This window comes from Diaphorina citri, unplaced genomic scaffold (genome assembly GCF_000475195.1).
Source record: "Diaphorina citri unplaced genomic scaffold, Diaci psyllid genome assembly version 1.1 scaffold1786, whole genome shotgun sequence".
NCBI classification, from domain to species: domain Eukaryota; kingdom Metazoa; phylum Arthropoda; class Insecta; order Hemiptera; family Psyllidae; genus Diaphorina; species Diaphorina citri.
Genome location: NW_007379212.1, coordinates 1 through 62,597, shown reverse-complemented (window position 1 = coordinate 62,597; position 62,597 = coordinate 1). Strand labels below are relative to the sequence as shown.

Below are 62,597 nucleotides of genomic sequence, written 5' to 3'. Positions count from 1 at the left end.
CAGAGTTCGATTTTGGCCAAAAATACCGGCGGCCTAGTACTACCTTTTGAATTTTCTTGACTTGTTGCAACCTTGTTTTCAATATTTCTGTAAATACAGGAAAGATTCTGTCCTAACTTATAGATGTTCAGAAACAAATTGTGCCTACAACCCATTTGCAATGGTGTCTGTCTGTTGTTGGTGTGCACTCTTCATTTCACAAACCGCGTCAGCAATAAATTATCGCAATCAGAAGAGACATCCAAGGCCTTTACAACTGTGAATAGTGTGATTGGTTCCTTCGTGTCTCTACAAAATACTGATGACTTTTTCACCTTTCCTCATTATATTCGTTCTCAGAACGGATCATGAGTTCCTAGATCCAGTCAGAATCTTGTCTGTCAGACTTTAACATTGATAGAAACATTCCAGAAAAAATACCTAGCTACAATGAGGCAAAAACGACTTGTTCCTCGGTAATAGTTCCTAGCTGTAAGCTGTTTTTCCTATATGAAACCCTCACACTGCTGTAAATAATAGACATTGTATTACATACCAAGAATGCATATGAACATAATATATTACATACATTTGTACTAATAATAATAATTATGTAAACACGGCAAACAGGGTATGAGTATTTGAATAACCGGCTTAATAGTAAATTAGCAGTTATACCTTCCTAGAATAAGGAAAGTAAAAAAAAAGTAATGACTGTTTATGGTTGCAAATTCTGTATCATTTCCATTGCCTTGTAGAAGACCCACCTTTCGTCTCATAGAAAATGTTTGGCTTGTTGAACTACTAAAAATTAAAGTTGACATTGCATGTCATTAGGTACCTACCACTTACATACGAGTAGAACCAGGGCCGTATTGGGGGGGGGGGGGGGAAAAGAAAACGCCAGACACACCGCCAACGCCCCCCAAGTGACGAAACTTTTCTCTCCCAAGTATTTGCTCGGATCAGCTCAATCACAATACCCTGTCCACTGTTCATCTACAATAATCTACATATTTTAATACCTATATACGTGTGTATAGCTGTATAGGCATCTAAATCACCATTCCGATTAAAGCACTAAAACCACAGGCACACACTGATCTGCTCAAGAGTAGTGGTGTGGTATACAACTCTCCAGGAAGCTGAAGAAAACACAGCTTTCTCTTTCCTTCTCTTAAAGGTGTGTCCACACATAGTCGACGGCCGTCGATCGATTAAATTGTGGACACAGCTTAAAATCAGGACCGTATTAAGGAGGGGGCGCTGACCCTCTCCTTGAGCTCAATTTTTCTCCTGTACCGTAGACCAGGCTGCGAACATTGGGAGCATCACACAAAAAGCTCACCGAGAACCTATAGGTGTGCCAAGCTTTAAGAATCCACGAAGGGGTTTAAACCCCAATTCTTCCAACACTGGTGAGGCAGGTATCATGCCTTTCTCACGGACAAGGAAAGTAAGTTTTCCCTTTCGAAAATCTCACCACACGCCACTGATCCGAGAGAACCTACGTCTGAGCAACTCTGCTGGTTCGGATCTGAAACTTGTTTCCTCGTATTCAATACACAACAATAGGGAAGTTTTCGCTTTGCCTCGGGCAGTATTTGACTTTTAGCGAAGATTCTAATAGCGTCCGCGTTCTCGGTATAAATCTTCGTGGAGGATGATAGATGACGTATGTTTATGTAGAAGTTATAGTGTGTGTGTTTATGTAGAAGAAGTTATATTATGTATAGTGTGTTTGTTTATGTATAAGAAGTTATGTATAAGAAATCAAGAGTTTTGTTCTCGTACTTATGTTACAGGCATTTGATTTTTCAGGCATATTTGACTTTAGGCCTAGACATTGTCGACTACTATTAGTATATCTGAATTTTGTATGTGGCGCGTGAAGTACCTGCCAATGTAGCATGTGCCCCGCATACACATGGAAGTTGGAAATCCCTGTCCTGTAGGAAGGAAAGTAATGTAATCGGCTGACGTTTTTATTTCCTGATGGATTCCTGGCAATGCAAGAAAAGGTAGTCGGTCCAAGAATCCCACTCATCCCAACTTATTTCCTTCCTAAAAAAATAAAAAAAATAAAAAAAAATAAAAAAAAAAAACACACTCTTATCTAATCTTAGTACGAGTATTTAGGTACCTGGTACTATCTATTTTCTGAGGAAGTACTCAAATTGCCTATAAGTATACATAGTTTACAGTGCCTATTCATATTCTTATCTCACGAATTCGGCCCCTAATATAGGTACCTGTAACCTACACCTGATCCATCTGACGCCTATACTAAAGTGTGACTAAGCACCTATTCTCTCAGATAAGGAAGGTATTTTTAGACGGAAACAATCGAGAATTTAGCTCGCGAACTGGGAAAAAGGAATTCAGAACTGTAAAATTTTCAAGTGTAGCTCTACAGAACGATAATAGTTCTAATTGGCGTGGAAAATTCGTTTTTCCGCATATTTTGTAGGTGCGTTATCAGTACTAGGTTGACAAGCACGTGTACCTTACACCTTTAAATAATTTGCCATGAAAAAGTCTGTACACGGAAGAAAAAAATTAGAAGTTTAGACCCTGCCTTTTAAGCGTTCTCGGTCGTGGGTTTGATTCTCTCCTGTGGGTTTGATTCTCTATCTATCCTAATCAAATAAGGTTCGTTCTCGGAACGGCTGGCTTTCCCTGTCCTGTCTCCGATTTCTGGACGATAAGACCTCCGTTATTACGGTTGCCTCTATCAAAACCTCTTAATTGTTTCTAGTATTCACCTACCCATTTATTAGTCATACAAATACCTACGTATTTACTTACTTATACACCTCTTTTCATATAGGAACAAAGAAAGTACTAGCAATGTTCGATTAAACAGAGCATTAGTTAGGTATACTACCTACCTGTAATATGATGAAATTGAAGAAAAAAACGGAATATCCAACACAGCAAGTTCAAAGTTCCTAGAACAGTATATGGAAAGTAAGGGGGGGGGAGAAAGTGGAAGTTTTTTTTTTTTTTTTTTTTTTTTTTTTTTTTTTTTTTTTTTTCATGATAACATCGGGCGAATTTTTTTCCCCTGATTACACAAAGTCTGAACCCTTGCTTTCTACTTATGTATATTTACCGTGGCTTTTTCCTACTTTATTTATTTTACTTCCGTAACTATTTTCGTTAACCCATTGGTGCTCCGTGGATTTATTTCCCTGCGTTCTTTCCCAAACCAATCGAAAGGGCAAGAGCGTATTTTCACCGTGCATTTAAAGGGCATTAATTAAATTAACTAAATTGCATGGGTGATAATCTAATATGTAATAGAAATAATGTCTACCTAGGTACATGTCCAATTCATTTATTAAGAAATAGGTATTAGATTTCCATTTCGTGTACATTAAGGTGTGTCCACACATAGTCGACCAGTCGTCGATCGATGTCAACTGAACCGTCCACACTGCCTCGATAACATAGATTCATCTCGTCGATCGACGGCCGTACGGTGGACTATGTTTGGACACACCTTTAAGAAAGAAAAAAAAATGTACTAAGAAAGATAAAGGCACCCTGATCCCGAACGGGTTAAAAAATAAAAAAGAACAAAGTGCACACGTAATGGGTTTTTTCTTTTTTTTTTTTTGTGAATTTTTAATTTTTCTAAAATAAAAAGAAAGTAATTTAATTTTTGATTAAAACACATGAAAAGCTTATCAGCACTTGGGGAGTTTGAAAATTTCGTTCCGTGATTATCATAAGGCTTGACCTTTACAACAAAGGAGTACCTGGCTAGGTTATGATCAGGACTAGGTGGAATGATGTTTTGCATTGAAAATATTGCAAATTGCAAAATAAAATTGTGATATATGCAATTAGAATAGAATAGAATAGAATATACTCACCTACCCTGTTTATACTGCCAGAATGAGACTGAAAAGTCCCTTTACTCCCGCAGTCTAAACAAGGTCTTATGTATTAGGTACAATTAGGTAGGTAAAATTCAGATATAATACCTACCTATTAAAGATAGAGAGTTATTTTTGTCAAGACAATTAGATTCAGGAAGGTGTTAATTTGTGAGCTTTTGATACCGGATTTCAGTGATAGATGATCTTTATCCAAATCAGAAAGATGTCAGATCTGTCCTAGAAATCTATAGGTACATATTACTTTAGGTACCTTGATTTCCTACCTTTAGGTACCTTGATTTCCTACACTCAAACACTTTATAAGGTAAATAGGAATAGGTAATTGGAATTCGGATACCTTTCTCTTTCGAAAGGGAATTTGTACCTACAGATTTATATAGTGTGATCCTATCATTCAAAGGTTCAAGGATTCAAGGAAGAGTATACATAGGTTCTTTCTTATGATTATATGAATGGAAAAACTGGTTCTCATGTTATGTCATAATAACATCAATACCTGGAATAGGAATATCTATGTGATATAATACCCAATATGTTATGAAATGAAATATCCATTTTTTCCTTCTTTTTTTGCAATTCAATTGACCAATTCACAGACGTAGGTACCTACCCACAAATTTTCAATTGTTGATGGTGCCTTTATGTATAGGCTGGATTTTTTTCTTTTTTTTGTGATCTTTGTAACATTTCCAAATAGGTTGCATCTCAGTTTCCTCTTATTTCTTATCAGGTACCTGTCTATTATATTGAATGTTGTAAAAATCGCTTTAAGTGATTCCAAGAAATCGGAATAATAAAAACACTCTCGTCTTTGGGAAATTTGTCAAGTGGAAATTAAAAAGGATACAGGATTCAGGACATTCTGCATTCAGAGAACACATTCAATGAAAGAATGAAACCCATTCTGATCAAGTCATTTGAGTTCCATTTTGACAATAATTGCCAAATCAATTTTTCGGTGGGGAAAATACCCTTGATTTTTTTTTTTTCTTTTAATGCTGCTGTCCTCATATTATGGGCGCCCTTATGGATGGATTATACATAAGGGGAGTAGGTAGTTCATTCCAGTCCACATTCCAGTCTGTTTAGTAAGCCAGAAGTTCCAGAATCAATTGGATTTGTAGCTTACGAAAGTACATTTTACTTCAGCCCTTGGATCTTGGACTATTGGATTAAGATTACAAATTCAGATGGCTTAATTCTACCGGATTATTCTCGCCAAAGTCCCTGGGCGTTAATGGTCAAAGGAAGTCGTAACCTGACTCCCCAATAGGCACAAGTCATATAATATCACCTTAACAAACACTCTGAACCATTCAGAATAGCCTATTATTTATTGGACCGAATGATATTACCGATATTAATCGACTGATAATATCTACCTATGTACTATCAAATCGACAATACCACCATTAGCTTCTGGATCGACTGGTCAAATTACCGGATGCAATAAAAGTTATACAATTACCCTACGGTCGTGCTGCGGGTGATTAGGCTGATAATTAACCGGTGAAAACCGAGCGAGGGGAAATGGAAACGAAACACTCTGAACCATTCAGAATAGCCTATTATTTATTGGACCGAATGATATTACCGATATTAATCGACTGATAATATCTACCTATGTGGACTATCAAATCGACAATACCACCATTAGCTCCTGGATCGACTGGTCAAATTACCGGATGCAATAAAAGTTATACAATTAGCCTACGGTCGTGCTGCGGGTGATTAGGCTGATAATTAACCGGTGAAAACCGAGCGAGGGGAAATGGAAACCCCAAGAAAAAATAGGAGGCTGGAGGCTATTCATTAGAGAATTTGGAATTTAGGTTGTAGGTTAAGTTTGGTCTTTAGCTTTTTGTTGAAGAAACAGAAAAAAAAAAACTGCTGAAATTTATACTCTAGTAGGGTAGTAGTTCTTTCTAGTAGGTATTGAAAATTAAAAGAAAGAAAGAAAGAAAGAAAGAAAGAAGAATTTTTTGTCAACAAACGTTTGGTTGAGATGGTTGCTGCCCTTGGCGGTATTTTGACCGCTTTTGGACAGATTTCGACCGTTTTTTGGCGGTTTTCAGCTAAAGCGATATAACGGTTAGAGATATTGTAAAAGAACACTCAAATAAGCATCATTCAATAGGATAAGGAAAGTCGTGTGATGTTCACACCAGAGACACAGTGTGTATCAAGAGTATAGCCAAAAAGTAGCCATTCAGATTTAAGATTGATCGATACAAAGATGATCTTCTATTTTTGTTATTTTTTTTTTTGATGGGTCGACTAGAGAGACCTAGGCACGAAAGACTTTTTTTCGGCTTCTTCTTAGCCATAGTAAGTGTCTTTTTTCAAAGATCTAAGCTAGGTAATTAACCTATTCTCATACATATGCAGTTTCAATGTCTTTGGAAGAGATACCCAATAGATACTCGTAATTGTCTATTTGATAGATCTTGTCTACTTGTTCTATTTAAGCTAGCTTAAAAGGGTTAGCTGGTTGTTGAGTGGTAAGTGACCTAGCCTGAGGGTTTACTGGTTTGGCTAACACGCGAAGTTCATTCATTCTTCATTGAGACTGGTTACACCATAGTCCTTATCAGTCCTGTTATCGATCTCAATCCTTATCAATGACTGCCTTAGGAGGTGATTTAAATGACTCTCATTTTTTTCATGATTCACACCAGATTTTTTTGCTGGGTTGACAAGAGAGACCTAGGCACGAAAGACCTTTTTTCGGCTTCTTCTTAGCCATAGTAAGTGTCTTTTTTTAAAGATCTAAGCTAGGTAATTAACCTATTCTCATACATATGCAGTTTCAATGTCTTTGGAAGAGATACCCAATAGATACTCGTACTTGTCTATTTGATAGATCTTGTCTACTTGTTCTATTTAAGCTAGCTTAAAAGGTTAAGCTGGTTGTTGAGTGGTAAGTGACCTAGCCTGAGGGTTTACTGGTTTGGCTAACACGCGAAGTTCATTCATTCTTCATTGAGACTGGTTACACCATAGTCCTTATCAGTCCTGTTATCGATCTCAATCCTTATCAATGACTGCCTTAGGAGGTGATTTAAATGACTCTCATTTTTTTCATGACAAAGTAATTAATAAGTTTAGTCATTTCTTCTAGTCGCTAGGTATCATTTTTGTCACAGCATTTCTTGGTTATCTGCCATAGTATGCTTTGTTCTTTCTTCTTCTTAATAGTATTTTAACATGTTGTCTTGATCCACATTTACACCCTTGTTCTTTTCCCTAGCATCTCCCTATGCCGACCTATGGTCTGTGCGATAGTATGGATCGTGTTATTGTATGGTCTGTACCTACGTATCTTCGGGTGTCCAACTTTTCAGTCCAGGGACTCCAGGGTACTGCCCTGCTCTGATATGCCTATTATGAATTACACATAGCACACTCGATTATTTTGTATATTCATGTTATATTCATGTATGTATTTTATGTAGTTATTCATGTATTTTATATGCTTATTAATGTATTTTGTATACTTATTCATGTATTTTATCCATGTTGAATAGTTTGTTCACAGTCCAGGGACTCCAGGGTACTGCCCTGCTCTGATATGCCTATTATGAATTACACATAGCACACTCGATTATTTTGTATATTCATGTATGTATTTTATGTAGTTATTCATGTATTTTATATGCTTATTAATGCATTTTGTATACTTATTCATGTAGTTTATCCATGTTGAATAGTTTGTTCATGTTTTTCATGTACTTACACGGCTGAGATTTCCTGTTTGCTTGGAAATAACAAATTTTGTATGTATGCGCTTACCTATTTGCCTCACCTAGTAAAGATTCAGTAGTGTACACATCTTGGAATGTATCAAGTTCCTGTGTACCTACAGGGTGACGCGAGAGTTCCTGTGCACGAATACAGGGTTGGTCAATAGTTGAGTGACACTGGTGTTGTGGTCCAGGACGTAAAGCATTTATGGTCGATGAAGAATTAGGAGGGGAGAGATGGGTAAAGGGAGGAGGCGATAAATAGGAGGGTGTGATAAAAATGACAAAACCGACTGGAGGCTATTCATTAGAGAATTTGGAATTTAGGTTGTAGGTTAAGTTTGGTCTTTAGCTTTTTGTTGAAGAAACAGAAAAAAAAAACTGCTGAAATTTATACTCTAGTAGGGTAGTAGTTCTTTCTAGTAGGTATTGAAAGAAAGAAGAATTTTTTGTCAATTTGTGACATTTTCTGACGACAGGTCAGTTTTCTGGTTTCCTCTTTCTGCAGCACGACCCATCCTGATACCACTCTGCCTTATCACTCAAGCCACCTTAGGTTGTTATCACTCCTGATAACATTGATAACACTAATGACCGCAGACCAACCGTCTATCCCGAGTTTCGATTTTGGGGACCGAAAATTCATGAGGGAACCCCATTCATACCTAATCAATTAATCAGTAATCAGATTGAGATAAGAATTTTAGAGGGTTTAACGTCACTGCTAAGGTCTTTACTGTCTTTGATGATAAGTCTTGGGGGGACGTGACACATTTCGTGGCAGGGGATTTACATCAATGAATCTTATTTACATCAATGATTCTTTACATCAATGATCCTTCATTGACGGATTTAACAGATGAAAAGAATAATGGGGTCCTTTGCCCGTCATTAAAACGCGTAATGAAACGTGCAGAGGACCCTAATTATTAAAATATTAACCACATGAGAGACAATTAATAACAAGATAAGAGACAGTAAGGGTTAATTAGCCCTTGTCTTGATGAAGGCCTGTTTTTGGATGCCCTCATAATTGAATGGATATAGTGTAGAATGGAAAGACAGAAATAGCAAAACAAAGGAGTGAGACCTGAGTTTTTTAGTGGATGTGCTTAGTGCATTAAATAAGATAGAATTACCTACTGATCGTTTTTCTTCTTTTACTTTTTAAGGAAAAGAGGCATAAATATCTAAGAAAAGTTAAGAAATCACCACTGTTTAAATTAGAATTACCTTGTTAAATTGTTTGTAAATCGGAGATTTCAAGTTTAATACTTGAAATTTTGTTAAAAATGGAGTGGCATTGTGATTGTTGTGATCATAGGATTCAATAAGAAATTAGGAAGTTCCAGGTACTTTACGATAAAATAGATCGCGTGCTATGGGGGAAGCAAATAGTTTACATTACATGAATGAACTAATTATCCACAGTAATTGTCATGATTATACATATACCAGAATACTAAACTATTACTATTGTTCTTATTACCTGAACTATTTATCTAGGCACTGTCAGTAGTAAATACTGTCAGTAAATAACCCAGCTTGCATTTCCAGCCATAAACTATTGGCGTAATGGGACTAGTATTTACTTTCCAACAGTAGGATTAACAAACACTCAAGAGATTTTAGACTGTAGACCCGACTGTTCTACTGTCGATGTCAGCCACTCATCCTCAGACCGATAAAATCCGCCCCGGGTGGGAATCGAACCCGCGGCCTAGCGCTTACAAGGCAGACGCACTACCAACTAAGCTAACTAGGCTGGCCCGAACTTCTCTAGTTCTTTCTAGAACAGAAAGCAAATGAAGGGTTAAGGAAGATCGGTGTAAAGTAGCAGCTGAGGTAATTTTAGATTTTTGGCAAATTGCGAACCATCAATCATCGGCTTGTTTTAATGTTGCACTGCAGGCAATAACGATCCGGTACATTATGAGATCAGGGCCGGATTTGATACATTATGAGATCAGGGCCGGATTTGGTACATTATGAGATCAGGGCCGGATTTGTTACTAATGGTAAAGACATATACCTCCCTTACCCGTACTCTTTTAGAGCTCTGATTTTATTTGATGGCGGCAAAAAATGGATAGCTCAAACGATGGTAAAACTTACGTTTCAAACGGGGTTCAAACCAGCGTGCTTTCACTTACAAAGCGCTCCAGCTACCGCGACAGTCCAGGGACTCCAGGGTACTGCCCTGCTCTGATATGCCTATTATGAATTACACATGGCACACTCGATTATTTTGTATATTCATGTAATGTATTTTATGTAGTTATTCATGTATTTTATATGCTTATTAATGTATTTTGAATACTTATGTATTTTATCCATGTTGAATAGTTTGTTCATGTTTTTCATGTACTTACACGGCTGAGATTTCCTGTTTGCTTGGAAATAACAAATTTTGTATGTACCTATGCGCTTACCTATTTGCCTCACCTAGTAAAGATTCAGTAGTGTACCTACACATCTTGGAATGTATCAAGTTCCTGTGTACCTACAGGGTGACGCGAGAGTTCCTGTGCACGAATACAGGGTTGGTCAATAGTTGATGAGTGACACTGGTGTTGTGGTCCAGGACGTAAAGCATTTATGGTCGATGAAGAATGAATATTTTCCCAATTGCAATTGCTCCATTAGTATACCAACATTACCTACTACTTATCTACCTAGGAAGGTATACCTACTAGGAAAATAGGTAAATCGAGAAGTTTTCCGGTTTCAAAATGAAAATGATTTCCCTATTCACATGTTTAGATTGTTCTAGCCTATGGGATGTTGTGGAATAACTAATGACTAGCTGTCAGCAAAATGGTAGGTAGGAACTACCTAATCTACCTACAGACCTATAAAATTTATAGGTACACTCGAACCTGACTAAGTGGGAATCCAAGGGACCGACAATTTTTTCCTACTTATCCGGGTTTCCCAGTTAAAAAGTGTCCCACTTAGAGAGGTTGCTATTTTACTATATTCCCACTAAATGTGAACACTGGTTTGGAGGAAGAGGAATATGCTATGCTTTCCTACTAATTCCCACTTAAAGAGATCCGCAGAAGGCTCCGGATCTAGGAAAATGGCAACCTTTCCCACTTACAGAGGCTCCGGACCGAGTATCTAGAAAAAGTCATTCCCACTTATAGAGGCTCGATTTTCCCAGTGAAAGAGTTTTTTTTTAGTAAAAAATGAAGGGGCCACGATTTTTTTTCCAGTTATCCAGGTTTCCCACTTAAACAGGTTCGACTGTATGCGGTAGGTAGGTATTTACATACCTACTGTTTTTAAATAGCTGATTGGGAGAAGACATGTTTAAATATAAATATACCTACTACCTAACTTTATAGGTATAGCTGATACCTACATCTTAATCTGAATTTACTTACATACCTGACTATAAAATTTGTACCTATTAGGTACCTACCTATAACTCGTTTAAAGTAGCTAAGTGGAAGTAGACAAAATAGGAATACCTACCTATCTACCTACATATTATGCGTTGTATTATTTTACGGTCTATATGTACCTACAAGTAGGAAATTTTTGGGCCCTTTTTTTTTTTTTTTTTTTTTTTTTTCCCTCTTCTAGATGTTTGATGTAACTGTGAGGTCTTATTGTTCGGAAAACGAAGAGAGAAGGAGGAAAGGATATTGGAAAGTCAGCCTTTCCGAAAACGGTAGATACCTACCTACCTTAGGTATGTGTTAATGTGTTTAGGATAAAAACCGCCCCAGGCGAGAGTTTGTTAAACCTCTAAGAGTGCTCAGAGACCATCCCGGAACAGTCTCCAAGCATTCTCCGCGGTTAACAAATACTCCAGAGATTTCAGACTGTAGACCCGACTGTTCTACTGTCGATGTCAGCCACTTATGCTCAGACTGTCTGACAGACCCAGGTCTGAACATCTGAGCGTGATTGGCCGGCATAGTAAAATTATATAATGCAATATATTTATAGGTATCCCTACTTACTTACCTATAGTAAGTTGTACACTGTAGATTGACACTGAGATGTGAATGACTTACATTGATAATGACAGTACATACTATGTAACTACCTACGTAGGTACGATATAGCTACCTATCTAGGTACGATATAGGTACCTACATATTAGTATAGGGCGTGATTGGCCGGCATAGTAAAATTATATAATGCAATATATTTATAGGTATCCCTACTTACTTACCTATAGTAAGTTGTACACTGTACATTGACACCGAGATGTGAATGACTTACATTGATAATGACAGTACATACTATGTAACTACCTACGTAGGTACGATATAGGTTCCTACATATTAGTATAGGTATAGTTGGGTACTAATGTAATCTATAGTTCTTTACAGTCATGTCCACAAGACACAGTGTGTATCAAGAGTATAGCCAAAAAGTAGCCATTCAGATTTAAGATTGATCGATACAAAGATGATCTTCTATTTTTGTTATTTTTTTTTTTGATGGGTCGACTAGAGAGACCTAGGCACGAAAGACTTTTTTTCGGCTTCTTCTTAGCCATAGTAAGTGTCTTTTTTCCTGACGCCTATACTAAAGTGTGACTAAGCACCTATTCTCTCAGATAAGGAAGGTATTTTTAGACGGAAACAATCGAGAATTTAGCTCGCGAACTGGGAAAAAGGAATTCAGAACTGTAAAATTTTCAAGTGTAGCTCTACAGAACGATAATAGTTCTAATTGGCGTGGAAAATTCGTTTTTCCGCATATTTTGTAGGTGCGTTATCAGTACTAGGTTGACAAGCACGTGTACCTTACACCTTTAAATAATTTGCCATGAAAAAGTCTGTACACGGAAGAAAAAAATTAGAAGTTTAGACCCTGCCTTTTAAGCGTTCTCGGTCGTGGGTTTGATTCTCTCCTGTGGGTTTGATTCTCTATCTATCCTAATCAAATAAGGTTCGTTCTCGGAACGGCTGGCTTTCCCTGTCCTGTCTCCGATTTCTGGACGATAAGACCTCCGTTATTACGGTTGCCTCTATCAAAACCTCTTAATTGTTTCTAGTATTCACCTACCCATTTATTAGTCATACAAATACCTACGTATTTACTTACTTATACACCTCTTTTCATATAGGAACAAAGAAAGTACTAGCAATGTTCGATTAAACAGAGCATTAGTTAGGTATACTACCTACCTGTAATATGATGAAATTGAAGAAAAAAACGGAATATCCAACACAGCAAGTTCAAAGTTCCATTTCTTCAACTAAATATCATTTTATGTCAAAAAAGTATAGTTGATACTCAAAATTTAACTTCCTACTTCCTACCGGAAACCAAATCAGGAAACTAAATTCGTCCTATCTGCGTTCTTCTCACAAAACTAGCTCGCGATTTTGTATTCTATCTGTGCTCTACTCATAACTAACTCATCCTTCTGTTTCTCTCCACAGGCCAAGTCTGAAACGATCAAGGCAAAAGATTGTCATTGAACAAACCAAGGGGGAGCTAGGAAGCGCGTCTGTCTTGTCTTGTAAGCGCCAGGTCGCGGGTTCGATTCCCGCCCGTGCCGGATTTTATCCTAAACAAATAAAATTCGTTCTCGGAACGGCTGGCTTTCTCCTATCCTGTCCTCCTTCGCTTTCAAGGCGATAAGACCTTGGCAGTTACAATTCCCTCTACCAAGCCTCAAACAAGCTGGGCCCGGCTTTTCTGGACAAAATTTGCACCACCACTTTCGTGTTTCTGGTAAAAAGACCTTTAATTTGATATATGTATAGGTCGACTAGGTTTGGATAAGTCCTTCTATGGGGACATTCACACAGACTGACAGACAGACACCAAAGCGAATACAATAGCACTATTATAGGTACCTACCTTTTTTTTATGACTATCGTAATAATAAAGGAAGAACGGGCTAAAAAGGCATTATTTATAAAAGCTCTGAATCCACTCTGTCCCAAATATTTTGCACATGAATATAGGTAGATAAATTATTTACGTATTAGATTCCCGTTTCTTTATAATTTATCGGCACCGGCTTACTGTCATTTGCTTCGGATGTCATGGCTAATTATGCCAAGATGAAAAATATTGACGGGCCAATTAACACAGCCGTGGCCAACGCCTCCAGCACCAACGGGAACGGCCTCTCCACGCCCGTTGACCGAATACCGTTCTTCTCCTCGGATCTCATTTGGCGCTATCCCCCGTTCAACTTCCCGCTGTCCGGCGGGTCCACCAATCACAGTAGCTCCTCGGGGCCCATGAGCGAACTGAGGGCGCATCTACCCGGCAATATAGGTGAGTATTAGAGGAGATTTTTTTTTTAAAGATGAGTGTTCCACCGCCAATCACAGTAGCTCCTCGGGGCCCATGAGCGAACTGAGGGCGCATCTACCCGGCAATATAGGTGAGTATTAGAGGAGATTTTTTTTTTTTAAAGATGAGTGTTCCACCGCCTTTATTTCGAAGCAATGGAACAACTGCTACAATGGAACAACTGCTACATTAGACGCTTGTGGCCTGTGTCGTAGCATGCCCATCCCGTAGTATGCCTCTCATCAGATCGGCAAGAAGAAGACAAATACTTCCCATTTAAGGTGCTGGGTCAACACGAGAACACCAGAAAGTAACCCGTTGAAATATTTGCAATCGAAAAACGAGTACAAATTTTTGACGATGGTGGGATTCGAACCCGGGACCTTCTGCATGGCAAGCAAGCGCGTTACCAGCGCGTCATTTTCTTCTCGGTTTTTCCTAACCTTGATTTTTCTCCTCGATTTCAGCGAGTGATCCTCGGATATGGAATAGAGAGGATGTGATCTCATTTCTGCGGTGGTGTGAGTCAGAGTTCGATCTGCCCAACTTCGACATGGAGCTGTTTCAAATGAACGGTAAGTGTCATTTCGTGGTCTAGCTGCTATCTGTTCTAGAACCCCTGTTCTATGTACTACCCTATGTAAATATTTCCCTGTTATTTAAAAATAAAACATTTGAAAGGGGCACATGATGGTGTGAGTCAGAGTTCGATCTGCCCAACTTCGACATGGAGCTGTTTCAAATGAACGGTAAGTGGCATTTCGTGGTCTAGCTGCTATATCTGTTCTAGAACCCCTGTTCTATGTACAACCCTATGTAAATATTTCCCTGTTATTTAAAAATAAAACATTTGAAAGGGGCATATTTGAAAGGGGAATATAAAAAGAAAGTTCCTCCAAGAACAATTTGTTTTTAAAATTTCTTCAACTAAATACCACTACCCTCACAAGGAGGCAGGTTAACAGCCTCTGTGGAAGTTAAATCTGCAGACTGTAGGTAGGTAGCACTCGAAAATATTTTTTCTTCTGATGACGATCATGATGATGATTATGATTTTTATGATAATCGTGATTATGATGATAATGATCATGTGAATGATTCTCAAACTCTCAGTCAAATCATTTTATTAATTTATGTAAATGAATCCAGGTCTAATTTTCAAAGATCACCAAAATCTTTATTTGGCTCTCCTGAAAAATAGAGATTTTGCACTTACGATAGTTCGTATTGACAGCGACGATGTGAATGATTCTCAAACTCTCAGTCAAATCATTTTATTAATTTATGTAAATGATTCCAGGTCCTCATTAAAATATCAATCGCTCGAAAATTCTTCTTCAACGATGTACAGTTATTATGTGTCTTGAGTTGTTTATCAACGCATATAACATCCCAACATCTTATTAACATAAATGTCTCAAGTATAAATAAGCGCTTATTACTCACAGTATCCGCTTTGGCTGAGAAGTTTGAATTTTTATTCAAAACAGGAAAAGGCAAGTGCCATAAACGAATTATTAAACTCTACGTGTAACCCTTTGGTGATTCAATGTATCTATAACCCTTTGGTGTCTCTATGAGTAACCTTTTGGTAATTTAAGGTGTAATTCTTTATAACTCCTTCGGTAACAGAAAAACACTGCACAAGAAACAGACTCTTGTTTCAGGAAAAAATTCTCACTTTGCATTTCGCCTTTGGTGATTCAATGTATCTATAACCCTTTGGTGTCTCTATGAGTAACCTTTTGGTAATTTAAGGTGTAATTCTTTATAACTCCTTAGGTAACAGAAAAACACTGCACAAGAAACAGACTCTTGTTTCAGGAAAAACTTCTCACTTTGCAGTTCCTCGCAAGTTTATGACTTGCAGAGGGATCTTCCGTTCAATAGAGAACGAAATGTGATGTTGGATAACATTGAGCGTGATGGTAAATTGATCGAGTGACCGAACTTCACGTCAGTAGATCCGCTGGTCGGGGTTTGGTTATTCCCCTAGAACTGAAAAGAACGAAAAGATTGTAGACCAAAACTTTTAAAAATTTCGCTTTCGGCGTGGGTCCCCCGAATCAACCTTATGGGATTGCGGCTCCCGAAGGTAAGGTTAGTGGCCACCACTGCTTTATACTTTCTTATAGCATTTCTACCTTAAAAACAAGACTAGGTAGTCAACCTATTGACGTTCACACGACTAGGCGACTTTCGGGACACTTAGAGAAGAAAAAAAGAAAGGAAAAGAGGAAATATTAAAAGAAAGTTTCTGCAAAAACAAAATTCTAACTCATGATTTTGTATTCCATCTGTTCTCTACTCATAACTAACTCATGCTTCTGTTTCTCTCCACAGGTAAAGCGCTGTGTCTCCTCACCAAACAAGACCTAGGACAGAGGTGTCCGGGGGCCGGGGATCTCCTGTACAACATCCTTCAGCTTATGATCCGGGAATCCTACTGTCTCCCGTCCAGTCCCGTTACGCCTCACTTTCCCCTAACACCTGGGTGGTGTGTACCGCATACACCCACCACACTTCCTCAGGTAAGCATAGTGTATTCCCCTAACACCTGGCTGGTGTGTACCGCATACACCCACCACACTTCCTCAGGTAAGCATAGTGTATTCCCCTAACACCTGGCTGGTGTGTACCGCATACACCCACCACACTTCCTCAGGTAAGCATAGTGTATTCCCCTAACACCTGGCTGGTGTGTACCGCATACACCCACCACACTTCCTCAGGTAAGCATAGTGTATTCCCCTAACACCTGGCTGGTGTGTACCGCATACACCCACCACACTTCCTCAGGTAAGCATAGTGTATTCCCCTAACACCTGGCTGGTGTGTAAGTGTACCGCACACACTTCCTCAGATAAGCATAGTGTATTCGTATTCCCCCAACACCTGGCTGGTGTGTACCGCATACACCCACCACACTTCCTCAGGTAAGCATAGTGTATTCCCCTAACACCTGGCTGGTGTGTAGGTACCGCACACAACCACCACACTTCCTCAGATAAGAATCGTGCAGCCTTTAAAATTGTGTGTGGGTATTTTTTGAAGAGGTTTTGATAGAGAGAACTGTAGCAATGGAGGTCTCATCTTCCCAAAATCGAAAAGACAGGATACGAGAAAACGAACCTTATCTGTTTAGGACTTTAGGATGAAGTTTTCTCCAGGCGGAAATGGGTCCCGACTTAGCGTTTACTTGAGGGGATACTCGCTAGGTTGCTACCTTTCAAAACGCCATCTTTAGTGGAACAGAACGAAATTTAAACTTTGACTATCAAAGTAAAATGAAGAAATGACTAGCTGTCAGCAAAATGGTAGGTAGGAACTACATAATCTACCTACAGACCTATAAAATTTATAGGTACAGTCGAATCTGTCTCAGTGGGAATCCAAGGGACCGACAATTTTTTCCCACTTATCCAGGTTTCTCAGTTAAAAAGTGTCCCACTTAGGGAGGCTGCTATTTTACTATTCCCACTTATAGAGGTAAATGTGAACACTGGTTTGGAGGAAGAGGAATATGCTATGCTTTCCTACAAATTCCCACTTACAGAGGTCCGCAGAAGGCTCCGGATCTAGGAAAATGGCAACCTTTCCCACTTACAGAGGCTCCAGACCGAGTATCTAGAAAAAGTCATTCCCACTTATAGAGGCTCGATTTTCCCAGTGAAAGAGTTTTTTTTTTTTTAGTAAAAAATGAAGGGGCCACGATTTTTTCCCCAGTTATCCAGGTTTCCCACTTAGACGAGTAACAGGTTCGACTGTATGCGGTAGGTAGGTATTTACCTACCTACTGTTTTTAAATAGCTGATTGGAAGAAGACATGTTTAAATATAAATATACCTACTACCTAACTTTATAGGTATAGCTGATACCTACATCTTAATCTGAATTTACTTACATACCTGACTATAAAATTTGTACCTATTAGGTACCTACCTATAACTCGTTTAAAGTAGCTAAGTGGAAGTAGACAAAATAGGAATACCTACCTATCTACCTACATATTATGCGTTGTATTATTTTACGGTCTATATGTACCTACAAGTAGGAGAACACGGGGCAAAACGGTACATCGGGGCAAAACGATCACCCGCCCTTTTTAGGAGCCAGGAAGTGCTGAGCTCTCTTGGATGGACTAGGAACTATTCCTGCAAGTGTTATCTTTGTTTTGATCTGTGGTTGATTCTTTTATCTTTTGTTTTCGAAGAGTACGGAGGTTTTTTCGATTTCACGAGTGCTTGATGCAATGCCTGACGCTTTGGGGCAAAATCGTTTTATACCGTCTGGGGCAGAATGGTACCCTATACCCTAATGAGAGAATGGTGCCACAGGGTCCATTCTGCCCCAAGGTGTTTTGCGTGTATATGGTTTAGGACCATTTTGCCCCAGCCTTGGGGCAAAACGGTCTTTATTTTGGTATCCCCATAAAAATATTTTTAAGTTTTTTTTTTCCAGTGATACATATATCGTTCTTGTCTGATCTAATTTGTTGCAAAAGTAATGCTTTATTTTGTTACAAAATTACATATCTGTGTGACTTTTATTTATTTTTTTTTTTTATTATTTTTTTTTTTAGTTGGGACCTCATAAGCACTAGAGGTACCATTTTGCTTCGTGTTCCCCTACCTACCTAACTAGGTAGCTACCTATCTACATATAAAACACCTACCTACCTAGGTATATTTTAGGTAGCTGTATTGTAAGGAAGCTGTGAAGCTACCTGCTAATAACATTCTACCTACATTTTCCGGTAAAATCGCGTAGGTTAGGTACTGTTTGTTTTGACCAGCTATGTAGGTATCTACCTACTTACCTTATCAAGTATTCAGCTGATAGGTAAATATTGTCGCCCAGACTTTAAATCAGTTGTTACCTACGCACTTACGCTGGTAATAGGTAGGTATCTATCTATCTATAAGTAATACTTACCTACATCGTCGTGAACAAAAGCATATTATCAACTAATGCTCGGGTCGACAGAGTAAGTTTAAACCAAGTATGTTTGTAGGTTTAAACTCTGGAATTAAGCAATCTAGTTGGGTTGATTTGGAAAAAAAAAAAAAAAATAGGTCGACCAGGTTTGGATAAGTTCTTCTATGGGGACAGACAGACAGACGAACCGAATACAATAGCCCGTCCCTTATACCTTTTTTTTATTACTATTGTAGTAATAAAGGAAGGACGGGCTAAAAATTAGCCAATCAGATTGTTTAATCCGAGAGTTAAACTTAAACCGAGTTTAAACTCCCATTGTGACTTCGGACATAAAGAATCAAATTAATCATCTCATAGAATCATAGATAGAATCCCATAAATCATACCGAGAGTTATGGACTACCTATAATACACATTAGAGCGAAAAGTGGGCACTCCGTCTGGAGGGGTTCACCTTGAAAACGATTTTCTCCCATGAAAATTCAATTTTCCTCTGCTTCTTGGTTTGATATTGTTTTTTTTCCTCTTACGTTTGGAAATATGGTCACGGCTCATTGGGTATGATTGATGCTGTGGTACCTACTTGATTTTCAGTCATTAAGGATGTTGATGTTCATGTAGGTAGGACCTATCGTCCTATGATATTCTACCTACATGTCTTGGTATTTACTAGGTTTTTTTTCTGGTGTTAGAAATTGGAAAGTAATTCTCATCTCGGCTCTCTAGATATACCTAGGTACCTGGAAACAACATTTTTTACGCTACAACTCTACGCTAGGTACTTCTGTTTATCCAATACATACTTCCTCTTTTCCACCCCTATGTATCCATATTTCCTCATCCAATCACCATTGAACCAAACTTGGACTAACCTTCTCCCACTTTCCTCTGTTTTCAGGACTAGACCAACATGAAACTGATGCCAATGCAGCTCGGGCCAATTAGGCCTGTTTAAACTGTTGGCATAATGGGACTTTTTAGTCTTAGCCGACAGTATAAATAAGGTATATTAAATAAAATAAATAAATAAATATAGGTACTTACTAGGTTTTTTCTGGCGTTAGAAATTGGAAAGTAATTCTCATCTCGGCTCTCTGTAAACCCAGACTACTCAGAGTGTAGGTACATACTTCTGGAAATAAATTTTTTTACGCTACAACTCTACTTCTGTTTATCCAATAGTTCTTCTTTTCCACCCCTATGTGCCCATATTTCCTTATTCAATCACCATTGAACCAAACTTGGACTGACCTTCTCCCACTTTCCTCTGTTTTCAGGACTAGGCCAACATGAAACTGATGCCAATGCAGCTCGGGCCAATCTTCCCTGTCCGTTGTACAACCGATTCCGTTGAAATTCTCAATTTCTTAACGTCTGCCTTGTAAGCGCTAGGTCACGGGTTCGATTCCCACCCGTGACGGATTTTATTCTAAACAGATAAGGTGCGCTCTCGGAACGGCTGGCTTTCTCCTATCCTGTCTTCCTTCTCTCTTCGCTTTCGGGACGATAAGATCTTAACAGTTAAAGTTCCCTCTATCAAACCTCTTGGGGGAAAATGTGCTATTGTTGGCTGAGGGAGAAAATGTGCACGCGCGCAAAGTACGTAACAACGAACATCCGAATTTGCGGAGCGCTGCGTCTCTGTTCGACCATTTCAGTCCATTCCATTCGCTCAAATTCAAGCTATAGGTACATAGGTATACATCAAGAGGCTACCTATATTCAATGGAAGGACAGGGGGCGTGAACAAATTTATCACAATATAACAGACATACAATTTATTATGTGTCTGTGGACATAATTATGTGTTATATCTAGAAATACGACTATAATATACATCAGAGACCATAATTATGATGTCACCTTCAGGTATATGGCATCCGAATGTAGAATGGAGGCAGTAGGTAGTTATGTCTTCTAAAGTTGTGTCCACACGTACTCGATAGATGGTTGATCGGCGAAATGAATCTATTATGTTGTCGAGTCAGTGTACGATTTCAGTGGACATCGATTGACGGCTTCGACCATGTGTGGACACAGCTTTATAAAATAAAGGAAATCTCTGTCTATTGGAAGGACATGGAGGTACCCCATGTAGGTCCTAATTCTTTGTAGGCGTCCTAAAGGTGTGTCCACACATAGTCGTTCGGCCATCGATCGATGTCGACGGAACCGTCCACACGAACTCGACAACATATAGTTTTACCTCTTCGACTATTGTCGCCAGCCTAGTTAGCTCGGATGGTAGCGCGTCTGCTATGTAAGCGCAAGGTTGCGGGTTCGATTCCTACCCGGGACTGATTTTATCCTTAACAAATAAGGTTCTTCTTTCTAGGGATGGCTGGCTTTCTCCTATCCTCTCCATATACCTCTTCGATTTCGGGACCTTATCTCCTTTGTTACAATTTCCTCTATCAGTATCTTGTCTTCCTTCTCTCTTCGATTTCGGGACGATAAGACCATAGCAGTTACAGTTCCCTCTGTCAAACCTCTTAAAAAAAAACATTGGATTTTAGGATTATTGAGATATTGGGAAAATCCTACAATGCTGCAGTGAGTACCAAAGTCGTGACATAATAACACAAAGAAACTGCATGTTTACATTTACCTATTTACAGCAGTTACCAATTTGTGATGCTTGCACGTAGCTATAGCTACGTTTTACAAACAAGGCCAAATATACGGCCTAGATCCATCACCCATTCATCAGAATTAGGTCCAGGACAGCAGCAAGCACTAACTCAGCAAACAATAAGTACCTATAGCACCTGATTGAGATGACTGGTGTTTAGTTCTAATGAATAGACAATCCAATCACATCAGTGACAAAAGAGTGATTGACAGCTGAGGTTGTTAACTTACTTCAGTAAATAGACTTAAATAAATATAGAATAGAATAGAATATACCTTGTTTATCCTGCCAGAATGAGACTGAAAAGTCCCTTTACTCCCGCAGTCTAAACAAGGTCTTATATATTTCATAGGTATAGTTTAAACACATGTAAATAAAAAACCTTGTTTAAACCTATTTATTTAAACCTATGTAAGTTTGTACCTTTGTAACCTATGTAAACCTATGTAAATAAAAAAACCTATTTATTACTTTTTATAAGGCTTTATTTTTTATTTATACAGTGGTAAAATTCTCACTGTGCTCTTCCACCCAACCAATGGCGATGCTCGCTGTCGGACTATTTTTTCCTTTGTTTCAGGGCGAGGATTATTTTAATCTCTTTGCAGTAAGCTGAAGAGACGAAAAAATTCACAAATTGGAGAAAAATAAAAATGCTGGGACTTTGAGCAATAAGCTTTCACAAACTCATGTTTATTAATTTCACCACAGCTTGATTTTTTTTCTACAATGATTTTATTTTTAAACGCCTTTGATTGGTATTGGTAGGTATTAGATATATTTTTTAGAGTCTGGCAGGTAAATTAGTCTAAATAGGTACGCAAAATTTTACAAAATCTACAAACTTAATTAAAATCTATGCGCGAACGACCTACTGTACGTAGTGTTAAAGCGCTTTAAAGGGGGAAAAAAAAATTAAAATCTACAATATTCAAACAACATAAAAGCAAAACCCTTACTTCTCGCCAGGCTCCTGTCCCGCTTGATCACCTTCTCTGCGTTCTTCCTTGCAATGTAGAACCACTCACTCGTATTGCTCAGGTACTTGTACTCGACGGCCAGATCCTTGGCCAAGATGGGCCCCTCCGGCAACCGATACGCATACGGGCAGAACAACCAGTACTGCTTGTACTGGTACTGGTCGTAACAGTTGCCTGCAGCAAAGATGTCAGCGTCGAATTCTACCATGGAGATGACCCGATAGAAAAAAAAAAAAAAAAAAAAAAACATTTCAGATCAGCAAAATCTAATTCATTCATTTTGTGTTCTAGAACCACAACTTTAATGTGACATTGGAACTTGGCTTATCTTGACCATCTTTTGATCTCTTTTGGAGACTTGTAGGTTAGTTTGGATCCTACCACTTCTCTTATAACCTGAGATACTGGACCGAGAGCTAACGTATCGAAAATTTTTTACCTCATTTCATTTGGCACAAAATATTCGACCATTAGTTTTGGACTGGGAGCTGGGGTACCCAAAATTACCTCATTAGGTACACAATTTTCGACCAAAAGATTTGATGCAGAAAGGTGAGTAAAGACAGAAACTGGAAGTCCTTGTGGCCAAACCGGGGCGGGGGTTTTATCCTTCTACAGCCGTTTCAAAAAATCAAAAAGGTATTCCTGCAAGTGTTATCTTTGTTTTGATCTGTGGTTGATTCTTTTATCTTTTGTTTTCGAAGAGTACGGAGGTTTTTTCGATTTCATGAGTGCTTAATACAATGCCTGACGCTTTGGGGCAAAATGGTTTTATACCGTCTGGGGCAGAAACGACGTTAAAAGCGGTCTTAAAATAACGACTAAAGTGTTATATAAAACATTCCTAGTTCATAGGTCGTCGCGACAAATTTTAAGATCAGAGCTCATTTGTGTGAGAAAATGTGAAAAAAATCCCCCAAAAACCATTTTTTTCTGTTTTTTTGGTTCTCTGGACAAAATTTGCACCACCACTTTTGTGTTCCTGGTAAAAAAGACCTTTAATTTGATATATAGGTCGACTAGGTTTGAATAAGTCCTTCTATGGGGACAGACAGACGAAGCGAATACAATAGCCCGTCCCTTATACCTTTTTTTATTACTATTGTAATAATAAAGGAAGGACGGGCTAAAAATTAGCCAATCAGATTTTTTAATCCGAGAGTTAAACTTAAACCGACTTTAAACTCACATTGTGGCTTCGGACATAAAGAATCAAATTAATCATCTCATAGAATCATAGATAGAATCCCATAAATCAGAACGAGAGTTATGGACTACCTAATACACATTAGAGGTGTTCTGGACTACCTAATACACATTAGAGCGAAAAGTGGGGACTCCGTCTGGAGGGGTTCACCTTGAAAACGATTTTCTCCCATGAAAATTCAATTTTCCTCTGCTTCTTGGTTTGATATTGTTTTTTTTCCTCTTACGTTTGGAAATATGGTCACGGCTCATTGGGTATGATTGATGCTGTGGTACCTACTTGATTTTCAGTCATTAAGGAGGATGTTTATGTATAGTACCTACCTACCTTCCTATGTTCCTACCTATTCTCAGGTTTTAGGCATAGATGAGGATGAGGTACTAACATGTATACTTGTATAGGTGTAATCCCTAACACCTGGCTGGTGTGTAAGTGTACCGCACACACTTCCTCAGATAAGCATAGTGTATTCGTATTCCCCCAACACCTGGCTGGTGTGTACCGCATACACCCACCACACTTCCTCAGGTAAGCATAGTGTATTCCCCTAACACCTGGCTGGTGTGTAAGTGTACCGCACACACTTCCTCAGATAAGCATAGTGTATTCGTATTCCCCCAACACCTGGCTGGTGTGTACCGCATACACCCACCACACTTCCTCAGGTAAGCATAGTGTATTCCCCTAACACCTGGCTGGTGTGTAAGTGTACCGCACACACTTCCTCAGATAAGCATAGTGTATTCGTATTCCCCCAACACCTGGCTGGTGTGTACCGCATACACCCACCACACTTCCTCAGGTAAGCATAGTGTATTCCCCTAACACCTGGCTGGTGTGTAAGTGTACCGCACACACTTCCTCAGATAAGCATAGTGTATTCGTATTCCCCCAACACCTGGCTGGTGTGTACCGCATACACCCACCACACTTCCTCAGGTAAGCATAGTGTATTCCCCTAACACCTGGCTGGTGTGTAAGTGTACCGCACACACTTCCTCAGATAAGCATAGTGTATTCGTATTCCCCCAACACCTGGCTGGTGTGTACCGCATACACCCACCACACTTCCTCAGGTAAGCATAGTGTATTCCCCTAACACCTGGCTGGTGTGTAAGTGTACCGCACACACTTCCTCAGATAAGCATAGTGTATTCGTATTCCCCCAACACCTGGCTGGTGTGTACCGCATACACCCACCACACTTCCTCAGGTAAGCATAGTGTATTCCCCTAACACCTGGCTGGTGTGTAAGTGTACCGCACACACTTCCTCAGATAAGCATAGTGTATTCGTATTCCCCCAACACCTGGCTGGTGTGTACCGCATACACCCACCACACTTCCTCAGGTAAGCATAGTGTATTCCCCTAACACCTGGCTGGTGTGTAAGTGTACCGCACACACTTCCTCAGATAAGCATAGTGTATTCGTATTCCCCCAACACCTGGCTGGTGTGTACCGCATACACCCACCACACTTCCTCAGGTAAGCATAGTGTATTCCCCTAACACCTGGCTGGTGTGTAAGTGTACCGCACACACTTCCTCAGATAAGCATAGTGTATTCGTATTCCCCCAACACCTGGCTGGTGTGTACCGCATACACCCACCACACTTCCTCAGGTAAGCATAGTGTATTCCCCTAACACCTGGCTGGTGTGTAAGTGTACCGCACACACTTCCTCAGATAAGCATAGTGTATTCGTATTCCCCCAACACCTGGCTGGTGTGTACCGCATACACCCACCACACTTCCTCAGGTAAGCATAGTGTATTCCCCTAACACCTGGCTGGTGTGTAAGTGTACCGCACACACTTCCTCAGATAAGCATAGTGTATTCGTATTCCCCCAACACCTGGCTGGTGTGTACCGCATACACCCACCACACTTCCTCAGGTAAGCATAGTGTATTCCCCTAACACCTGGCTGGTGTGTAAGTGTACCGCACACACTTCCTCAGATAAGCATAGTGTATTCGTATTCCCCCAACACCTGGCTGGTGTGTACCGCATACACCCACCACACTTCCTCAGGTAAGCATAGTGTATTCCCCTAACACCTGGCTGGTGTGTAAGTGTACCGCACACACTTCCTCAGATAAGCATAGTGTATTCGTATTCCCCCAACACCTGGCTGGTGTGTACCGCATACACCCACCACACTTCCTCAGGTAAGCATAGTGTATTCCCCTAACACCTGGCTGGTGTGTAAGTGTACCGCACACACTTCCTCAGATAAGCATAGTGTATTCGTATTCCCCCAACACCTGGCTGGTGTGTACCGCATACACCCACCACACTTCCTCAGGTAAGCATAGTGTATTCCCCTAACACCTGGCTGGTGTGTACCGCATACACCCACCACACTTCCTCAGGTAAGCATAGTGTATTCCCCTAACACCTGGCTGGTGTGTAAGTGTACCGCACACACTTCCTCAGATAAGCATAGTGTATTCGTATTCCCCCAACACCTGGCTGGTGTGTACCGCATACACCCACCACACTTCCTCAGGTAAGCATAGTGTATTCCCCTAACACCTGGCTGGTGTGTAGGTACCGCACACAACCACCACACTTCCTCAGATAAGAATCGTGCAGCCTTTAAAATTGTGTGTGGGTATTTTTTGAAGAGGTTTTGATAGAGAGAACTGTAGCAATGGAGGTCTCATCTTCCCAAAATCGAAAAGACAGGATACGAGAAAACGAACCTTATCTGTTTAGGACTTTAGGATGAAGTTTTCTCCAGGCGGAAATGGGTCCCGACTTAGCGTTTACTTGAGGGGATACTCGCTAGGTTGCTACCTTTCAAAACGCCATCTTTAGTGGAACAGAACGAAATTTAAACTTTGACTATCAAAGTAAAATGAAGAATTTCAATTGTGTTAAGCATACATGCTTGTCACAAATGTCGTTTCCCGCTCAATTCACTACGCTAAATTTTATGACTTGACTTGGACTCGAACCACCAACCCTCCAGATCCAGAGTCTACCGCGCTAACCACTTCACCACTGAGGTTGGTTAAATGTTAACTTATAAAATCGTCTGGTCTGATTTCAGTTGTGCAATTCCGTGGCCCTGAGCCCCGCCCCTAGTATTGACAGTCAGAGCGGCTCCCCCCGACATCTAGACTCCTCCAGTATTTCCACGTCCACCCCCACCACACTTCACACCTCCACCGGCACGTCCATCTTCCATTACCCCACCATCTCCAGAGATAGAGATCACGGTAAGTTGAAAAAAAAGGTAGAAATTAAAAAAAAAAAAAAAAAAAAAAAAAAAAAAAAATATTTTTTTCTTTTTTTTTTTTATAAAAGGGGGGGGGGAAAAAAAAAAAAAAAAAAAATGTAACATTGGTAACCTTTACTTTTTTGTAATAAAGAAAAGGGGGGGGGATAGGTTTTGCTTCTCAAAGGGAAAAGAAAAAAAGCCCGTACCACTTTTCCCCCCAAAAAAAAAAAAAAAAAAAAAAAAAAAAAAGATGGAACTCACAAGTTATTGGAAACGGGCTCTAATGGGCCTTTGTATGTCAGGGAACTTAGGTAAAATTTGGATTATTTTTTGTCTAAGTAAGGAATTTCATCGACCCGACGTAATGAAAGCGGATTTTTTCTTGGAAAACCTATTTACGTGGTTTCATTTAGGTCACTTCGTGGAATCCCCCCATCCCATCATAGATTAACATACGTAATTACAATAATCCTGTTTTACTTCTTGGCCCATAGTTGAGGAAATCCTATTGACAGTACTGACATCTAAAGCAGCGTCTACAACTCTATACTATGGTCAGGGATGCCCTTCAAGATGACCTAAAATATTTCAACTTTATAGCATTCCCGAGAAACGCCAACCAACTCTTTTCGAGCTTTTCAAAAATTTTGTTAGTAAATGGCAGCCTTTGGACGTACATTTGCCATGAAATTCTCGAACCTTGTCCCACGGACACATTTGATCTACATCCTGAAACGTAGGAGCAAACGCGTTCCCTTCCACTCGGGGTCGAGTGGATTGGAACACATCACATACCTTCAGGCACACTCCATTTGTCAAGGGTCTAGGTTTTCCTTGCCCTTGGGATCAATTTAATTTGAAAAACCCATTTTAATCTGACCGTCTCCTCTCTCCCCAGGATACGCGGGCAGTAATGGCGCCAGTTCCGGCAGCAACCAGAGTGACTCCGACCAGGAAGACAGCAAAGACCATCCCACTAGTCGGCCCCCCAAACCAGAACCAGTGCCGGAGATTAGCATTACCCCCCGCACCCCTACGCTACTGCACGATAGTCCAGGCTCGTCGTCGCCCCCCCAGTCCCCCCATGTGGCTTTCAACAAGACCATGTCCTTCTTCAGTAACCCGGCGGACTCGCCGGGATCCGTCACTGAACCTAATACAAGTGAGTTTGGAATTGCTACCTTGATTTTTACTTTTTTCTCTGGGAATTGACCGAAACCGAGCAGTTTAGAATAAATTTCGCCTAGGACGGGAATCTTGGTGAGAAATCACTACACTTAGAGTTTCCACCTTAAAAAATTCGGGCCCTTCTATATTTGTACAGAACCTTCCAAGCGATAATTATAGGCTGGCAAAAAGTTCTTTATCTTGTACCTACGTTTGGAAGACTTGGTTTTCTCAGTTTGTTTCACACCCACGAAAAAGTCCAACGGTTTAAAAATGATAAAAACACAAACTTAAATCAAACCTAGTTCATGTATAGGTATGTACTATAACCCGTTTTATGTACGAGAGTACGAGTAGGTATTTCCTACGTTCCAAATTTTGCTCATAAGTCCCTGTCTCTTCATTCTTTTCCCCAGACGGTCGTCTCTTGTGGGATTTCCTGCAGCAGCTGTTGAACGACTCCATGCAGCGGTACACAAACTACATCGCCTGGAAGAATCGGGAGTCAGGTGTGTTCAAAATTGTCGACCCGCCAGGTCTGGCCAAACTGTGGGGCATCCAGAAGAATCACCTGTCTATGAATTACGACAAGATGTCGCGGGCCCTCAGATACTACTACAGGGTGAACATTCTGCGCAAGGTCCAGGGCGAGCGACATTGTTACCAGTAAGTATTGTAATTCAATCTAAATTCTAATTGTATGTATTCCAATCTACATACATACCGACAGTACTGACATCTAAAGCAGCGTCTACAACTCTATACTATGGTCAGGGATGCCCTTCAAGATGACCTAAAATATTTCCACTTTATTAGCATTCCCGAGAAACGCCAACCAACCCTTTGTGAGCTTTTCAAAAATTTTGTTAGTAAATGGCAGCCTTTGGTCGTACATTTCCCATGAAATTCTCTAATAATCTGCATGCTTGTACTGATTAGACTAGGTCCAGGAATCCAGGCTTCACTAGTGTCACTGATACCGTCATGGATTAATTCTTGTTTACCCGCCGCATCTTTATCCGCAGAATGAGGCTTGACACAAAGCTTTCTATACCACTCTGGGTAGCCAATTAGATAACTAGCTTATCCTGCCAGAATGAGACTGAAAAGTCCCTTTACTCCCGCAGTCTAAACAAGGTCTTATATATTTCATAGGTATAGTTTAAACAGGACATATATATATAGTGATACAGGACACCAGGATACGTCAAAATACCCTTGTTGAAGAAACGAAATAATATCAGTCGCGCTTACTGGGTGATGTTTCAAAGTCATAGAGCAGGAAAAATGAGGACCAACGGAATTTTTCTTTTTCTTCTACGACTTCTACATACTGAGATAAATCGATTAAAAAAATACCGGTAAATCGTGAAGTTTGACGTCACGGCATACGCTCCCGTAGGCGATGACGTCATAATTCATAACTCCCGCTTCGTTTGTTTGTGCGCAAGCGTCTCTGCGCATTTTGACGTGAAATCTGACGTTACAACTCTTTGAAGTTTTTCATTAGAACAGCAATTCAAATTTGAATTTTCGACCTTTTAAAGTTACTTTTTCGGAGTGTTGGCCTCAGATTCGGTTTTTTCACAACTTTTTACGTAGGAATCGACTTTTTATTAATAATATTTTCCCAATTGCAACTCCTCCATTCTCAGTTTTAACTGGACGATTTTTCATTCACCTACTTTATCTGAGAGATAGGTAGCAAGAAACAAGCAATACAATTTATTGACAGTCCAAAAATTTTGGGTTACAAAAGACACAACATAAATTTCAGGCAGTAAATACGTACGTATACCTAACTCTGTTTCACCCTAACGGTTTGTCCGATTTAGTGAATAGAAAGTAAAAATTGACAAAAACGACCATCATTTACTCATTGGATTTTGAGATCGCTTAAGTGTGTTGAAAAGACATACATAAGGTCCTTTTTTTCTCAGTAAGTTCTACAGCTCACTGAACCACCCTGTATACAAATATGTACACAAATAATTATGTACCTATAGAAACTATGTATAAATAGTTTACAGACGCATGTCTGAGTAAATAAATATGTAGAAATCCACATTGCGTTAATTATTGAACAATGCACACGTTGTTAATGGAAGCGAAATAGGTACTGAGTGACTGAATGACACCTAGGGGCTAGAGGAGCTAGAGTAGTGGTTCTCAAACTTTTTTGAATGACGCCCCCTTTGGGCATATTCTCATTTCGTCCGAAACCACCATGACCAAGCCATTTTCAATAACCTTCAAAAATGAGTGTTTTACAACCTCGTTCGGCTTTTATCAATGAAATAAACTGCATAGAATGTCTCTGTGTTGTAGCATGCCCATCCCGTAGAATGTCCCTCAGTTTTACAACTTCACTTGTTTTTTTATCAATGAAACAACTGCATAGAATGTCTATAGAATGCCCATTGCCCATCCCGTAGCATGTCCCTCATTGGCAAGAAAAATCAAACAATGTAATGCAGAGAGTAGAAAAAACATTAACTAAACACATGGTTACCTATAAATACCTACGAATAGGTAGTTCCTAGTGTCTACACACCTACCTTTTATTGCGTACTAGTTGCGTACAAAACGAACTTTGGCATACTAGGTAATTGATGGAAAAGCTTGCTCTATAAACTTACCCAGATTTGCTTCTTTTTTTCCAAGAGGTTTGACAGAGGGAACTGTAACTGCTAAGGTCCTATCGTCCCCCTCCACAGGCAAAGCGCTGTGTCTCCTCACCAAACAAGACCTAGGACAGAGGTGTCCGGGGGCCGGGGATCTCCTGTACAACATCCTTCAGCTTATGATCCGGGAATCCTACTGTCTCCCGTCCAGTCCCGTTACGCCTCACTTTCCCCTAACACCTGGGTGGTGTGTACCGCATACACCCACCACACTTCCTCAGGTAAGCATAGTGTATTCCCCTAACACCTGGCTGGTGTGTACCGCATACACCCACCACACTTCCTCAGGTAAGCATAGTCTATTCCCCTAACACCTGGCTGCTGTGTACCGCATACACCCACCACACTTCCTCAGGTAAGCATAGTGTATTCCCCTAACACCTGGCTGGTGTGTACCACACCCACCCACCACACTTCCTCAGGTAAGCATAGTGTATTCCCCTAACACGTGGCTGGTGTGTACCGCACACACCCACCACACTTCCTCAGATAAAAATCGTGCAGCCTTTAAAATTGTGTGTGGGTTTTTTTTTTGAAGAGGTTTTGATAGAGAGAACTGTAGCAATGGAGGTCTCATCTTCCCAAAATCGAAAAGAGGAGACAGGATACGAGAAAACGAACCTTATCTGTTTAGGATGAAGTTTTCTCCGGGCGGAAATGGGTCCCGACTTAGCGTTTACTTGAGGGGATACTGGCTAGGTTGCTACCTTTCAAAACGCCATCTTTAGTGGAATAGAACGAAATTTAAACTTTGACTATTAAAGTAAAATGAGGAATTTCAATTGTGTTAAGCATAAATGCTTGTCACAAATGTCGTTTCCCGCTCAATTCACTACGCTAAATTTTATGACTTGATTTGGACTCGAATCACCAACCTCCAGATCCAGAGTCTACCGCGCTAACCACTTCACCACTGAGGTTGGTTAAATGTTAATTTATGAAATCGTCTGTTCTGCTTTCAGTTGTGCAATTCCGTGGCCCTGAGCCCCGCCCCTAGTATTGACAGTCAGAGCGGCTCCCCCCGACATCTAGACTCCTCCAGTATTTCCACGTCCACCCCCACCACACTTCACACCTCCACCGGCACGTCCATCTTCCATTACCCCACCATCTCCAGAGATCACGGTAAGTTGAAAAAAAGGTACCTAGAAATTAAAAAAAAAAAAAAAATGTACATTGTACCTTTACTTTATGTAATAAAGGGGGGGGGGGAATAGTTTACTTCAAGTAAGAGCCCGTACCACTTGTCGCCCCCCCCCCAAAAAAGGATGTAACTCACTAGTTAGTGGAAACGGGCTCTAATGGGCCTTTGCATGTCAGGGAACTTAGGTAAAATTGAAATATTTTTTGTCTGATTAAGGAATTTCATCGACGCGATGTAATGAAAGTGGATTTTTTCTTGGAAAACCTATTTACGTAGGTTTCATTTAGGCCACTTCGTGGAATCCCATCCCATCATAGATTAACATACGTACTTACAATAATCCTGTTTTACTTATTGGCCCATAGTTGAGGAAAAAGTTAACAGGAAATCCTATTGACAAAACTGACATCTAAAGCAGCGTCTACAACTCTATACTATGGTCAGGGATGCCCTTCAAGATGACCTAAAATATTTCCACTTTATAGCATTCCCGAGAAACGCCAACCAACTCTTTGTGAGCTTTTCCAAAATTTTGTTAGTAAATGGCAGCCTTTGGTCGTACATTTCCCATGAAATTCTCGAATCCTGAGCATATTACATAATTACCTTCTAATAGATGGGTAGGAACCTTAAAAAACATTAAACATAGTAATTTATACTCAAATTACATAATTCTAAGGAGGTGGCATTGTTTGTTCTGTCTGTTTTCCCTAAGGAGATTCAATTTGGGAGCTTTGTGTCAAACTAAGGTGGTCTTTTTGTTATGAGGGATTTGGGGGTCATTTCACCAAATCGCACTTTTCCTCCTTTTTTACCTCATTGGTTGAAAGGCGGATTTCACCCGATGATATCGGGGGAGTCGAGTGGCTTGGAACACATCACATACCTTCAGGCACACTCCATTTGTCAAGGGTCTAGGTTTTCCTTGCCCTTGGGATCAATTTAATTTGAAGAACCTATTTCAACCCGACCGTCTCCTCTCTCCCCAGGCTACGCGGGCAGTAATGGCGCCAGTTCCGGCAGCAACCAGAGTGACTCCGACCAGGAAGACAGCAAAGACCATCCCACTAGTCGGCCCCCCAAACCAGAACCAGTGCCGGAGATCAGCATTACCCCCCGCACGCCTACGCTACTGCACGATAGTCCAGGCTCGTCGTCGCCCCCTCAGTCTCCCCATGTGGCTTTCAACAAGACCATGTCCTTCTTCAGTAACCCGGCGGACTCGCCGGGATCCGTCACTGAACCTAATACCAGTGAGTAGAGTGATTTTTTTTCATTTTTTTTTTTAGTTGTATGGTTTTAGCTTTTTTACAGGAAAAAATCTTCATGATTCATCGAAAAATCATTGAGAAAACTTTAATGATCTGATGTTTTTCAATAGTTTTTTTTCAACTCTTTTTTAATCCCAGTTTTTTATTGATGGGAGTTTTACCGTACATTCTGCGACAAGCTACTCGCCTCCTCACATTTACCACTCTCAGCCTAGGGGGCAGACTAGAACAGTTGTTTCGGACGTGTCAGTCTTCATCATCGAGCAGCAAGCCATAACTCATTCGGAGACTCTCTTATAATTCGGTTAATCACTTTGTTTGGTAGGGGTTTAGAATAGAATATACCTTGTTTATCTTGCTGGGATTGGACTGAAAAGTCCCTTTACCCCTGCAGTCTAACCAAGGTCTCATATATTCGAGATCCGTCTTTACTACATACATACATAACCATTATCGTTCTGTCCTATAGGACAGGTCGATGAACAAAGCCCCTCCACTAGACTCTATTGCTATACCTTTGGTTAGCCTTTATATCTTCCCAGTTTCCTTGTTTCTTCCCAACATCAAACTTGATAGTGTCTTCATAACGATATCTAGGTCTTCCCTTAGGTCTTGTACCGTCTTTACTATCACTTTAAAATTTAAAATACTTTCATGTTACCTTGTTAACCTTTCTTAATCGTGCTAATTTATAAAACGTTTCTTGTTTCTTTTCCCAGACGGTCGTCTCCTGTGGGACTTCCTGCAGCAGCTGTTGAACGACTCCATGCAGCGGTACACAAACTACATCGCCTGGAAGAATCGGGAGTCAGGCGTGTTCAAAATTGTCGACCCGCCAGGACTGGCCAAACTGTGGGGCATCCAGAAGAATCACCTGTCCATGAATTACGACAAGATGTCGCGGGCCCTCAGATACTACTACAGGGTGAACATTCTGCGCAAGGTCCAAGGGGAAAGACATTGTTACCAGTAAGTACTGCATTCTAATTTAAGTTCTAATCGTACTCCAATCTACATTACTTTTTTTGAGAAAGTGAAGTGCAACAACGGAGGTGTTATTGTCTTGAAATCGAAGAGTGGACAGGAGGAGAAAGCTAAATAAAGCACTACTTATACTAGCGGAGGCAGACCTCCAAGCTTACTAGCCTACCGCTTTGAGAAAGGGAAGTGCAACAACGGAGGTGTTATTGTCTTGAAATCGAAGAGTGGACAGGAGGAGAAAGCTAAATAAAGCACTACTTGTACTAGCGGAGGAAGACCTCCAAGCTTACTAGGCTGACGTAACGGGCCTTAGATGTTTCACATTTTGAATTTGAGATTAACATCCTTAGAAAATTTATTCGCCCAGAATCAGTATTTGACCCTCGTGGCCTGTCACAACCCGGCAGCATATAGTATAAAATTAAAAGGCCCATAGTGCGATAACTTTTTTACTACCTTATCCGATAGGAAGGAAATTAATATATTTTATTTTGTGAAGGCTTTCACATAAATCTGAACGATCCGATTTCGACTCTTAAATCTAACATCCCTCTTCCCCTCCCTAGGTTCCTGCGAAACCCGAGCGAGCTCAAGAGCATCAAGAACATCTCCCTCCTCCGTCAGCAGATGAGCACGTCCTCCGGCAATTCCAACCCGTCCACACCGACAACTCCCACGTTCCCGTCTCCGTTCGCCTCCTCGCCCACGGTGAAGAGCGAGCCGCTAGAGTGTGACTATGTGGACGAGCCTACGGACCTGAGCACCGGGAACTCGCGGGAAGCGTATCTGCGCGACCGGGAGAACCAGAGGCGTGACCGGGACAGCCGGGAGAGCTATCTAGGTAAGAAGAAAGTTTACTTTACGACTAGTTTATGCGAACAGTATAAATAAACACTATATTATTATATTATTTACCTTGGATGGGTGTAAATCCACTATGTTCTATTTCCCTGAGTATAAAAAGTCTTAAAGGCCAACAGAGGGCCAACCCGTTGAGCAGAACAAACTTTGGAGAACTTGGGTTATGGAGAAACAAATAATGTTACATTTGTTACAAGTTCATCAAAAATAACTACTTACATATGTAAAGTAGGTATTTCAGTGAACCCAAAGGTCCAATTGACTCTAAAATAAGGAGCCAATTTCCTTTGTGTTGAATATATTTTTTTTTTTTTCAAAATCGTCGACATCAAACTTCGAACTTTTTCTTTCTTGTAGGCAGGTAATCCCGCAACTCATGACCTCATCAGGTCATGAGTTGCGGGATTATAGTTGAGCTCTTTCACCCAACCACGTCCGTTCTAATAACCAACCACGTCCGTTCTAATAACCAACCACGTCCGTTCTAATAACCAACTCTTTCTCATTCCAGACGGCAAGTACGATACGACCATCAAACTCGAATACAAAGATGGCGTCAAGAAAGAAGATTTCGGTCCCGACAATAACAACACGTCCATGCATTTGCAGCTGAACATTAAGAATCAAAACATCTCCACTCCTCAGGACTTGACGCTAACGAAGCACGACTCTGTGCATTACGAAACGGCAAACTCCTATGCTTGAGAGAAAATGTGATTTTGATTCTCAATTTTTCCTTGGCACGCCACCGTGTCGGTTTTTTAAGGAATATTGCGAGAACCTTTGCGCTTCGCTTCGGGATGGAATGATTTTCAATTTTCTGCCCGAATGATACTGAATAGTCCGTGTACCCTGGTAGAAGCGGTTCTATCGTCTGTGATGAATTGATGACTTTGGTTATTACTTCAACCAAAACGGCAAACTCCTATGCTTGAGAGAAAATGTGATTTTGATTCTCAATTTTTCCTTGGCACGCCACCGTGTCGGTTTTTTAAGGAATTTTGCGAGAACCTTCGCGCTTCGCTTTGGGATGGAATGATTTTCAATTTTCTGCCCGAATGAGACTGAATAGTCCGTGTACCCTGGTAGAAGCGGTTCTATCGTCTGTGATGAATTGATGACTTTTGGTTATTACTTCAACCTCACATTTTGGATGTCCATAAAAGATTTCAAGCTCTAGGAATTTTTTATTGCATCTGTGTTTGATATATCTTAGGTACCAATACCAAATTACTGTCGAGAATTGTCCACTTTTGGTACGATTACCTAACCATTTCATCTCAATTTTATGGGGTTATCTTGCACAAATCCCAAGATGAGACATTGAAAATTTTTAATGATGATACTTTTTTTTTTTTTGAATAGTCCGTGTACCCTGGTAGAAGCGGTTCTATCGTCTGTGATGAATTGATGACTTTTGGTTATTACTTCAACCTCACATTTTGGTTGCCCATAAAAGATTTCAAGCTCTAGGAATTTTTTATTGCATCTGTGTTTGATATATCTTAGGTACCAATACCAAATTACTGTCGAGAAAATTATGTCCACTTTTGGTACGATTACCTAACCATTTCATCTCAATTTTATGGGGTTATCTTGCACAAATCCAAGATGAGACATTGAAAATTTTTAATAGGTAAGCATAGTGTATTCCCCTAACACCTGGCTGGTGTGTAAGTGTACCGCACACACTTCCTCAGATAAGCATAGTGTATTCGTATTCCCCCAACACCTGGCTGGTGTGTACCGCATACACCCACCACACTTCCTCAGGTAAGCATAGTGTATTCCCCTAACACCTGGCTGGTGTGTAGGTACCGCACACAACCACCACACTTCCTCAGATAAGAATCGTGCAGCCTTTAAAATTGTGTGTGGGTATTTTTTGAAGAGGTTTTGATAGAGAGAACTGTAGCAATGGAGGTCTCATCTTCCCAAAATCGAAAAGACAGGATACGAGAAAACGAACCTTATCTGTTTAGGACTTTAGGATGAAGTTTTCTCCAGGCGGAAATGGGTCCCGACTTAGCGTTTACTTGAGGGGATACTCGCTAGGTTGCTACCTTTCAAAACGCCATCTTTAGTGGAACAGAACGAAATTTAAACTTTGACTATCAAAGTAAAATGAAGAATTTCAATTGTGTTAAGCATACATGCTTGTCACAAATGTCGTTTCCCGCTCAATTCACTACGCTAAATTTTATGACTTGACTTGGACTCGAACCACCAACCCTCCAGATCCAGAGTCTACCGCGCTAACCACTTCACCACTGAGGTTGGTTAAATGTTAACTTATAAAATCGTCTGGTCTGAATTGTTGATCTCAAATATGAAAATAAAAATAATCCAGTAAGATAATTAATAATAAAAAGTTGCGTGTAAAATAAGAAATTTTTAAAAAATGGAAAATAAATAAAGATTTATTTACTTTTAGTGTACAAAAAATGCATTTCCTGTCTCGTTATTTCTCTTCTTTGATTATATCAGTTATTTCCCAAGTGTCAAATGATATTAAATCCGAACCGACAGTCGATTCCGGAATATTTTCCCTTTGGGAAATGTGGTTTGCAAATATTTTTGGAAATGTGGTTTGCAAATATTTTTGGAAATGTGGTTTGCAAATATTTTTGGAAATGGGGTTTGCAAATATTTTTGGAAATGTGGTTTGCAAATATTTTTGGAAATGTGGTTTGCAAATATTTTTTTCCTGAATAATACGCCGGAGATCCCGGGTTCAATTCCGAACGGGGTCAAAGTTCAACTTTGTGTTTGAATGTCTGGGTGGCTTAATCACTCTCATCTTCATCACTAGACTCACTGAATTCAGTCATCACGTTGTTTCTCCTATTCAGATTACCATTGAGCATTTCATCATCACTATCTTCACAGTTAGATTTAGCCTTATCTTCTGCAGAGTCTTCTGTGAAAGGCCACGAGTTTTGCTGCTTGAGGAAGCTGATGTATTTCTTGTCGAGGATTTGCTCGATTTCGGCCTTCACCTTGTTACCTTCCTCTGCAAAATATGAGGAATTGTACAAATTAGACATAATTAAGTAGTAAAATAATCAAATCCTAAATGAAAATGGAAACGCTCCTGGTAAAGAGGAAGACTTTGGTTCAATCCCAACCGAAGTATGGAATTTTGTGAATATTGTTCTAAAATTTTACCACGGTAACCATAGTATGTGGTAGAATACTGCTGGAGTAATAAGTTCACAATAACAGCCTGCTACTGGATTAGGGATGGAAATGCAAACCACCCCGAATTATTGAACTCTTTTGCAGGTAATTGTTAAAAAGGTGATTAAGTTTATGGGTTTAATGGAAAAGTTAATTGAATAAACTTACCTATTGGTTTCACAATACAGGAACACCTTTGTTCAGCAAATGCAATGTTAGATCTCGATAAGGCTTGGCTTGTTGTTCTCCAATCTCTTGAAAATGATGGACAATGTCACCATTCTCTATAGGTGGTAACTTCAATTGCTGCTTTAGGAAGCTGATGTATTTCTTGTCGAGGATTTGCTCGATTTCGGCCTTCACCTTGTTACCTTCCTCTGCAAAATATGAGAAATTTTTGTACAAATTAGACATGATTATTTTTAGTAGTAAAATAATCAAATCCTAAATAAAAATGGACACGCTCCTGGTAAAGAGGAAGACTTTGGTTCAATCCCAACCGAAGTATGGAATTTTGTCAACACTGTTCTAAAATTTTACCACGGTAACCATAGTATGTGGTAGAATACTGCTGGAGTAATAAGTTCACAATAACATCCTGCTACTGGATAAGGGGTGGAAATGCAAACCACCCCGAATTATTGAACTCTTTTGCAGGTGATTGTTAAAAAAGTGATTAAGTTTATGGGTTTAATGGAAATGTTAATTGAATAAACTTACCTATTGGTTTCACAATGACAAAATCTCCCGGCTTGATCCATATATTGTTCCGAAACTTTCCCGGCATTGACACGAAATATTTCTCTCCCGAGTGGTTTTCGATCTGGTGAAGGTTATTTCCCGAGTTCTGAGTGATTTTCACAATGTTGTTCAAATCTTCAGGCACCCTATATTCTTGAGAGAGCAGTTCTTTTTGAACATGTTTTCTTTTGGTGGCTTTCGACATGATTGCCACAAGATACCAAAGTCGAACAAGAAATCACAATGTGTGCGGATATTTTTTCGACTCCGAATTTGCATTTACTTGAGTTTCGTTTGAAAAATTACCAAAGTCGAACAAGAAATCACAATGTGTGCGGATATTTTTTCGACTCCGAATTTGCATTTACTTGAGTTTCGTTTGAAAAATAATCGTCCCGCCCGCGTGACCTGTGGAAAACCAAAATTTTAATTGCATTATTTTTTCGAAGTTTTTTATAAGAGTAAAACGGAGCGAAAGAATTTTATTCAGAATAGTGTACATTGGTTTTTCCAGAGACGAAAAAGCCCTCAATATTGTGATTTCTTGTTAAGATCTACCTATCTAGGAAAATTCAAAATGAAATACGTATAGGGTAACAGATGGTTTACTTCAAAACAACATAACGAAAATATATTTCTAAATTATTAGAAACATAAACAATATAAAGCTCGTATAAAAAAATCAGTACATCAAAGGAAAGGTCTACAATAAAATAAACGCGTTTCAATTAAACTTTTGTTAAAATCGTGGTCGGGATCACAATCGGAGTTTGGTTTTTACCTTTTGGCAATCTGATTGGCTGAAAAGTTTGAAATCAACCAATGAGATTATTTAATCCAAGAGTTAAACTAATTTCAAACTTTTATTGAGGTTCTAGTAGGCGCAAAAATGACGATCGATCGTATGAGGGGAAGTAAAATGCAACGTGGCCTAACATCTACATTTTACAGGGGATCAAAACAAACAAAAATTGGGAAGAACTAGTAATTTGGAAAACCATCAAATTTTGAAGAAAGTGATTTAGAAATTTTCTTGAGATGATGCATTATTATCACTATGGGGTATGCATTTTTACGTAGAGCCATTTGAAAACATTTAGGTATGTATATGTATTCAAGAAAGACAGGGGTTTTTAATTTGGGTATGGTCTGTGGTGATAACCTCATCATAAAACCAAAAGCTTGCCGAGCTTCTTGGGTTTAACAGAGTCTCACATTGAAATCAGATTCCTATTTTTCTTATTGGTCATTTGAAATTTTAATCGTCTTGACTGAACTTTTCCTATTTGGCTTCTTACTATTCTTAAATGTTCCTATCACGCCATTCGCTTTATCAATGGTCTGATAGATATCTAGGATTTCACCCAGAGGTATGCCATAGCCTTTGCATAGTCCATATGGATTGGACGGCGTTTTACAGTCGTTATCACTTTCTTTCCTCAGGACCTTATCTATTTCCACCCCGCTGAAGAAACTGATGGACAAGGGGATGTCTGTCATGCCAAGTTTCTTGATACAGAAGGCACGTGTAAGCAGATTGGTAACGTGAAGTGCTAGCGCGGTTTCGTATTTCTCTTCATCGGGTACAAGGTATCGGATTTCATCGTGAATGCTAATGACAAACCGTGTGTCTCTACTCACGAGCCATCGCATGCACACAAGCAGTGACCAGTGTTATTATAGGGTTAGGTTAAATACAAAAAGGAGCTTTTCTTTTCCACGGACGTGACTTCTGCATAGTTACCGCTGTTTCTCCAAACATTACAACATGACTGACTTGGACTTAAATCAGCAACCTTCAGATCCAAAGTCCTCCATGTTAATATCAGTTGTAACTGTACCTCTGAGTTTTGTAGAATCTTTTGAAATGAAAATTTCAACTTGCCCAAGATTTCAGCTGGGACCTTCATTCTCATGTGATAAGGTGATAACCTAATGGCGATTCTGAATACATGAGATAAGATCAAACTTACCACACAAACAATAAAGATATTAATATTCTTGCTACAAATCTGATGAGCCAAATAGACCACATGGACTTGAAGTGTTCTATGAATTAGGGATCCTGATCTTGGTTGGTGTTTTTACGTTGGATTATACCTTTGGTTTCCGAGACTAATCCAGAGAACTAATGATAGAAAATTATGGAGTTTGTTTCAATAGATTATGATAACACAAAACTGTGAAAACTGTCCTTCTGTGGAAAAAGCAAAGATTTTTTTTTTTAACTTTTCAAATTCTTCAAAATTTCATTGTTTAAATTTGAACTTACTATCATCCTCCGACACTGGTTCTAACGCGCGACTCAGTCTGCAGTTGAGGAATGGTGTGACGGGTTGTAAACTGGTTGCGATCTCCTCCAGACGGTTGAACATGGCGGACTCTGTACCTCCATACCATTGAGGTTTATCAAAGATCTTGTCAACGCTCGTGTTATAAGCAGTATTTTTAAAATTACGCGGGCAGAAAAAAATGATGGCCGCCATTTTAAGCCGCGTTCACATCCAAGATGAGCGCTGGAAGCGTAAAGTTTATGAAAAGGCCCTTCTAACGTTTGGCACCGCTGCTTTTATGCTCTCCAAGGAGGTTAGATGTAAGGGGATGAGTGGAAAAAGTTCAGAAAAAAGTGAAGCCAGAATGTTTAAATTGGTAATTGGTTTCAAGTTTTGGATTTGGTAGTAAATTGGAAGAAGTAAAGAAGTTTTTGATTTTGATCTTGGTTTTTGATCTTTAAACCCTTCATAAGTGCCCTTATCACCTTTTATCAGTGGTCTAAACTCTAAAACCTACTGTGTTTTCCATGGCCGGAGTTCATAACTCAAGAAGCCGATTGTTTGATAAAGAGCTGGGAGGATATCAACCTTATCAACATGTTCAATCAATGGGAGATGATTTCATTGAAGATCTGGCTTACAAGCAAAACGTCAAACACTACTCCCTGCAGAAGTAAGCTTACATACCTACTTATCTAAAAACAAATTTTAAATAATGTCAGGGCCACAGAAGGAAGCTTACATACTTATCTAAATACCTATTTTACAATGTCCAAGGAAAGTTCATGCATTGATAAGGGACTGTTGATAGCATGATAACATCATGAAAAATTATACTAGTGCTTCAGTGAACTGTAAAACTCTCTTATAAATAGAGCCTCCAAGACCCAATCAAACCCTAATAAGGTACCTATACCAAAAGTCTTGGATCATAGCTCTCAGTTCTGAACCTACTCGCTCTCCCACTGCATTGGATGCTGTCATCCAGGTAGCTTCCACAGCACGTCGTGTTAATGTACCAGATACTATAAGCTGGGGCAGTATCACACCATAGTCCCGGCCCTCGGACTCAATATTCTCTACAAGCCTCCGGGGCAGATCTTTCTTATTCAACCACACAACAAACTGTTTCTTCACTCGCTCGTGATTATTCCTCCAATACGAAAGCATTCGACTGATTTCTATGATTCTCTTCGCACCAATATCTACGCCTGCAAGACTATTATCGGAAAATTTGTTAATGAAATCACGGGACAGTGGGTTTCCAACATTTAGATGTTCGCCATCTTTGTGAGGCAGTTTGATGAAGCCTATCTCTCTTGGAGTATCTGCATCATCAGTAGAAGTATCCGTACTAGAGGCTTCAGCTAACTTCTTTTTATCTAGAACATTTGCAATAACTTCAAGTCTCTTTGCACTTTTTGAACAATCAATGAAAGAAATGTTGGTTTCTACGCTGTCCCTCAAGCTGTTCTGTGCATTGTCAACATTTGCTTCACAATTATCCTGCTTGGTAATGTTGTTGTAAAGTTGCTTCAACTGCTCCAGAGGAATATTCTCAGCATCAGGAACTTTGATGTCTGTACTGTAAGGAACAAGATAACCCCAACCATGACCACGAATGAAATGCAGCGGCATAGATTTCCAAGTGAGGGATAGTAGCTTAGGCGTTATCTGCATGCTTGTACTGATTAGACTAGGTCCAGGAATCCAGGCTTCACTAGTGTCACTGATACCGTCATGGATTAATTCTTGTTTACTCACCGCATCTTTATCCGCAGAATGAGGCTTGACACAAAGCTTTCTATACCACTCTGGGTAGCCAATTAGATAACTAGAATTGACAGGTAATCTGTCTTTGGTTTGCATCAATGGTTTAAACTTCTCCACTAGTTCTCGTCTTCTCTTGACAAACTCATCTTCAGTTTGATCTTCCCCATTTTTATTTATTTCATAAAACTCTTCTGGTTCTTCAGTCTCCTGTTCAACTGAGAGAGTTTTACTTGCTTTCTTCTTTAGTTTCAAATCCTTCACTGACCAATCTTGATCCCAGAGCCACAGACTGTCCTTGTATTTGTCGTCATGTAGTAGAGAGCATGCTTGATCACATTTGTCCATGAGGAGGGATTTCATTTCTACATTGAGATCATTGAATGTTTGACAACTCTCATTGAAATACTTCACCCAGTTGTTATTCACAGGGAGATACGCTGTGCTTAGCTCCAACATTCCTGCCAGAGTAACAGGATGAGGGAACCTCTCCAGAAACAAAGGGAACAGAGCCTGTATGACTTCAAACGTTGCTAGCGTATCATTAGCACAATATGTCATTAGATTGTGCCAGTTGTTCTCTATATCTTCCAAAGAACCCTCAACGAATATGTTTCTGTCAGTCTTGTCAAGAACCTTACCCTTGCAGTATAGCTTGTACACTTCACTTAAACTATTCAAGGAACTTACGTTGGTCCAGCTTTCATCTGTCAGGTTTTGTTCACTCTTTAGTAGACTCCTCTGGTAGCGGGTTATACCACTAACACACACATGCATGGATAATGTATCTATGAACCTGAGCCCTGTCCTATTTAACCAATACTGCTCCTTGATCCTTCAAAGGCCTCCAAACCAAATTCCCTTTGGGATGTGAAAGATCCAACATCCCTCTCCTTGCAATCAAAGCGTGAATACACTGTGGCCAAATCAACAAAAGTGTGTAAACCTGCATCAACAACAATGACACCAAATTCTAAAGCTCCTGCCAAATTGCCAACCAACTCCAACCCAATCAGCAGGTCACAAAATGGGGTCAACAAACCCCAAACTCTCCCACCAAAACAGGTGGAAAGTGGAGGGCAACCATTTGTGGCCCCTGTAGATTGTCAACTGAGTGAGGCAAAATTGAGACTGATTCCAAGATTCTCTGAAGATGAAATCCGAATGATTCCAAGGTTTCAGAATTGGTCCAGGGGAGAACCATCCAAGGTAGGGTACCTAAAAGGATTTCATCTTTGTGATGCTATACAAGTGGGAAAACACCTTAAAATTACTATCTAAAGGTGATGCATAGAAAGAAGAAAAACTATTGCCATAAAAAAGAAAAGAAAAAAAAAAAATGATTCCGAGATTCTCTGAAGATGAAATCCGAATGATTCCAAGGTTTCAGAATTGGTCCAGGGGAGAACCATCCAAGGTAGGGTACCTTTTGAGTTTTTGCAGAAATTAAAAGGATGTCATCTTTGTGATGCTATACAAGTGGGAAAACACCTTAAACCTATTATCTAAAGGTGATGCATAGAAAGAAAAAACTTTTGCCATAAAAAAGAAAAGAAAAAAAAAAATCTCAAATGTTTTTAACTTTCTGTTTGCCAGACTCTCTACATCAAGAACCTTGCACCAAGTGTAACAGATTTGAATCTGGCCTCCATATTTCAACAATTTCAAGATCCACGCCAACCCAGAATTGTCTACAGACTCATGAAAACTGGCAAAATGAGAGGACAAGCTTTTGTGGATTTTCATTGTAAGTATGTCAGTCTCTGTTAGCTTGAAAGGTAGCACATCTGCCTTACAAGTGCTAGGTTGCGGGTTTGATTCTCACTTGGGGCAGATTTATCCTAAACAGATAAGGTTTGTTCTCAGAACAGCTGGCTTTCTCCTATCCTGCCCTGCCTTCCTTCTCTCTTTGATTTCGGGACGATAAAACTTTAGCGACAATCAAGCGTTTAGTAAAAAAAACTTTTATTTTGTCATTTGGTGGATTGGTTGATCAACCGCTGCAGCGGTTGTGAGTCTTATTTTGAAAAAAAAACTTTTGGATACTGTCTCAGGTTTTAATTTTTGCTTTCACGTCCATTTGCAGATTACTAAATGAAGAAAAAGAGTTTCAATCCAGTCACACCTTCAAACCAATCACTGAGTATAATGAAGGAACCACATCCCTTCAATCTTTCATATCTCACATTGACTCCAATGAACCTCAGGCTTCCACATCAAATGAATCACCTGAACGATACCTGGGTCTGTCACGACATGAATATGACATTCTGAAAAGTGTGAAACCAAACAGTGAAACAACAAGACTGTTGACTTTTGCCTTGGCTAGTAAGAAAGCTAAGGGAGAACACTCAAGTTTTGTTCCCAAGGATCATCCCATTAATCACCTCCAGGAATTGCATGATCATACGTTCACCGACGCTGATCCCCAGAAAACTGCAAAGACAATTATTAGGAAGAGGAAGCAGCTGCTTCAATATTAAAAAAAAAAAAAAAAAAAAAAAAAAAAAAACAATTTTTAGTTAGCCTACATAGTTAGCTTGGAGGGTAGCGCGTCTACGCGTTTCTTTTGTATACTCCAGGTCTTGGGTTCGATTCCCGCCTGAGGCGAACATATTCCTAAACAGATAAGGTTCTTTTCCGGAACGGCTGGCTTTCTCCTTTCTTGTCCTTCTTTCTTCGATTTCGGGACGATAAGACCTCCGTTGTTACAGTTCCCCCTTAAAAATAATCCTATCCTCACATGTTCTCTGGCTAATCTGGCTATGGCATAGGTAAGTACTCGTCTTTCATTTATCTTGAAAATCTTGTCAGTCCAGTTACTGTGTGCTTTCGTCTATCTTGAGAACATCTTGACACCTCATTCTTCCTAATCTTCATAAAATCTCCAGCATTCGTAATCTGGATCCAGCATGAATCTTTCACAATCTATGTCGAAATACTTTTGATACTCAGCTGATAAGTGTAGAGCTCGGTATCTTATTCCTTGATATGTAGGTACCTACTTACCACACGTTGTTATCTTCACTCATTATCCGAAACAAAATTTTGCTTGGAAAGTTACGAAGGAGTCCCCTCCCCCCCAAAAGGTTGGATAGAGGGAGCTGTAACTTCTACAGTCCAAAAGCAAACAGAGAATAAGGACAAGCTTTTGTGGATTTTCATTGTAAGTATGTCAGTCTCTGTTAGCTTGAAAGGTAGCACATCTGCCTTACAAGTGCTAGGTTGTGGGTTTGATTCTCACTTGGGGCAGATTTTATCCTAAACAGTTAAGGTTTGTTCTCAGAACAGCTGGCTTTCTCCTATCCTGCCCTGCCTTCCTTCTCTCTTTGATTTCGGGACAATAAAACTTTAGCAGTGACAGGTCCCTTTTTTTTTATCTGAAATTGGTGTCAATTAGTATCATAGGTAGGTATTTTACTTTATAAAGTGAATTACTAATTAAATTTGAAATATCCTTGTCCTAGGTGTAGAAATGGCTGAGAAGGCATTGAACGCAAGAAATGGATTGGCTCTCCAGGATAAACCCATTGTTATTCAATTTGCAAGGACCAAAGACTAGCATCCCAGTACCATGGTCCTGAAAATCAAACAGGATAGCTACAGCTGTTAACAGGATGTTGAGGAACCAGGAGCTAACTGGGAACGAAGGGAATCGAATTTGGAGTCTCCAGAAAGGTAATAAAACAAAAACTGAAAAAAAAAAAAAAAAACTTAGACCCGGCCGGGAATCGAACGGAAACCTCCGAATTGCAGTTTCTGGACAAGGCTAATCGGGAAATGTTTGCCCAAATCATGGTTGCTCTGCTGTAATCCGGAAAACGGAATAGGTTCAAAGTACAAAGGTAGAAAAAACTTAATTACCCATCTACTTAACGAGAGTTGGAAAAAGTTCGAGCATCAAGATACTTAAACCGAATTGAGGAAATTTTGAACAACATAGGTAAAGACTGCAAATAGTATCCAAATAAAATACCCAAATGTCCGCAAATTGACCATTAGATCAGTCAATAAAAGATTAAACCTTACTAATCTCGCTCGTGTACTTAACTCATCAAGGAAGTGTTTATAATGGCAGTCACATATTCACATGTAGCCAGGAAATACTGGGACCCAAACGATATAAAAATCATAGGTCAAACACCTACCTACGTGTCTGGACGATACCTACCTAAACCGAAGTGAATTAAGTCACTAAACAAGCAAGGATACGTGTAGGTACCTACTTACCACACATTGTTATCTTCACTTATTATGCGAAACAAAATTTTGCTTGGAAAGTTACGAAGGATCCCCCCCCCCCAAAGGTTGGATAGAGGGAGCTGTAACTTCTACAGTCCAAAAGCAAACAGAGAATGAAGACAGGATAGGAGAAAGCCAGCCGTTCCGAACGAATCTGTCTAGGATAAAATCCGGCCCGGGTGGGAATCGAACCCAAGACCTAGCGCAAGGCAGACGCGCTATCCTCTAAAGTCTAAGCTAACCATTAAGAACGAGTTTTACCATCGTGGATTGTCTCAGGATAGGATTAAGTTTGTAGAAGCTTAACCCATCCTTTAGGGCTGTTTGCCCCTAAACCTTAGCCTCGGATTGGACTTTTTGTGTATGGACTTTAGTTATCCGAGGTTGACGGGGCTATTAAGTATAGGGAAATCGTCGTTTCATCTCAGTCCCGAGTTTTTAAACCCTAGCATAATTAAGCTAACGAAGGGGTTTGGAAGAACCTTCATGATATGTTGGTCACACTTGACTTGCCCCAGTTACAGAAGTAAATCTGCACCAAACCAGTCGGTCAGCTGATAACTCAATACTTAATAACTTGCTCAAACCAGTAAACCAGAACAATATTGACGGAAAAGAAACAATAACAAAATGACAGGATAGGAGAAAGCCAGCCGTTCCGAACGAATCTGTCTAGGATAAAATCCGGCCCGGGTGGGAATCGAACCCAAGACCTAGCGCTTACAAGGCAGACGCGCTATCCTCTAAGCTAACCATTAAGAACGAGTTTTACTATCGTGGATTGTCTCAGGATAGGATTAAGTTCGTAGAAGCTTAACCCATTCTTTAGGGCTGTTTGCCCCTACACCTAAGCCTCGGATTGGACTTTTTGTGTATGGACTTTAGTTGAAAGTATTGAGTTCAATCCGAGGTTGACCGGGCTATTAAGTATAGGGAAATCGTCGTTTCATCTCAGTCCCGAGTTTTTAAACCAAAATGGGCTCGCGGTTCCCTTGGGAACCGCGGTTCCCGGTTTGGCCACCCCTGCTCTAAGCTAACCATTAAGAACGAGTTTTACCATCGTGGATTGTCTCAGAATAGGATTAAGTTCGTAGAAACTTAACCCATTCTTTAGGGCTGTTTGCCCCTACACCTAAGCCTCGGATTGGACTTTTTGTGTATGGACTTTAGTTATCCGAGGTTGACGTGGCTATTAAGTATAGGGAAATCGTCGTTTCATCTCAGTCCCGAGTTTTTAAACCCTAGCATAACTAAGCTAACGAAGGGGTTTGGAAGAACCTTCATGATATGTTGGTCACACTTCACTTGCCCCAGTTACTCGTACAGAAGTAAATCTGCACCAAACCAGTTGGTCAGCTGATAACTCAATAATTAATAACTTGCTCGAATCAGTAAACCAGAACAATATTGACGGAAAAGAAACAATCGACCAAGAGAATGGGGTTAGTGCCCTTTGACATTTTAGGTACCTTATTGCAAAAAAGTGAGGTTTATGCCCACTGGCAAAAAGTTTATTTCTTGTTGATTCAACAATGTTGAAGTAGGAGAAAACACTTCTAGCACAAGAAAAAAAAATCATTAATACGGAAATTGAACATATTAAAGAATATATTAAGAAAGAAAAAGGAAAAAAGCAATAAAAATAAATAAGAAGACGACAAAAAATAGCTTTATGCCCACTGGCAAAAAGTTTATTGCTTGTTGATTCAACAATGTTGAAGTAGGAGAAAACAGTTCTAGCACAAGAAAAAAAACATTAATACGGAAATTGAACATATTAAAGAATATATTAAGAAAGAAAAAGGAAAAAAGCAATAAAAATAAATAAGAAGAAGACGACAAAAAAATCAGTAAAATAAGACCAAAAGAAGTGAAATATTGGGATGAAAAAATCACTACCTACCTCAATTCCAACCAAATGTAAAGTTCATAAAAAAGAGAACAAATTGAACATATTAAAGAATATATTAAGAAAGAAAAAGGAAAAAAGCAATAAAAATAAATAAGAAGACGACAAAAAATTCAGTAAAATGAGACCAAAAGAAGTGAAATATTGGGATGAAAAAATCACTACCTACCTCAATTCCAACCAAAAGTAAGGTTCATAAAAAAGAGAACACTGTTTCCTAGTAGAGATTTTTGTTCCATCAACAATTTATTGTTCCTGGTGAGTTGCCATTTATATTCCGACCAGATCGGACCATTCAAATCGCAATTTTTCTTGATTTTTACTTATTAACGAGGTCAAATTTTCACAAAAGTCAGTAAAATTTTTATAAAATTAGGCCCCAGTGGCCGTAACCCGACAACCCGTGGTAGTGTGTGAAGTGAGTGCCTTGGAAGTAGAGTTCAAAGCTAACGCGTCCCTGGCCTTGGTGATCATTCGGATGGGTGACATGACTAGACTGTGTAATGACTGTAATGAGCTAGCTAGCATTAGGACTCTATGACTGTATAATCAAATAGAGAAATGCTTGTACATGTGTATTGTTGGTTTATGTACTGTCCAAGAAGGTGGTTTTGTGTGGTCACTCATTAGTCATGTAAAACATGCACATGTAGAAAAACCTTTATAGCTCTCTAGTCAGCAATCAGCTGACATGGGTTCGATCCGTGTCGAGGTTTGGAAATTTATCCTCGTTTGATTTTGAAAGTTGGACATATTGACCTCAAATTCTCTGGAAATGTAGCTCTTGGAAAGTTGGGTGGTTCCGGCTTTAACCTCGCTTTAATCGTTACTTCGACTTAAATTTCGTGGCAGTGTTGTTTGTAAGTCAGTGACCTGTCGAGGGTAACTCCTAGGTATCGTGGAGTGTCGTTGTGTTTCCTAGGTATGTAAGGGGCTGGAAAGAACCTTGGAGATAATAAAATCCCTAAAGAATCAATCAGCACAAGTTGAGTAGGTCACGATTGAGGAAACGAAGATCAAATTTGCTGAAAAATTTAGTCCCTACAATAATTTCCGTAAACAACAATCAAATTCGATTAGCAGATGAGTGCGGAAGTCATATAACTTATTGTTTAGCCGGTTTGCATTGCGACTTCAGGCACATGCTATCAGGTTGTGACGAGAATCCAAAATTACTACTAATCAGTAGTACTGATTAGCTGCAATCAAGTTCAAAGCTAACGCGTCCCTGGCCTTGGTGATCATTTGGATGGGTGACATGACTAGACTGTGTAATGACTGTAATGAGCTAGCTAGATAGCATTAGGACTCTATGACTGTATAATCAAATAGAGAAATGCTTGTACATGTGTATTGTTTGTTTATGTACTGTCCAAGAAGGTGGTTTTGTGTGGTCATTCATTAGAATCATTAGTCATGTAAAACATGCACATGTAGAAAAACCTGAAAAAAAAAAAATTGACATTGATTGACGCGATGTTGAATGTACCTATTCTTATTGGGGAGCCTCTAGAGACTTTTTTCCCCAAAAGGTTTCACAGAGGGAACTGTAGTAAGGTCTTATCGCCCCGAAAGCGAAGAGAGAATAAGGACAGGATAGGAGAAAGCCAGGTGTTCCGAGAACGAACCTTATCTGTTTGGGATAAAATCTGCCCTGAGCGGGAATAATAATAATAGACTCTTGAGTGGAAGGTAACCACTGGGCGAGGTTAACGCCGGAGGCGTTTTCTACCACCTAACCCTTAGAGCTCCACCATTATGTGGTCAAAATATCAAATAAATGAGGATAAAATTCCATGCCTCGGCTGGGATCGAACCCACGCCCTCCTGTTTACCAGGCGAGCGTCTTAACCACTACGCTACCGAGGCAGGTAAAGTTAGTGGCCGCCCCTGTACTGTAGCATTCACCTATGATAACTACTAGTAATGAAGAACGTGCTAAGCTATACTCACGCCCTCCTGTTTACCAGGCGAGCGTCTTAACCACTACGCTACCGAGGCAGGTAAAGTTAGTGACCGCCCCTGTACTGTAGCATTCCCCTATGATAACTACTACCTCTAGTAATGAAGAACGTGCTAGCACGCCCTCCTGTTTACCAGGCGAGCGTCTTAACCACTACGCTACCGAGGCAGGTAAAGTTAGTGACCGCCCCTGTACTGTAGCATTCACCTATGATAACTACTACCTATAGTAATGAAGAACGTGCTAAGCTATACCAGTGCTACCACAAGCATAGGGTGTCCGTACTTTGCCAGCGGGCAATGACTGAGGTTTGGTCATTAGGCCAGCCACTCACTATCAGCTAGACCTGACGACGTTTACACCTGATTAGGTCTACCTGATAATGTGTGTGCTCATCAGGTAGACCTAACAGACGGACCTTTTCAGCCATACCTGTCAGGTCTATGTGATAGTGTGTGTGCTCATCAGGTGTCGGGTACACCTGATCAGGGGTACCTGTCAGGTCCAACTGATAGTGAGTGGCTGGCCTTAGGACCAATGTGGTGGTCGAATATATTTCAAGGCTCTCTTGAAGGTTGAATGTCCCCAATGATCCCTTGGTGGCTCTAAAGATGAACAGGTTCTTTGTCCGAATTATTTTTTATTTATTACAAATTATTCTGAGATGAGCAGACATTTTGTCCCCATTATTTTTTATTCGTTACAAATCATTTTTTCTATGTGATAGTGTGTGTGCTCATCAGGTGTCGGGTACACCTGATCAGGGGTACCTGTCAGGTCCAACTGATAGTGAGTGGCTGGCCATAGGACCAACGTGGTGGTCGAATATATTTCAAGGCTCTCTTGAAGGTTGAATGTCCCCAACGACCCCTTGGTGGCTCTAAAGATGAGCAGGTTCTTTGTCCGAATTATTTTTTATTTACAAATTATTCTGAGATGAGCAGACATTTTGTCCCCATTATTTTTTTATTCGTTACAAATTATTTTGTTGTCATAACGAGACTTTTAATTTCTAAATCGAACCGTTAAAATGTCTAAATGAGGTGTGCTCTTAATTAGTATATGAATCATTTTATCAGTAACGGTTTTTTTCCTTTGTTCAAACCCAGTTTTGATCCCAATTGCTCTGCCTTTGTTGAAAAAATGATTATTTTTATGTGATTTCACACAAATAAATGCTGTGTTTCGACCAACATGACTTCAATACTGTTAGCGGTGCAATATTTAACTTTTGAGCTACTAAAGGGATTTTACAAATTATTTTGTTGTCATAACGAGACTTTTAATTTCTAAATCGAACCGTTAAAATGTCTAAATGAGGTGTGCTCTTAATTAGTATATGAATCATTTTATCAGTAACGGTTTTTTCCTTTGTTCAAACCCAGTTTTGATCCCAATTGCTCTGCCTTTGTTGAAAAAATGTTCACATAAGACATAAGGCATGTTTATTTTTATGTGATTTCACACAAATAAATGCTGTGTTTCGACCAACATGACTTTAGTACTGTTAGCGGTGCAATATTTAATTTTTGAGCTACTAAAGGGATTAAGGGACCATGTGTCTAATAAAGCACTATTATACTATTTATTTGCCTAAACTTCATTTAGCCTCTCTAAAACTGTTGGTGTTTTGCCGTCAGCTGCCATCCTTAACTTACAAAGGATTAATCATGTGATTTATTTCACACAAATAAATGCTGTGTTTCGACCAACATGACTTCAATACTGTTAGCGGTGCAATATTTAACTTTTGAGCTACTAAAGGGACCATGTGTCTAATAAAGCACTATTGACTGTACTATTTATTTGCCTAAACTTCATTTAGCCTCTCTAAAACTGTTGGTGTTTTGCCGTTAGCTGCCATCCTTACAAAGGATTAATCACGTGAATCCAAAATTTTGAATTGTATTTTTCATGAGGAAAGTCTTTACACAAATACCACTCACCACATGCGTTTTTTCACAATATAAGGTAACTAATAGTAAGTAGGTATCACGAAAGAGGCACAAGTATTCATTACTTAGGTACTTATTACCCGGGGAATTGCGTAGATTGTCTCCGTATTCCATTGACTGTGCCTATAATGCCTTGGTATTTCCTTGAATGTTGAAATGGTCCTCAAGCTTCTTGGTATTATACGAGTGACGAAATTTTCTATCTAATTCTCGATTCTGAAATTTGTGACGGTGATTCAGGTTCACGGAGTTGATGTTTGGTTGTCGTGAAATTAAGAATCAGAACTGAGTACTCGTGATCATGATCCAAAGCTCTGATCAGTATTTTGGTTTGCATGAGCTTTGGGTTAAACGGAAGAGTTCACGGTGGGAAAATCTTGCTATCCCTAAAATTTCCTTCCATCCCTAAAATTATTAGTGACACAGTTTGGAGAGAGAGAGAGAGAGAGAGAAAGAGAAAGAGAAAGAGAAAGAGAAAGAGAAAGAGAGAGAGAGAAAGAGAGAGAGAAAGAGAAAGAGAAAGAGAAAGAGAAAGAGAAAGAGAAAGAGAAAGAGAAAGAGAAAGAGAAAGAGAGAGAGAGAGAGAAAGAGAAAGAGAAAGAGAGAGAGAGAGAGAAAGATAAAAAAAGAGAGAGAGAGAAAGAGAGAGAGATGGAGAGATTGATTGATTGATTGATTGATTGATTGATTGATTGATTGATTGATTGATTGATTGATTGATTGATTGATTGATTGATTGAATATCTTGGTTTATTTTAAATCATTTTCAAAATAGGAGAAAGACCACCTCTAATCCTCTAGGAACAGTCCCCCTATAAACCTCCGCCACTGGTCGGGTCAAACTTTTTTTTTTTTTTTTTTTTTTTAGCTAAATTCCCTTTAGGGGTGAGCTTTTTTTCCAAGAAGTTTTCATAGAGGGATTCGTAGAAGCTTAACCTATCCCTTAGGGTTGTTTGCCCCTACACTTAAGCCTTGGAGTGGGCTTTTTGTGTATATGGTAAGTTCATAGAGGGAATTGTAACTGGTAAGGTCTTATCGTCCCGAAAACGAAAAGAGAAGGAATACAGGATAGGAGAAAGCCAGCCGTTCCGAGAACGAACATTATCCGTTCGGGATAAAATCCTCCCCGGGCCGGAATCGAACCTGCGATCTGGCGCGTACAAGACAGACGCTCTACTCTCCAAGCTGGAACTGTAACTGGTAAGGTCTTATCGTCCCGAAAACGAAAAGAGAAGGAATACAGGATAGGAGAAAGCCAGCCGTTCCGAGAACGAACCTTATCCGTTCGGGATAAAATCCTCCCCGGGCCGGAATCGAACCTGCGATCTGGCGCGTACAAGGCAGACGCTCCACTCTCCAAGCTAACTAGGTTAACCTGAATGAACTAGGTTAACCTGAATGAAAAGCCTCAGAGTCTGATAAATAATTTGGCTGAACAACTTTTGAACTCCTGAAGCACAGTTAAATAGGTAGGCAACCAAAGGTCGAAAATCGAAATCATAGTCGGAATTGTGTTCTGGCTTGTTCAAGACTTTCGCCTAGCTGTCTTTTACCTTCTCTAGTTCTTTTATTTAAAACTCCAAGATTTTACTCTCCTCCTTTGTTTTCCCAAGTTTTCCGATGTGTATTCACTTCCCTCTCTCGCAACCCTTTCCGGGAAAAATCGTCTGCCTTGCTCTCATTCTTGGAGCTTTACTTATCTGTCAAGATTTTTCGACATTGTCGACAATATTCGCCATGAACGGGTGATTAATTCTGCGTGCGTACCATGTAGTTGCTTCTCACCAATAAGAGTTCAGCTCAAAGTGTTTATTTTTTGTTGTGATAATATTTTAAATTGTAGAAAATATGAAAACAATTTATTCGTCGATTTCTTACAAAAGTATACTTGATGTTCCAAACAGTTTAACGCTAAAATGTTGTTGACAAGCATTTGATACTTTGTCTTGATCTGGCTTTAGAGGTCTTTGACGAAGCACGTTTAGGCCGTTTTAGCTGCAATACAAACTAACATTAAATCAAACTCAATATCTTTTCTGAACTTTCGTCTTGGAAATATTTTAACTTTCTTTTATCCTGATACAATCACAGCCCACAATCCATATACTGTGTCTTGAATAAATTCTGAACTTTCGTCTTGGAAATATTTTAACTTTCTTTTATCCTGATACAATCACAGCCCACAATCCATATACTGTGTCTTGAATAAATGGTTCCATTGTACAGAATTTTGAATAAAAACAGATTTTGCAAAATAAATTGTTGATCTCAAATATGAAAATAAAAATAATCCAGTAAGATAATTAATAATAAAAAGTTGCGTGTAAAATAAGAAATTTTTAAAAATGGAAAATAAATAAAGATTTATTTACTTTTAGTGTACAAAAAATGCATTTCTTGTCTCGTTATTTCTCTTTTTTTGATTAGTCTTCTGCTCGGTCAAGAGATACAAAACCTCAAGCAACAACCCGATTCCAGAATATTTCCCCTTTGGCGAATGTGGTTTGGAAATATTTTTCCTGAATTTGTAGATCAAAATAAGCAACCGGCAATAAGCTTTCTCTATGAACGACAATCAAATAGTTAATCCTGCCCACCTAAGTAGAACAGTGGTGTTCCCAAAGAACTGACAGTAGACGAGTGATGAGGCAATGTTTTTTGATGTTGTGATACTTATAGAACCTCCGTGGCCGAGTGGGATCACACTAGGTTTTCCCGCCAGAGATTCCGAGTTCAATTCCAAATGAGGTCAAAGTTTTCTGCTTGGATTTCAGGGTGACTTAATCACTCCCATCTTCATCACTAGACTCACTGAATTCAGTCATCACGTTGTTTCTCCTATTCAGGTTTCCATTGAGCATTTCATCATCACTATCTTCACTGTTAGATTTAGCCTTATCATCAACAGAGTCTTCAGTGAAAGGCCACGAGTTTTGCTGCTTTATCAGCCATTTTGTGAAGATCTGATGGCAAGTGATGCACTTTCAACTCTTCCAAACATTTTTCAATCAGCTTTGAATCTTCACTTTGCTTTTCATTGTTTGGAAATAACTGCTGATAGATATTTTTTGATAGTAATTGAATATTGAATGCATTACAACGAAATTCCGAATTTTGTACAATTTTTTCATTAGAATTATTTTCAGCTGCATCTTTCTCTTTACTTTTCTTGGTGCTCTGTTTTTCAGAACTACCTTGACTAGATATTTTTTCTAAATTTTCTGGTGTCTTTTGTTTCTTGGAAACTTTAGAAGTATGAACTATAGAAGCTTTATTATCTACATTGGATTGGGAAATATTTTCAGAGGTAACACTATCAGATATATTTACAGTATTATTTTCAACAATTTCACCTGTACTATCAGAAATTTTGCTTTTTTCTACTTTCTTTGGAAATAATCTGATGCTTTTGACAGACCGCCCAGGTCTTTCATTGGGTATAAAATTTGACTTAGGGCTCTCAAGAACTTTTGCATTTGATGTCACGTAATCTTGTGCTATGTTATCAGAAAACAAGTTAGACCTGCTGTTTGGATCTAGTTCATTTACTTTGAACTTTTTGATTACAGTTTTATTGGTAACCATGTCTTCAAATGGCTCTGATGAAAAAACGGTGGGATTCTTGTTGTGTAACAATTTAACATTTACATGATATTTAAAACAAAACATAGATGATTTCCTTAGAACATACATTATTAACTTATGAATTAAATACAAAATGTAAATCAAACTCCAATACCTAGTTTCTTATGGAAATATGTATAAATTACAAGGAATAATTGTAAGACAGCAGATTTCTTTAAATATAATATTCAAAAATAAACATGTACAAAATTTCAAATAGGCAGGTATTGTTTAATGACTGACAATAAATTATAAAGAGCCCAAAGCATAGTAGTGAAACAAATTAATAGAAATAACAAAAGGTCAATGATTCAATATCATAGGTTGGAATATGTTTTTAAAAACCTGTATTTAATCTGATAGGTACTTTGAAATTAGTGATGGTAAAAAAGGTGACTATAATGACAATTCTACATTTTCACTCATCATTGTCTTGAACTTTTGGCTTGATTATGATTGATAAATGAATATTGTCTGCAATTCAACACATACCTTTGACTTTCAATCTTTTTCTCAAATCAAACTGATGTCATCCAAATATTTATTCAAGAGTTTTGCAATAGAAGGGCTGAATAAAGGTATTGGTTCTGCTAAATCTGAAACAATGAGAAATTCCAAATGGTTTGGTGAGAGAAAACTTTTGTCCATAACTACAATAAATATTGATTACAGCTAAGACATGATGTCCTTAGTAAATGAATAAGTAAAAAATGCTGTAGAGAGAGAGAGAAAAAAAAAAAAAAAAATCGAACGGAAACCTCCGAATTGCAGTTTCTGGACAAGGCTAATCGGAAAATGTTTGCCCAAATCATGGTTACTCGGGTGTAATGCGGAAAACGGGAGAGGTTCAAAGTACAAAGGTAGAAAAAACTTAATTACCCATTTACTTAACGAGAGTTATGTGTTTTATGTTCTACAATAAAAAGGCCAGTTAATCAATGTAAATAAAATAGTGTGTTCATCATTTATTAGTAGATAGAATATAACAGTTACTCTGCTGTAATGCGGAAAACGGAAGAGGTTCAAAGTACAAAGGTAGAAAAAAACTTAATTACCCATCTACTTAACGAGAGTTGGAAAAAGTTCGAGCATCAAGATAAACCGAATTGAGGAAATTTTGAACAACATATAAATAGGTAAAGACTGCAAATAGTATCCAAATAAAATACTCAAATGTCCGCAAATTGACCATTAGATCAGTCAATAAAAGATTAAACCTTACTAATCTCGTGTAACTCATCAAGGAAGCGTTTATAATGGCAGTCACATATTCACATGTAGCCAGGAAATACTGGGATCCAAACGATATAAAAATCATAGGTCAAACACCTACCTACGTGTCTGGACGATACCTACCTAAACCAAAGTGAATTAAGTCACTAAACAAACAAGGATACGTTTTAAAATCATAGGTCAAACACTTATACCTGTAAGGATAGTAATATGTCATACTAAGTTCAGTCACAAAAACACAAACAATCCATTAAAAAAATCACAGGTCGATTAGTTACCATAAAAATCACTCAATGTAGGCATATCGAACTACCTACCACACTTACCTACCTACGTGTCTGGACGATACCTACCTAAACCAAAGTGAATTAAGTCACTAAACAAACAAGGATACGTTTTAAAATCATAGGTCAAACACCTATACCTGTAAGGATAGTAATATGTCATACTAAGTTCAGTCACAAAAACAAAAACAATCCATTAAAAAATCATAGGTCGAGTAGTGACCATAAAAATCACTCAATATAGGCATATCGAACTACCTACCACACTTACCTACCTAGGTACTTAATAATCTACCTAAGTACCTATTTTACACTCTACCTACCTGGTAAATACATACATAGGTACTTAATACACACTAGGCAAATCATAGGTCAAACACCTATACCTGTAAGGATAGTAATATGTCATACTAAGTTCAGTCACAAAAACACAAACAATCCATTAAAAAAATCATAGGTCGAGTAGTGACCATAAAAATCACTCAATGTAGGCATATCGAACTACCTACCACACTTACCTACCTAGGTACCACATGTGTACCTACCTAGGTACTTAAAAATCTACTTAAGTACCTATTTTACACTCTACCTACCTGGTAAATACATACATACTTAATACACACTAGGTACTTACCTACACCTACCTAGGTACCACATGTGTACCTACCTAGGTACTTAATAATCTACCTAAGTACCTATTTTACACTCTACCTACCTGGTAAATACATAAATACTTAATACACATTACTTAGGTGACAGTGGTAACATTAATGAGTGCATCAAGAATCGAAATCCTCTTTGTCTTCCAACTTTTTGATTAGCACCTGATTGAGGGCCAAGTGTCGATGTATAAAATATTCAAATTGTACTCAAACCCTATTCTTACGACCTTTCCAATATTTCCTTGTAGAAGTTCAAGGCTTTATGAACTCTTGGTGTTAGTTCATCATTAGCATCCACAAGAATGATAAGGAAGGGTATACTTGTGCCTGGAAATATGGAAGTCCTTAAATTTTGGTGCGCCAAAATTCATCGCCTGTTTGTAAGTACAGAAAGGTATTGTTTGTCATAGATGGAGCTCTTTGAGTCTCAGTAAATTAGGGCTAAAAGATTCAGTAGATTAGAGGTAGAATGTTGGACTCGTAATCGAGGGTGCTGGGGTTTGAATCCCAATGGTGACATGAAAAAATCATTATTTCGAGGTGCACATTAAATTTATTAAAGCTTTGAAAAATACCTTTTTTGTTTGTCATGGATAAGTTGGGCATATCTTCGATCTCTTGACGTTCGCTTACCGGCGTGCTTGATAGAACGCTAGTCCAGCAATCAGCTGACATGGGTTCGATCCGTGTCGAGGTTTGGAAATTTATCCTCGTTTGATTTTGAAAGTTGGACATATTGACCTCAAACTCTCTGGAAATGCTCTTGGAAAGTTGGGTGGTTCCGGCTTTAAGCTCGCTTTAATCGTTACTTCGACTTAAATTTGTTATCACTTTATTTTTTAGGGCGATTCAATCGACGCAAACAATTGTCTTATAACTTTTCATTCTAACTTCATTTCAAAAGTTCACGTAGTTTTGGGTATAAATATGAAGGGTATAACCAACTTTAATAATGGTCATAGCTCATAACACTATACTATTGAATAATCAAATAATCATAAATTCAGGAATAGTAATTTGGGAATTGAATTTCCTATTGATTACAGTTATTAGGAGATTGTCTGATAAAGGATTAAGGTTAACGGATAAATTAGGACTAAGGTTGGCTAGGTCTGTTTAGTGATTTTCATGGATCAAGCGCCTTATGCCCTAGTACTGAAGGTCGTAACCTTTACTTACACCTGAGCAACTGAGTACTATTGTAATTGTGGATAATGATTTTGGAATTTGAATAATTTTACGATTGTTTTGTTTGCTAGATTGCTAGAATGTATGGGTGAATTTGGCCAGTAGTTGTACTTACCATACAGCTGGTTTTAAAATGTACGAGTATACCTACTTTTTTTAAAAGAGGTTTGACAGAGGGAACTGTAACTGCTATGGTCTTATCGTCCCGAAATCGAAGAGAGAAGAAAGACAGGATAGTAGAAAGCCAGCCGTTCCGAGAACGAACATTAGAATTCTGTTTCCTCTACTTTTTTTTATTTTCTTACCAAAGATGAAAGTCCTCACGAAGCCGAGTACACCTCAAAATTCTCCAATTTTAATTAATATTACCTACCTAAGTGGCCTAAATTTTTGAAACAATGTTAATATTACCAAATTCCAGGGCAGTATCAAGGATTTTGACGAGGGAGGTTGGGTGGAGGGAGAAAAATACGGCCCTGCCCAATATTGTCCCAACTTTTTGAAACAATGGTGATGTTCATGAAACATTTTGTGAACTTCCAGAAAGAGACGAAGTTTAGACTATTATCATTGACTAGTGACCAGAAAGATATGACTATCGACTAAATGACCACACAGAATGCATGATTGCCTAGTAAGAATGCATATTGCATTAAATTATAGTCTGCCTTGGGTCACTAGTGCATAATGCATATTTCATTGGAACTTCAGTACTTACAGAATGAACTATTAGGACATTTAAGTATCCATAACTGCATATCATAGAATAATTACAAGAGAATTACAGAAGCAAGCCATGACCTCTTGGTCTTGAATATTTCACCGGACATTATCTTTTGCATGCTACCTAACCCTACATTCACGAGGAAGTGCCTCCTGTCCAAAAACCCGTGGTTAAGTGGTCAAAGCTCTTGCCTAGTAAACAGAAGGGCGTGGGTATACCAACCTCAGTGGTGCAATGGGGACTCTGGACCTATAGGTTGGTGGTTCAAGTCCAAGCCAAGGCATAACATTTAGCGTAGTGTAGTAAGCGGGAAACAACTTTTGTGATAGATTCAGAAGGTTGATTTTTCAGACAAAATTCAAGCTCTTTCTAAAAGTTTCAGGCCTACTCTGTCGTCATGCTATGAAGTTACATATGTATTTGTATACTAATTATACCTTAATTGTTGTGGTCCCTATCTTTCATAATTGCGTGTTCATAAGTCCGAAGTGTAAATATTACAAATAGGGGGAGAAAATAAAGGGGAAATGGGAAAGAAAGAGGGATGTATGTGAGAGAGATCGGGGGAAAGAGAGGGAGTGAGAAAGGAGGCTTCTGTCACGCGATATTTAGGTACCAATTTGAATTTGGATGTCATTTCTAGTCTAATATCTTTTTCTCCCTCTCCTCTCCCTACGTACCTTCCCTTACTCTCCTCTCTCTTTTACTTAGGTACTTTCCTTCTCTCTCTCCCATAACTTATCTTTCCCTCTCTCTACCCCTACTTATCTTCCAATCTCTGCTCTCTCTCTCTCCCCCTTCCCTTCCTCCCTCCCTCCCCTGTTCTTAGTTAGACTTAGGTACCCTTCCCTCTCGCTTTCCTCTTCTCCTTTTCCCTTCTAATTCCTCATTCCCTAGTGACCTCGAACTTTGATGGGCAATAATAATAGCTATCTGGCTAGCTATCTGGCTTGACAATGGAAGTCAATATCTATGACAAAATAGAAAATAGATATCTAATATCTGTCCATAATACCTGGATGGCTTGACTATCTATGATAATATTGACAATAGATAGCCGTGTGACACTCATATGTGACAATTAGTAAGTAAATTATTCATAACTGAGAGGGGTATGATAACCTCAGGGAGACAATAATTTTTTTTTTCAACATAATACTCTTTATTTATGGTACATATACAATTATACATAGATAACAATAAAAATGAGTAAAAAATATACAGAAAAGATGTTTAGTTACCTATGTAAAAAATTAAGAAATTGAGTTATACTGAGATATTGTTTCCCCTTATTGACCGAACAATGTAAAGTCTTATACCGGCCACTCACACTAGGTCTGTCAGACAGGCGGAACGTGACGGAAAAAAGGTTCCGACCCAGGTATCTCAGACAGGTCTGAAGATTTTTACTTTCCTTACCCTATAGGAAGGAAAGTAATGTAATCGGGTCAAAATTTCGATGGTCAGTTTTTAGTGCCAAAGGTGCTGCGGTTGGCGGTATTTTGACCGCTTTTTGGCGATTTTCGACCGCTTTTTGGTGGTTTTCGACCGTTTTTTGGCGGTCTTCAGCTATACCGACTAAAGGGTTAGAGATATTATAAAATTTTAGGGTATAAGAACAAGAACACCCAAATAATAAGTATCATTCATTAGGATAAGGAAAGTCGTGTGATGTTCACAGCAGATTTTTCTGTGAGTGGCGGGCATAAAGTCTGGTACACTCGCTACGATTTGTCTATCTTCCAACTTGGTCTTACAACCTCCTAGTCCAGTCTCTCAATCAACCTTAGCTGGGGTAATTGCTTTTTGCTGACATTTGGTTTTGGCTGCAATTTTCTTTCG

At 39.2% G+C, this 62,597-nt stretch overlaps 4 protein-coding genes across 4 annotated transcripts; 2 read left to right on the top strand and 2 right to left on the bottom strand.

The window, feature by feature from the left end:
- Positions 1 to 13,653: 13,653 nt before the first annotated feature.
- On the top strand, positions 13,654 to 36,250 carry LOC103517233 (ets DNA-binding protein pokkuri-like). Its single transcript, XM_026829404.1, has 9 exons — positions 13,654 to 13,891; positions 14,377 to 14,484; positions 16,253 to 16,440; positions 26,729 to 26,897; positions 27,798 to 28,061; positions 28,483 to 28,732; positions 34,713 to 34,987; positions 35,519 to 35,718; positions 35,949 to 36,250. The coding sequence occupies exons 1-8, from the start codon at positions 13,654 to 13,656 to the stop codon at positions 35,710 to 35,712; spliced, it is 1,686 nt and encodes a 561-aa protein (XP_026685205.1). The 3' UTR covers positions 35,713 to 35,718; positions 35,949 to 36,250.
- A 1,209-nt stretch (positions 36,251 to 37,459) lies between these two features.
- On the bottom strand, positions 37,460 to 57,269 carry LOC103517235 (probable RNA-binding protein EIF1AD). The gene is made up of 4 exons (XM_026829402.1): positions 57,157 to 57,269; positions 39,235 to 39,336; positions 38,908 to 39,149; positions 37,460 to 38,020 (listed from the first exon to the last, which is right to left on the bottom strand). Exons 3-4 carry the CDS (start codon positions 39,131 to 39,133, stop codon positions 37,794 to 37,796), a joined length of 453 nt encoding a protein of 150 aa, XP_026685203.1. The 5' UTR covers positions 39,134 to 39,149; positions 39,235 to 39,336; positions 57,157 to 57,269; the 3' UTR covers positions 37,460 to 37,793.
- On the bottom strand, positions 39,516 to 43,808 carry LOC103517234 (DNA polymerase subunit gamma-1, mitochondrial-like; the record flags this gene model as incomplete). Its single annotated transcript, XM_026829403.1, has 3 exons — positions 39,516 to 40,589; positions 41,201 to 41,367; positions 42,118 to 43,808. Coding segments are annotated over 3 exons (2,280 nt in total), but the record flags the coding sequence as incomplete, so codon positions are not given.
- On the top strand, positions 43,815 to 46,574 carry LOC103517232 (RNA-binding protein 41). Its single transcript, XM_026829401.1, has 3 exons — positions 43,815 to 44,180; positions 44,568 to 44,718; positions 46,439 to 46,574. The coding sequence occupies exons 1-3, from the start codon at positions 43,932 to 43,934 to the stop codon at positions 46,531 to 46,533; spliced, it is 495 nt and encodes a 164-aa protein (XP_026685202.1). The 5' UTR covers positions 43,815 to 43,931; the 3' UTR covers positions 46,534 to 46,574.
- Positions 57,270 to 62,597: the final 5,328 nt, after the last annotated feature.

Coding starts and splice junctions, on each gene's coding strand:
- LOC103517233 (XM_026829404.1), top strand. CDS start 13,654: ATGGCTAATTATGCCAAGATGAAAAATATTGACGGGCCAATTAACACA. Junction 14,485..16,252: donor GGAGCTGTTTCAAATGAACG/GTAAGTGTCATT, acceptor TTCTCTCCACAG/GTAAAGCGCTGTGTCTCCTC. Junction 16,441..26,728: donor CACCCACCACACTTCCTCAG/GTAAGCATAGTG, acceptor GTCTGATTTCAG/TTGTGCAATTCCGTGGCCCT.
- LOC103517235 (XM_026829402.1), bottom strand. CDS start 39,133: ATGTCGAAAGCCACCAAAAGAAAACATGTTCAAAAAGAACTGCTCTCT. Junction 38,021..38,907: donor TGTCATTGTGAAACCAATAG/GTAAGTTTATTC, acceptor CATATTTTGCAG/AGGAAGGTAACAAGGTGAAG.
- LOC103517232 (XM_026829401.1), top strand. CDS start 43,932: ATGACACCAAATTCTAAAGCTCCTGCCAAATTGCCAACCAACTCCAAC. Junction 44,181..44,567: donor CCAGGGGAGAACCATCCAAG/GTAGGGTACCTA, acceptor TCTGTTTGCCAG/ACTCTCTACATCAAGAACCT. Junction 44,719..46,438: donor AGCTTTTGTGGATTTTCATT/GTAAGTATGTCA, acceptor TCCTTGTCCTAG/GTGTAGAAATGGCTGAGAAG.